This window comes from Botryllus schlosseri, chromosome 12 (assembly GCF_051294905.1).
Source record: "Botryllus schlosseri isolate E-star chromosome 12, Bs_hap1, whole genome shotgun sequence".
In the NCBI taxonomy this organism is placed as follows: Eukaryota; Metazoa; Chordata; class Ascidiacea; order Stolidobranchia; family Styelidae; genus Botryllus; species Botryllus schlosseri.
This window is the reverse complement of record NC_137247.1, coordinates 19,036,951-19,105,788: the sequence shown is the minus strand read 5'-3', so window position 1 is coordinate 19,105,788 and position 68,838 is coordinate 19,036,951. Positions and strand designations below refer to the sequence as shown.

General features: G+C 40.5%; 1 protein-coding gene and 1 long non-coding RNA gene across 2 annotated transcripts; both read left to right on the top strand.

Moving 5' to 3' along the window:
* The first annotated feature begins 25,933 nt into the window (after positions 1 to 25,933).
* Positions 25,934 to 46,958, top strand: LOC145451592 (glioma pathogenesis-related protein 1-like). Its single transcript, XM_080329801.1, has 8 exons — positions 25,934 to 26,112; positions 28,081 to 28,194; positions 28,258 to 28,422; positions 29,191 to 29,390; positions 29,458 to 29,546; positions 38,949 to 39,165; positions 46,609 to 46,745; positions 46,821 to 46,958. The coding sequence occupies exons 1-8, from the start codon at positions 25,948 to 25,950 to the stop codon at positions 46,886 to 46,888; spliced, it is 1,155 nt and encodes a 384-aa protein (XP_080185927.1). The 5' UTR covers positions 25,934 to 25,947; the 3' UTR covers positions 46,889 to 46,958.
* Positions 46,959 to 52,651: 5,693 nt separating this feature from the next.
* Positions 52,652 to 56,910, top strand: LOC145451503 (uncharacterized). Its single transcript, XR_013918932.1, has 3 exons — positions 52,652 to 53,867; positions 55,732 to 55,924; positions 56,281 to 56,910. It is a non-coding gene; the product is annotated as an uncharacterized LOC145451503 (long non-coding RNA).
* The last annotated feature ends 11,928 nt before the right edge of the window (positions 56,911 to 68,838 follow it).

Sequence of the window (68,838 nt, the reverse complement as noted above, 5' to 3'; positions counted from 1 at the left end):
GCTAAATCTGCCAATATCTCCTAAACTACAATAGCCAGGAATACGCCGATAGGCTCATTCGATGTAACTTTTGAATTGCTACAATCTAGTAGCAGAGTTGTAACTGTAGGCCCTCGGGAACATAGAGAAATCTTGGTGGAATTGAACTTTTCATAAATTTTCATACCCCCCAAAATGGCTAAATCTGCCAATATCTCCTAAACTACAATAGCCAGGAATACGCCGATAGGCTCATTCGATGTAACTTTTGAATTGCTACAATCTGGTAGCAGAGTTGTAACTGTAGGCCCTCGGGAACATAGAGAAATCTTGGTGGAATTGAACTTTTCATAAATTTTCATACCCCCCAAAATGGCTAAATCTGCCAATATCTCCTATACTACAATAGCCAGGAATACGCCGATAGGCTCATTCGATGTAACTTTTGAATTGCTACAATCTGGTAGCAGAGTTGTAACTGTAGGCCCTCGGGAACATAGAGAAATCTTGGTGGAATTGAACTTTTCATAAATTTTCATACCCCCCAAAATGGCTAAATCTGCCAATATCTCCTAAACTACAATAGCCAGGAATACACCGATAGGCTCATTCGATGTAACTTTTGAATTGCTACAATCTGGTAGCAGAGTTGTAACTGTAGGCCCTCGGGAACATAGAGAAATCTTGGTGGAATTGAACTTTTCATAAATTTTCATACCCCGCAAAATGGCTAAATCTGCCAATATCTCCTAAACTACAATAGCCAGGAATACGCCGATAGGCTCATTCGATGTAACTTTTGAATTGCTACAATCTGGTAGCAGAGTTGTAACTGTATGCCCTCGGGAACATAGAGAAATCTTGGTGGAATTGAACTTTTCATAAATTTTCATACCCCCCAAAATGGCTAAATCTGCCAATATCTCCTAAACTACAATAGCCAGGAATACGCCGATAGGCTCATTCGATGTAACTTTTGAATTGCTACAATCTGGTAGCAGAGTTGTAACTGTAGGCCCTCGGGAACATAGAGAAATCTTGGTGGAATTGAACTTTTCATAAATTTTCATACCCCCCAAAATGGCTAAATCTGCCAATATCTCCTAAACTACAATAGCCAGGAATACGCCGATAGGCTCATTCGATGTAACTTTTGAATTGCTACAATCTGGTAGCAGAGTTGTAACTGTAGGCCCTCGGGAACATAGAGAAATCTTGGTGGAATTGAACTTTTCATAAATTTTCATACCCCCCAAAATGGCTAAATCTGCCAATATCTCCTAAACTACAATAGCCAGGAATACGCCGATAGGCTCATTCGATGTAACTTTTGAATTGCTACAATCTGGTAGCAGAGTTGTAACTGTAGGCTCTCGGGAACATAGAGGAAATCTTGGTGGAATTGAACTTTTCATAAATTTTCATACCCCCCAAAATGGCTAAATCTGCCAATATCTCCTAAACTACAATAGCCAGGAATACGCCGATAGGCTCATTCGATGTAACTTTTGAATTGCTACAATCTGGTAGCAGAGTTGTAACTGTAGGCCCTCGGGAACATAGAGAAATCTTGGTGGAATTGAACTTTTCATAAATTTTCATACCCCCCAAAATGGCTAAATCTGCCAATATCTCCTAAACTACAATAGCCAGGAATACGCCGATAGGCTCATTCGATGTAACTTTTGAATTGCTACAATCTGGTAGCAGAGTTGTAACTGTAGGCCCTCGGGAACATAGAGAAATCTTGGTGGAATTGAACTTTTCATAAATTTTCATACCCCCCAAAATGGCTAAATCTGCCAATATCTCCTAAACTACAATAGCCAGGAATACGCCGATAGGCTCATTCGATGTAACTTTTGAATTGCTACAATCTGGTAGCAGAGTTGTAACTGTAGGCCCTCGGGAACATAGAGAAATCTTGGTGGAATTGAACTTTTCATAAATTTTCATACCCCCAAAATGGCTAAATCTGCCAATATCTCCTAAACTACAATAGCCAGGAATACGCCGATAGGCTCATTCGATGTAACTTTTGAATTGCTACAATCTGGTAGCAGAGTTGTAACTGTAGGCCCTCGGGAACATAGAGAAATCTTGGTGGAATTGAACTTTTCATAAATTTTCATACCCCCCAAAATGGCTAAATCTGCCAATATCTCCTAAACTACAATAGCCAGGAATACGCCGATAGGCTCATTCGATGTAACTTTTGAATTGCTACAATCTGGTAGCAGAGTTGTAACTGTAGGCCCTCGGGAACATAGAGAAATCTTGGTGGAATTGAACTTTTCATAAATTTTCATACCCCCCAAAATGGCTAAATCTGCCAATATCTCCTAAACTACAATAGCCAGGAATACGCCGATAGGCTCATTCGATGTAACTTTTGAATTGCTACAATCTGGTAGCAGAGTTGTAACTGTAGGCCCTCGGGAACATAGAGAAATCTTGGTGGAATTGAACTTTTCATAAATTTTCATACCCCCCAAAATGGCTAAATCTGCCAATATCTCCTAAACTACAATAGCCAGGAATACGCCGATAGGCTCATTCGATGTAACTTTTGAATTGCTACAATCTGGTAGCAGAGTTGTAACTGTAGGCCCTCGGAACATAGAGAAATCTTGGTGGAATTGAACTTTTCATAAATTTTCATACCCCCAAAATGGCTAAATCTGCCAATATCTCCTAAACTACAATAGCCAGGAATACGCCGATAGGCTCATTCGATGTAACTTTTGAATTGCTACAATCTGGTAGCAGAGTTGTAACTGTAGGCCCTCGGGAACATAGAGAAATCTTGGTGGAATTGAACTTTTCATAAATTTTCATACCCCCCAAAATGGCTAAATCTGCCAATATCTCCTAAACTACAATAGCCAGGAATACGCCGATAGGCTCATTCGATGTAACTTTGAATTGCTACAATCTGGTAGCAGAGTTGTAACTGTAGGCCCTCGGGAACATAGAGAAATCTTGGTGGAATTGAACTTTTCATAAATTTTCATACCCCCCAAAATGGCTAAATCTGCCAATATCTCCTAAACTACAATAGCCAGGAATACGCCGATAGGCTCATTCGATGTAACTTTTGAATTGCTACAATCTGGTAGCAGAGTTGTAACTGTAGGCCCTCGGGAACATAGAGAAATCTTGGTGGAATTGAACTTTTCATAAATTTTCATACCCCCCAAAATGGCTAAATCTGCCAATATCTCCTAAACTACAATAGCCAGGAATACGCCGATAGGCTCATTCGATGTAACTTTTGAATTGCTACAATCTGGTAGCAGAGTTGTAACTGTAGGCCCTCGGGAACATAGAGAAATCTTGGTGGAATTGAACTTTTCATAAATTTTCATACCCCCAAAATGGCTAAATCTGCCAATATCTCCTAAACTACAATAGCCAGGAATACGCCGATAGGCTCATTCGATGTAACTTTTGAATTGCTACAATCTGGTAGCAGAGTTGTAACTGTAGGCCCTCGGGAACATAGAGAAATCTTGGTGGAATTGAACTTTCATAAATTTTCATACCCCTCAAAATGGCTAAATCTGCCAATATCTCCTAAACTACAATAGCCAGGAATACGCCGATAGGCTCATTCGATGTAACTTTTGAATTGCTACAATCTGGTAGCAGAGTTGTAACTGTAGGCCCTCGGGAACATAGAGAAATCTTGGTGGAATTGAACTTTTCATAAATTTTCATACCCCCCAAAATGGCTAAATCTGCCAATATCTCCTAAACTACAATAGCCAGGAATACGCCGATAGGCTCATTCGATGTAACTTTTGAATTGCTACAATCTGGTAGCAGAGTTGTAACTGTAGGCCCTCGGGAACATAGAGAAATCTTGGTGGAATTGAACTTTTCATAAATTTTCATACCCCCCAAAATGGCTAAATCTGCCAATATCTCCTAAACTACAATAGCCAGGAATACGCCGATAGGCTCATTCGATGTAACTTTTGAATTGCTACAATCTGGTAGCAGAGTTGTAACTGTAGGCCCTCGGGAACATAGAGAAATCTTGGTGGAATTGAACTTTTCATAAATTTTCATACCCCCCAAAATGGCTAAATCTGCCAATATCTCCTAAACTACAATAGCCAGGAATACGCCGATAGGCTCATTCGATGTAACTTTTGAATTGCTACAATCTGGTAGCAGAGTTGTAACTGTAGGCCCTCGGGAACATAGAGAAATCTTGGTGGAATTGAACTTTTCATAAATTTTCATACCCCCCAAAATGGCTAAATCTGCCAATATCTCCTAAACTACAATAGCCAGGAATACGCCGATAGGCTCATTCGATGTAACTTTTGAATTGCTACAATCTGGTAGCAGAGTTGTAACTGTAGGCCCTCGGGAACATAGAGAAATCTTGGTGGAATTGAACTTTTCATAAATTTTCATACCCCCAAAATGGCTAAATCTGCCAATATCTCCTAAACTACAATAGCCAGGAATACGCCGATAGGCTCATTCGATGTAACTTTTGAATTGCTACAATCTGGTAGCAGAGTTGTAACTGTAGGCCCTCGGGAACATAGAGAAATCTTGGTGGAATTGAACTTTTCATAAATTTTCATACCCCCCAAAATGGCTAAATCTGCCAATATCTCCTAAACTACAATAGCCAGGAATACGCCGATAGGCTCATTCGATGTAACTTTTGAATTGCTACAATCTGGTAGCAGAGTTGTAACTGTAGGCCCTCGGGAACATAGAGAAATCTTGGTGGAATTGAACTTTTCATAAATTTTCATACCCCCCAAAATGGCTAAATCTGCCAATATCTCCTAAACTACAATAGCCAGGAATACGCCGATAGGCTCATTCGATGTAACTTTTGAATTGCTACAATCTGGTAGCAGAGTTGTAACTGTAGGCCCTCGGGAACATAGAGAAATCTTGGTGGAATTGAACTTTTCATAAATTTTCATACCCCCCAAAATGGCTAAATCTGCCAATATCTCCTAAACTACAATAGCCAGGAATACGCCGATAGGCTCATTCGATGTAACTTTTGAATTGCTACAATCTGGTAGCAGAGTTGTAACTGTAGGCCCTCGGGAACATAGAGAAATCTTGGTGGAATTGAACTTTTCATAAATTTTCATACCCCCAAAATGGCTAAATCTGCCAATATCTCCTAAACTACAATAGCCAGGAATACGCCGATAGGCTCATTCGATGTAACTTTTGAATTGCTACAATCTGGTAGCAGAGTTGTAACTGTAGGCCCTCGGGAACATAGAGAAATCTTGGTGGAATTGAACTTTTCATAAATTTCATACCCCCAAAATGGCTAAATCTGCCAATATCTCCTAAACTACAATAGCCAGGAATACGCCGATAGGCTCATTCGATGTAACTTTTGAATTGCTACAATCTGGTAGCAGAGTTGTAACTGTAGGCCCTCGGGAACATAGAGAAATCTTGGTGGAATTGAACTTTCATAAATTTTCATACCCCTCAAAATGGCTAAATCTGCCAATATCTCCTAAACTACAATAGCCAGGAATACGCCGATAGGCTCATTCGATGTAACTTTTGAATTGCTACAATCTGGTAGCAGAGTTGTAACTGTAGGCCCTCGGGAACATAGAGAAATCTTGGTGGAATTGAACTTTTCATAAATTTTCATACCCCCCAAAATGGCTAAATCTGCCAATATCTCCTAAACTACAATAGCCAGGAATACGCCGATAGGCTCATTCGATGTAACTTTTGAATTGCTACAATCTGGTAGCAGAGTTGTAACTGTAGGCCCTCGGGAACATAGAGAAATCTTGGTGGAATTGAACTTTTCATAAATTTTCATACCCCCCAAAATGGCTAAATCTGCCAATATCTCCTAAACTACAATAGCCAGGAATACGCCGATAGGCTCATTCGATGTAACTTTTGAATTGCTACAATCTGGTAGTCAGAGTTGTAACTGTAGGCCCTCGGGAACATAGAGAAATCTTGGTGGAATTGAACTTTTCATAAATTTTCATACCCCCCAAAATGGCTAAATCTGCCAATATCTCCTAAACTACAATAGCCAGGAATACGCCGATAGGCTCATTCGATGTAACTTTTGAATTGCTACAATCTGGTAGCAGAGTTGTAACTGTAGGCCCTCGGGAACATAGAGAAATCTTGGTGGAATTGAACTTTTCATAAATTTTCATACCCCCCAAAATGGCTAAATCTGCCAATATCTCCTAAACTACAATAGCCAGGAATACGCCGATAGGCTCATTCGATGTAACTTTTGAATTGCTACAATCTGGTAGCAGAGTTGTAACTGTAGGCCCTCGGGAACATAGAGAAATCTTGGTGGAATTGAACTTTTCATAAATTTTCATACCCCCAAAATGGCTAAATCTGCCAATATCTCCTAAACTACAATAGCCAGGAATACGCCGATAGGCTCATTCGATGTAACTTTTGAATTGCTACAATCTGGTAGCAGAGTTGTAACTGTAGGCCCTCGGGAACATAGAGAAATCTTGGTGGAATTGAACTTTTCATAAATTTTCATACCCCCCAAAATGGCTACATCTGCCAATATCTCCTAAACTACAATAGCCAGGAATACGCCGATATGCTCATTCGATGTAACTTTTGAATTGCTACAATCTGGTAGTAGAGTTGTAACTGTAGGCCCTCGGGAACATAGAGAAATCTTGGTGGAATTGAACTTTTCATAAATTTTCATACCCCCCAAAATGGCTAAATCTGCCAATATCTCCTAAACTACAATAGCCAGGAATACGCCGATAGGCTCATTCGATGTAACTTTTGAATTGCTACAATCTGGTAGCAGAGTTGTAACTGTAGGCCCTCGGGAACATAGAGAAATCTTGGTGGAATTGAACTTTTCATAAATTTTCATACCCCCCAAAATGGCTAAATCTGCCAATATCTCCTAAACTACAATAGCCAGGAATACGCCGATAGGCTCATTCGATGTAACTTTTGAATTGCTACAATCTGGTAGCAGAGTTGTAACTGTAGGCCCTCGGGAACATAGAGAAATCTTGGTGGAATTGAACTTTTCATAAATTTTTATACCCCCCAAAATGGCTAAATCTGCCAATATCTCCTAAACTACAATAGCCAGGAATACGCCGATAGGCTCATTCGATGTAACTTTTGAATTGCTACAATCTGGTAGCAGAGTTGTAACTGTAGGCGCTCGGGAACATAGAGAAATCTTGGTGGAATTGAACTTTTCATAAATTTTCATACCCCCCAAAATGGCTAAATCTGCCAATATCTCCTAAACTACAATAGCCAGGAATACGCCGATAGGCTCATTCGATGTAACTTTTGAATTGCTACAATCTGGTAGCAGAGTTGTAACTGTAGGCCCTCGGGAACATAGAGAAATCTTGGTGGAATTGAACTTTTCATAAATTTTCATACCCCCCAAAATGGCTAAATCTGCCAATATCTCCTAAACTACAATAGCCAGGAATACGCCGATAGGCTCATTCGATGTAACTTTTGAATTGCTACAATCTGGTAGCAGAGTTGTAACTGTAGGCCCTCGGGAACATAGAGAAATCTTGGTGGAATTAAACTTTTCATAAATTTTCATACCCCCCAAAATGGCTAAATCTGCCAATATCTCCTAAACTACAATAGCCAGGAATACGCCGATAGGCTCATTCGATGTAACTTTTGAATTGCTACAATCTGGTAGCAGAGTTGTAACTGTAGGCCCTCGGGAACATAGAGAAATCTTGGTGGAATTGAACTTTTCATAAATTTTCATACCCCCCAAAATGGCTACATCTGCCAATATCTCCTAAACTACAATAGCCAGGAATACGCCGATATGCTCATTCGATGTAACTTTTGAATTGCTACAATCTGGTAGTAGAGTTGTAACTGTAGGCCCTCGGGAACATAGAGAAATCTTGGTGGAATTGAACTTTTCATAAATTTTCATACCCCCCAAAATGGCTAAATCTGCCAATATCTCCTAAACTACAATAGCCAGGAATACGCCGATAGGCTCATTCGATGTAACTTTTGAATTGCTACAATCTGGTAGCAGAGTTGTAACTGTAGGCCCTCGGGAACATAGAGAAATCTTGGTGGAATTGAACTTTTCATAAATTTTCATACCCCCCAAAATGGCTAAATCTGCCAATATCTCCTAAACTACAATAGCCAGGAATACGCCGATAGGCTCATTCGATGTAACTTTTGAATTGCTACAATCTGGTAGCAGAGTTGTAACTGTAGGCCCTCGGGAACATAGAGAAATCTTGGTGGAATTGAACTTTTCATAAATTTTCATACCCCCCAAAATGGCTAAATCTGCCAATATCTCCTAAACTACGATAGCCAGGAATACGCCGATAGGCTCATTCGATGTAACTTTTGAATTGCTACAATCTGGTAGCAGAGTTGTAACTGTAGGCCCTCGGGAACATAGAGAAATCTTGGTGGAATTGAACTTTTCATAAATTTTTATACCCCCCAAAATGGCTAAATCTGCCAATATCTCCTAAACTACAATAGCCAGGAATACGCCGATAGGCTCATTCGATGTAACTTTTGAATTGCTACAATCTGGTAGCAGAGTTGTAACTGTAGGCCCTCGGGAACGTAGAGAAATCTTAGTGGAATTGAACTTTTCATAAATTTTCATACCCCCCAAAATGGCTAAATCTGCCAATATCTCCTAAACTACAATAGCCAGGAATACGCCGATAGGCTCATTCGATGTAACTTTTGAATTGCTACAATCTGGTAGCAGAGTTGTAACTGTAGGCCCTAGGGAACATAGAGAAATCTTGGTGGAATTGAACTTTTCATAAATTTTCATACCCACCAAAATGGCTAAATCTGCCAATATCTCCTAAACTACAATAGCCAGGAATACGCCGATAGGCTCATTCGATGTAACTTTTGAATTGCTACAATCTGGTAGCAGAGTTGTAACTGTAGGCCCTCGGGAACATAGAGAAATCTTGGTGGAATTGAACTTTTCATAAATTTTCATACCCCCCAAAATGGCTAAATCTGCCAATATCTCCTAAACTACAATAGCCAGGAATACGCCGATAGGCTCATTCGATGTAACTTTTGAATTGCTACAATCTGGTAGCAGAGTTGTAACTGTAGGCCCTCGGGAACATAGAGAAATCTTGGTGGAATTGAACTTTTCATAAATTTTCATACCCCCCAAAATGGCTAAATCTGCCAATATCTCCTAAACTACAATAGCCAGGAATACGCCGATAGGCTCATTCGATGTAAATTTTGAATTGCTACAATCTGGTAGCAGAGTTGTAACTGTAGGCCCTCGGGAACATAGAGAAATCTTGGTGGAATTGAACTTTTCATAAATTTTCATACCCCCCAAAATGGCTAAATCTGCCAATATCTCCTAAACTACAATAGCCAGGAATACGCCGATAGGCTCATTCGATGTAACTTTTGAATTGCTACAATCTGGTAGCAGAGTTGTAACTGTAGGCCCTCGGGAACATAGAGAAATCTTGGTGGAATTGAACTTTTCATAAATTTTCATACCCCCCAAAATGGCTAAATCTGCCAATATCTCCTAAACTACAATAGCCAGGAATACGCCGATAGGCTCATTCGATGTAACTTTTGAATTGCTACAATCTGGTAGCAGAGTTGTAACTGTAGGCCCTCGGGAACATAGAGAAATCTTGGTGGAATTGAACTTTTCATAAATTTTCATAACCCCCAAAATGGCTAAATCTGCCAATATCTCCTAAACTACAATAGCCAGGAATACGCCGATAGGCTCATTCGATGTAACTTTTGAATTGCTACAATCTGGTAGCAGAGTTGTAACTGTAGGCCCTCGGGAACATAGAGAAATCTTGGTGGAATTGAACTTTTCATAACTTTTCATACCCCCCAAAATGGCTAAATCTGCCAATATATCCTAAACTACAATAGCCAGAAATACGCCGATAGGCTCATTCGATGTAACTTTTGAATTGCTACAATCTGGTAGCAGAGTTGTAACTGTAGGCCCTCGGTAACATAGAGAAATCTTGGTGGAATTGAACTTTTCATAAATTTTCATACCCCCCAAAATGGCTAAATCTGCCAATATCTCCTAAACTACAATAGCCAGGAATACGCCGATAGGCTCATTCGATGTAACTTTTGAATTGCTACAATCTGGTAGCAGAGTTGTAACTGTAGGCCCTCGGGAACATAGAGAAATCTTGGTGGAATTGAACTTTTCATAAATTTTCATACCCCCCAAAATGGCTAAATCTGCCAATATCTCCTAAACTACAATAGCCAGGAATACGCCGATAGGCTCATTCGATGTAACTTTTGAATTGCTACAATCTGGTAGTAGAGTTGTAACTGTAGGCCCTCGGGAACATAGAGAAATCTTGGTGGAATTGAACTTTTCATAAATTTTCATACCCCCCAAAATGGCTAAATCTGCCAATATCTCCTAAACTACAATAGCCAGGAATACGCCGATAGGCTCATTCGATGTAACTTTTGAATTGCTACAATCTGGTAGCAGAGTTGTAACTGTAGGCCCTCGGGAACATAGAGAAATCTTGGTGGAATTGAACTTTTCATAAATTTTCATACCCCCCAAAATGGCTAAATCTGCCAATATCTCCTAAACTACAATAGCCAGGAATACGCCGATAGGCTCATTCGATGTAACTTTTGAATTGCTACAATCTGGTAGCAGAGTTGTAACTGTAGGCCCTCGGGAACATAGAGAAATCTTGGTGGAATTAAACTTTTCATAAATTTTCATACCCCCCAAAATGGCTAAATCTGCCAATATCTCCTAAACTACAATAGCCAGGAATACGCCGATAGGCTCATTCGATGTAACTTTTGAATTGCTACAATCTGGTAGCAGAGTTGTAACTGTAGGCCCTCGGGAACATAGAGAAATCTTGGTGGAATTGAACTTTTCATAAATTTTCATACCCCCCAAAATGGCTACATCTGCCAATATCTCCTAAACTACAATAGCCAGGAATACGCCGATATGCTCATTCGATGTAACTTTTGAATTGCTACAATCTGGTAGTAGAGTTGTAACTGTAGGCCCTCGGGAACATAGAGAAATCTTGGTGGAATTGAACTTTTCATAAATTTTCATACCCCCCAAAATGGCTAAATCTGCCAATATCTCCTAAACTACAATAGCCAGGAATACGCCGATAGGCTCATTCGATGTAACTTTTGAATTGCTACAATCTGGTAGCAGAGTTGTAACTGTAGGCCCTCGGGAACATAGAGAAATCTTGGTGGAATTGAACTTTTCATAAATTTTCATACCCCCCAAAATGGCTAAATCTGCCAATATCTCCTAAACTACAATAGCCAGGAATACGCCGATAGGCTCATTCGATGTAACTTTTGAATTGCTGCAATCTGGTAGCACAGTTGTAACTGTAGGCCCTCGGGAACATAGAGAAATCTTGGTGGAATTGAACTTTTCATAAATTTTCATACCCCCCAAAATGGCTAAATCTGCCAATATCTCCTAAACTACGATAGCCAGGAATACGCCGATAGGCTCATTCGATGTAACTTTTGAATTGCTACAATCTGGTAGCAGAGTTGTAACTGTAGGCCCTCGGGAACATAGAGAAATCTTGGTGGAATTGAACTTTTCATAAATTTTTATACCCCCCAAAATGGCTAAATCTGCCAATATCTCCTAAACTACAATAGCCAGGAATACGCCGATAGGCTCATTCGATGTAACTTTTGAATTGCTACAATCTGGTAGCAGAGTTGTAACTGTAGGCCCTCGGGAACGTAGAGAAATCTTAGTGGAATTGAACTTTTCATAAATTTTCATACCCCCCAAAATGGCTAAATCTGCCAATATCTCCTAAACTACAATAGCCAGGAATACGCCGATAGGCTCATTCGATGTAACTTTTGAATTGCTACAATCTGGTAGCAGAGTTGTAACTGTAGGCCCTCGGGAACATAGAGAAATCTTGGTGGAATTGAACTTTTCATAAATTTTCATACCCCCCAAAATGGCTAAATCTGCCAATATCTCCTAAACTACAATAGCCAGGAATACGCCGATAGGCTCATTCGATGTAACTTTTGAATTGCTACAATCTGGTAGCAGAGTTGTAACTGTAGGCCCTCGGGAACATAGAGAAATCTTGGTGGAATTGAACTTTTCATAAATTTTCATACCCCCCAAAATGGCTAAATCTGCCAATATCTCCTAAACTACAATAGCCAGGAATACGCCGATAGGCTCATTCGATGTAACTTTTGAATTGCTACAATCTGGTAGCAGAGTTGTAACTGTAGGCCCTCGGGAACATAGAGAAATCTTGGTGGAATTGAACTTTTCATAAATTTTCATACCCCCCAAAATGGCTAAATCTGCCAATATCTCCTAAACTACAATAGCCAGGAATACGCCGATAGGCTCATTCGATGTAACTTTTGAATTGCTACAATCTGGTAGCAGAGTTGTAACTGTAGGCCCTCGGGAACATAGAGAAATCTTGGTGGAATTGAACTTTTCATAAATTTTCATACCCCCCAAAATGGCTAAATCTGCCAATATCTCCTAAACTACAATAGCCAGGAATACGCCGATAGGCTCATTCGATGTAACTTTTGAATTGCTACAATCTGGTAGCAGAGTTGTAACTGTAGGCCCTCGGGAACATAGAGAAATCTTGATGGAATTGAACTTTTCATAAATTTTCATACCCCCCAAAATGGCTAAATCTGCCAATATCTCCTGAACTACAATAGCCAGGAATACGCCGATAGGCTCATTCGATGTAACTTTTGAATTGCTACAATCTGGTAGCAGAGTTGTAACTGTAGGCCCTCGGGAACATAGAGAAATCTTGGTGGAATTGAACTTTTCATAAATTTTCATACCCCCCAAAATGGCTAAATCTGCCAATATCTCCTAAACTACAATAGCCAGGAATACGCCGATAGGCTCATTCGATGTAACTTTTGAATTGCTACAATCTGGTAGCAGAGTTGTAACTGTAGGCCCTCGGGAACATAGAGAAATCTTGGTGGAATTGAACTTTTCATAAATTTTCATACCCCCCAAAATGGCTAAATCTGCCAATATCTCCTAAACTACAATAGCCAGGAATACGCCGATAGGCTCATTCGATGTAACTTTTGAATTGCTACAATCTGGTAGCAGAGTTGTAACTGTAGGCCCTCGGGAACATAGAGAAATCTTGGTGGAATTGAACTTTTCATAAATTTTCATACCCCCCAAAATGGCTAAATCTGCCAATATCTCCTAAACTACAATAGCCAGGAATACGCCGATAGGCTCATTCGATGTAACTTTTGAATTGCTACAATCTGGTAGCAGAGTTGTAACTGTAGGCCCTCGGGAACATAGAGAAATCTTCGTGGAATTGAACTTTTCATAAATTTTCATACCCCCCAAAATGGCTAAATCTGCCAATATCTCCTAAACTACAATAGCCAGGAATACGCCGATAGGCTCATTCGATGTAACTTTTGAATTGCTACAATCTGGTAGCAGAGTTGTAACTGTAGGCCATCGGGAACATAGAGAAATCTTGGTGAAATTGAACTTTTCATAAATTTTCATACCCCCCAAAATGGCTAAATCTGCCAATATCTCCTAAACTACAATAGCTAGGAATACGCCGATAGGCTCATTCGATGTAACTTTTGAATTGCTACAATCTGGTAGCAGAGTTGTAACTGTAGGCCCTCGGGAACATAGAGAAATCTTGGTGGAATTGAACTTTTCATAAATTTTCATACCCCCCAAAATGGCTAAATCTGCCAATATCTCCTAAACTACAATAGCCAGGAATACGCCGATAGGCTCATTCGATGTAACTTTTGAATTGCTACAATCTGGTAGCAGAGTTGTAACTGTAGGCCCTCGGGAACATAGAGAAATCTTGGTGGAATTGAACTTTTCATAAATTTTCATACCCCCCAAAATGGCTAAATCTGCCAATATCTCCTAAACTACAATAGCCAGGAATACGCCGATAGGCTCATTCGATGTAACTTTTGAATTGCTACAATCTGGTAGCAGAGTTGTAACTGTAGGCCCTCGGGAACATAGAGAAATCTTGGTGGAATTGAACTTTTCATAAATTTTCATACCCCCCAAAATGGCTAAATCTGCCAATATCTCCTAAACTACAATAGCCAGGAATACGCCGATAGGCTCATTCGATGTAACTTTTGAATTGCTACAATCTGGTAGCAGAGTTGTAACTGTAGGCCCTCGGGAACATAGAGAAATCTTGGTGCAATTGAACTTTTCATAAATTTTCATACCCCCCAAAATGGCTAAATCTGCCAATATCTCCTAAACTACAATAGCCAGGAATACGCCGATAGGCTCATTCGATGTAACTTTTGAATTGCTACAATCTGGTAGCAGAGTTGTAACTGTAGGCCCTCGGGAACATAGAGAAATCTTGGTGGAATTGAACTTTTCATAAATTTTCATACCCCCCAAAATGGCTAAATCTGCCAATATCTCCTAAACTACAATAGCCAGGAATACGCCGATAGGCTCATTCGATGTAACTTTTGAATTGCTACAATCTGGTAGCAGAGTTGTAACTGTAGGCCCTCGGGAACATAGAGAAATCTTGGTGGAATTGAACTTTTCATAAATTTTCATACCCCCCAAAATGGCTAAATCTGCCAATATCTCCTAAACTACAATAGCCAGGAATACGCCGATAGGCTCATTCGATGTAACTTTTGAATTGCTACAATCTGGTAGCAGAGTTGTAACTGTAGGCCCTCGGGAACATAGAGAAATCTTGGTGGAATTGAACTTTTCATAAATTTTCATACCCCCCAAAATGGCTAAATCTGCCAATATCTCCTAAACTACAATAGCCAGGAATACGCCGATAGGCTCATTCGATGTAACTTTTGAATTGCTACAATCTGGTAGCAGAGTTGTAACTGTAGGCCCTCGGGAACATAGAGAAATCTTGGTGGAATTGAACTTTTCATAAATTTTCATACCCCCCAAAATGGCTAAATTGCCAATATCTCCTAAACTACAATAGCCAGGAATACGCCGATAGGCTCATTCGATGTAACTTTTGAATTGCTACAATCTGGTAGCAGAGTTGTAACTGTAGGCCCTCGGGAACATAGAGAAATCTTGGTGGAATTGAACTTTTCATAAATTTTCATACCCCCCAAAATGGCTAAATCTGCCAATATCTCCTAAACTACAATAGCCAGGAATACGCCGATAGGCTCATTCGATGTAACTTTTGAATTGCTACAATCTGGTAGCAGAGTTGTAACTGTAGGCCATCGGGAACATAGAGAAATCTTGGTGAAATTGAACTTTTCATAAATTTTCATACCCCCCAAAATGGCTAAATCTGCCAATATCTCCTAAACTACAATAGCTAGGAATACGCCGATAGGCTCATTCGATGTAACTTTTGAATTGCTACAATCTGGTAGCAGAGTTGTAACTGTAGGCCCTCGGGAACATAGAGAAATCTTGGTGGAATTGAACTTTTCATAAATTTTCATACCCCCCAAAATGGCTAAATCTGCCAATATCTCCTAAACTACAATAGCCAGGAATACGCCGATAGGCTCATTCGATGTAACTTTTGAATTGCTACAATCTGGTAGCAGAGTTGTAACTGTAGGCCCTCGGGAACATAGAGAAATCTTGGTGGAATTGAACTTTTCATAAATTTTCATACCCCCCAAAATGGCTAAATCTGCCAATATCTCCTAAACTACAATAGCCAGGAATACGCCGATAGGCTCATTCGATGTAACTTTTGAATTGCTACAATCTGGTAGCAGAGTTGTAACTGTAGGCCCTCGGGAACATAGAGAAATCTTGGTGGAATTGAACTTTTCATAAATTTTCATACCCCCCAAAATGGCTAAATCTGCCAATATCTCCTAAACTACAATAGCCAGGAATACGCCGATAGGCTCATTCGATGTAACTTTTGAATTGCTACAATCTGGTAGCAGAGTTGTAACTGTAGGCCCTCGGGAACATAGAGAAATCTTGGTGCAATTGAACTTTTCATAAATTTTCATACCCCCCAAAATGGCTAAATCTGCCAATATCTCCTAAACTACAATAGCCAGGAATACGCCGATAGGCTCATTCGATGTAACTTTTGAATTGCTACAATCTGGTAGCAGAGTTGTAACTGTAGGCCCTCGGGAACATAGAGAAATCTTGGTGGAATTGAACTTTTCATAAATTTTCATACCCCCCAAAATGGCTAAATCTGCCAATATCTCCTAAACTACAATAGCCAGGAATACGCCGATAGGCTCATTCGATGTAACTTTTGAATTGCTACAATCTTGTAGCAGAGTTGTAACTGTAGGCCCTCGGGAACATAGAGAAATCTTGGTGGAATTGAACTTTTCATAAATTTTCATACCCCCCAAAATGGCTAAATCTGCCAATATCTCCTAAACTACAATAGCCAGGAATACGCCGATAGGCTCATTCGATGTAACTTTTGAATTGCTACAATCTGGTAGCAGAGTTGTAACTGTAGGCCATCGGGAACATAGAGAAATCTTGGTGGAATTGAACTTTTCATAAATTTCCATACCCCCCAAAATGGCTAAATCTGCCAATATCTCCTAAACTACAATAGCCAGGAATACGCCGATAGGCTCATTCGATGTAACTTTTGAATTGCTACAATCTGGTAGCAGAGTTGTAACTGTAGGCCCTCGGGAAGTTGCCAACCAAACGCCATCTAGCGAATACAATGAATGAAGTAGATACCGCTAAAGGTCCGGTCGTGGAGTAAATACAATCAAAGGTCCGTTGGTGGAGTATTGGAACATACAGTTCAACGCCAGAAAAGGGAACAGTAACACGGGACTACTGCCGGTAAATAAAGAAAGGCAATTACATATTTAGTGGATTGGTGCCGGTAATAGGACTTGCTTCATTCATACTGATATTGGAGTAAAGGGCACACTTCTGTTGATGAAAACAGTAAGTTGATGTAGGCTACTCTGGTTTTCATAATGACTCCCGGTAGAAATAGGAAGAAGTCTGGAAAGGCTTCTGGTATTGGCCGCAATGGTGTTAATTCAAGGAATCCTACTTTGATGGGTGAAGATAACGTAGATTCGCATCCTACTAGAATTATTGCCGAGGATTTCAAGCATGACAACACCGTGATATCGAACAGGAGAACTAGAGGAACCTTCAAAGTTATTGAAAACATGAAGCAAGAGTTTGACTTCCATGTCAAAGAGATATTGCGACAGTGCAGATGTTGGAATGACCTGCTAGAGTAACGGGACAATCGGGAATATGTTTCAAAAGCATATTTAGATATGCAAAAGTTGTTTGCTCTACTATAAGATTTTTGGAGTGATCTTGAGCCTCGTCTTAGGCCGGAGGAATCAAAAGTAATTTCTTGTTCATTCAAGGATATACATACAACATCATGTAGCAGAGACTGACTACAACGCAAATGATTATTTAGATGAGTACGACGGCGTAGCGAAGGCAAAGTTCTCTGAGCCCACTGCAAGACGGAATAGGTTCGCTGTACTAAAAGATTCGAACTCTCCTGAAAGAGAGACTGCTCTGCTGGTTGAACAAATGAAACGGGACCACGAGCAGGAGATGAAGGACCTGTCGGCTCCGAGTCAACGAAAAATGCAAAGGTTAATCGATGAAATGCCCACAGTAACATTACCTTTAATGACTTGGGAACTCACAGGTCACAGATAGGCAACTATTTCCTGAAAATGGCAGGCAGGAAATACGTTGGCGAGCTAAGTTAAAAGTTTGTACTATATTCTGCGGTGCATTAATTGCTAATAATTTATAAATTGAAAGCAAAAGCTGTGAACTACGGGGTTAACACAAGCTTCCGGGTGGATGCGTTACTATTAGTCAATTAGGAATTTAAAGGTAAAGTTTGAAAAAAAAAATTATCCCACGTAATTATTCGAAACAATGGTAAACATAAGCAACATTGATAATCCTTTTTAATCACACCAATCCCTAGACACGTCCATCCATCAAGAGACGAAATGTATGGGATGTCACCATAGTGTCCTATATGGTGTCGACACAAGCAAATCCCACGGCTCTGTGAAATTGTATCACGTCACAATTTCCATTTGGCTACAGGCAAATTGACGGTCATTTTTGACCGGCTTGCCAAGCATTAAATTTGGTGAAACGGGTATCAATCGAAAGCTGTCTCTGCACTGATTACGAAAATATACATTTTATTCCGCTCGTGGCCCTGGAACCCCAACAATCAGTCTCGAATTTTTCATTGTTATGGAAATTGGCATTGATACGCAACAATGCTGTCTGGCGAAACGACAGAGTAACGAGAGATGAACTCTTTGAGATTGGATTGATCGATTTTCAGTGAGATTCATATGTCGTGTGACGAATGGCGTCAAAATTTATTCAGATCACTTAAAAATGTACTTATGGTACACTACACTAGGTAAGCTACACTCGATGCCAATGAACATGAAAGGTGCAGCCCTATGCTAAGTCATATTAAATCAAGAGAATTATAGGTTGCGTAAGAAAACTTTGCAATTACTTCCTTGCATAAATTAGCATATTTTCTGAATTTAAAGTTATAATCGGATTAGAATTGAACAAATGAACATGGATTTGAATATACAAAAGTTATGGATTCGGATTTGAAGTTTCGGATTTGGATTGGATTAGGACATAGAAATTTCAAATCCGCTCATCTCTGATAGTTGCTAGTTTTAAAAATTGAGTAGGCTAGTTGTAGTTGTAGTTGTAGTTTCTCTTTTCGAAACCAGTAGTGTGGACAAGTCTGCTCGCAACCCATTGTTTTATATATTACTCCTCGCTTTGCAGAGGCAATACTCAGAGCATGCGGTTCCCCGCGTTTCCATGAAAAAGAGTGTCAACTTTCGTATACTTTTATTGGTTACGCCATCATTTATGCGTGTCTTAACGCCCTAGATCCGCCCTGATCACACCTTGAACCAACCCGTCTAGTGATCACTACTATCAGAATCACTGCACGAAATCATCGACAAACATAGGCTACACCGTTTTCAGCAATTGTACATCCCTCTGAGATCATGTTCTCTCTTGTAGCGGGATGTTTTCGTGTGATGATTTTTCATGTTTTTGGTGCCAGTACTGAACTGGTTCTTCATGATTCTGCTTCTTTGCGCAATCAAGATTTTCCACCGTACATACGTAATCAATATTTACTGTAATATTAACCTGTTCTATTCCCTACTATTCCCCCGCATTGGCTTTGCACGGCAATTACACTCCACATGTCCAGCGGCTATTTATTCACTCGCAATCACGACACGTATACGAGCGCTTTAGTTTTGCAACAATCACCTCGCAAAGGTTAGAAGTGTTAATTCACTGACTGTCAGCAGTAACTTTATGAACTTTATGGGGGTTGATGGTTATACGATGCAAACCTGCCGTACCTGCTTATCAAGACAAACATCATGAATATGGCAATTGCAGTTACGGAATGATTGCTGCGGTAATATTTTACACTCGTAGGGGTAGGATTTGTGTACATGGATCGAACACAATACCGGCCAATAGCAACGTATCAAATTTTAGATATTGTTTTCACAATATTGTGTATATTCGGATATATCGTAGCGTCAGAGGACCGCTGTAGAACATGACTGTGATATAGTATGCCAAGTTTTCCGTCGGCTATTGCATTTCATTATGGGTATAGAGATGTCATAGCAAAGTCAGGACGTTCCGGCATAGTTTAAAAGTTATTGCCCAACACATTATAGCTATTTGCACGTGTAGTTGGCTAATGATTAATGTTTTGTCATGTTGGGATGTATAATTCTCTTTTTTCGTGTTTAAATAAAAATATGTCCAGTACGCTGATATTTATCTACAGCTATTTGTCAGCATGGATTCACTTAGGCCTACTCGGATTTGGCATTGTCGCCATCACCAAAGAAATATTCACTTCGTCAGAATTACAATTTATCATATTTCAAAATCGTACTGCTTTAATAACCATTCCCTTACTGGAGTGAATGTTTGAAGATATTACCGCCACCAACGCAATGCATGAGACATTATTTGATAATTACTAGATTGCCGCATAATTAATAAAGCCATAGTATTTCGCATTAATAGTCGATGTTTCAGTAATACTGCTTTGTATGCCGAACAAGCCTCAGCGTAGAGTACCATTAATTTCTATTAAATGAGGTATCGCAGATATAAGCATTCAAATTAAACCGAAACAGAATCAGAATCCCAATACAAATATTGCGCATTTCTCTATTTTAGGGAGTTCCCACTTGTAGTATAGCATCGTCGTAATCTGCAATAAAGATACCGTTGCGGTATAGGTTTACGAGAATCAATAGTTGAAAAGAAGATGGATTTTGATTTATCAGGATATGTAATTAAAGAAAACCTTTGCCCTTTGACGTGATACTTCATGTTGGCCTCATAAATTTACGATCCAATGTACGCTAACGTGACGTATAAAGTGGAGATTAAATAAATATCAAATAATAAAGTCCAATTGGAAATCAACATAAAACAAATGGATTTATTGTAAATTAAAGTGCTCTTTTTGAGATGGCTCCTGCTTTTGCGCAATGGAGTTCGAAGTCATCAGCGCTGGTGCTCAGGTATATAGAAGTAAGAAGTAACGCCGAATTTTGGACATAAATCGTGATAGAAATCGTGATTTGCAAGACATGTCACGTGGAAGTAGGTTATCAAGGTCCGAAAAGTATTCCTTCTCTGGCAAAGACTTTCAGATATTAGATTTAATCAGATATAGCGGGTTGGTCGTCAGCCAGTTTCTTTATTTTAGTATTATGTTAATTGTTTGTTCTGTTTATATGCCAATGGTGTATTCAACTTTTGTTCCTTCTTACCTTCATTCGGTAATTGTTGTTCTCTCTTCCTTCAACAACAACAACAATAATTTGGCGCAGGGAACCACCGATCAAAATGAATTGATGTGGTTCGCCACTGGCTTGCATTGCTGTACCGGTACGGTATACACGGTCGTCGTTCACTCTTTTTGCGTGGTGACTAATTACAGACCATCTGCAACACTTATGGCTTAAACTATTCAAAGTCTCAGTCATTGTAGAATACCTAATTCGATGATGAATATGTTTTATCGTATATCATCTTATGCAGAGGTGTTAAATAATCACTGATCATACTCAAGAATACGACTAATTGAAGTCGTTGATATATACTCGATTGCCCGCAAAGGTAGTGATTTTCAGTACATGCAAATATTACTTGAAATATAATTAATAGGGCAAGTTTTTTTTGCACTCAAATTGCGAGAAAGTTGCACTTTATAGTAACAAAACTTGCAGTAAAAAGTTACTTTTATATTGTTGTTTAATTATTAAGGTATGAGATACTCAAAAGGTTCCGTTGTACAACCTAGTTCCTGCAGAGCTGTCAAATTTGTTAATTTGCCATTTAACAACAGGAAGAAAACTACGTAATGCGGGAATAATTTCCCCAAAAAAGCCAAATAGCATAATGATAGCCCCTCCCCCGTTATAAAGTCAAATAACACACCCCAAAATCCCTAGGTCTGCAAACTTCAACCAAGGCGCTACGGAAAAACTCGCTCTAGGCGACTTTATTCAATAACCCGAAAGGGGTGACGCAGTGAAAATGTAATTTTCGGCGGTCTGGCCTGGGCGTTCGTGAAATGGGAAACTATCTCAAATTTAACCGACAGAATTAATAAAACGATCTATTTACATATTGTTCGGGCTCGGTCGTGCTATTGGCAGGGTAGTTAAACTTCCTGATTCCAAGTCCTTGTGTCATAGATAACAGTTAGATGCAGCTAATGCATCTTATAGCTCCTGTTATGCAAATAAATAGAATAGAACTGTACTAGAAATAGTTTATAGCCTGTGTCTGAATCGCTCCTTTACATTTTCACGCAATATTTGATAAAATTTGCAGTATAAATTGGCGTGAAAAATAGAGAAAAAGTTGCAAAAAGTTGCGCTAGTAAATCCCTCCAAACACCTTAAAACAGGGGTGTCAAACATACGGCCCACGGGTCGCATCCGGCCCGCCAGGCGATTTCATCCGGCCCGCGAAGCAATTCTGGGTAGATTGAAAAAACTCCTATATTTTTCATCATATTTGTTAGGAATGTTGAGATTTTTTGCAGGAAGTACTTCCATGTTCAATGTTCATAGGCCTCATTATATCCACCCGACTATGGCGCTGCGGTTTGACTCTAATTACCACTAGTAACAAGACGGTGAAATTTACATCCAATTTGAAAAAGGCCAAATGCCCACTAATTCATAGTTTTATTCAAATACGTACCAAAAAGTATATAGTTATACACAGAAGCGAAAGCGCCAATGCGGAACCGTTATATGCAGTCTACGTAGAAATATATTAGTTGCGCAAATATATAATTGAAATATGTATGGCCGCACTGCTGTATCACTTTCGACCTAATAGATCCCCAGACATGAGAGAAACCGGACTCGCGGTTTAGTAATATTATATCAAATTCCAACGTCCGCGTTTCCAATTAAACATCTTGTATTCCTCACAACGCATATGCAGGGCTAACGCCAGATTACGACTGAATCAAAGGGAGCATAGAATATATGTCAACTGATACAACGTCTTAGCGGCTGTTAACCGTATTCAACCGGACGATCAGCGTATTTTTGCCAATTCCATTGTTCGCGAATAAAGGTGTTGCGATCTGTTCCTTTGAAAACGCTATGATAGAGTGTCATCTATATAGGCTTTTATGGTATTCAAGTGAAAAGCAAGAGCACGAGGTAACATTTTGGAATCAGTTGACTGGTCCGGCCCGCGAGTGATTTGAAGGCTTGAATCCGGCCCGCGACGCAATTTGAGTTTGACACCCCTGCCTTAAAACATCATGGTACATAGACTCTGAGTATCTGGGAAGTAGTCGGAAGCTGTAAAGGAAGTTGCAAAAGTTGCAAAATCTAATAATTATAGAAAGAGTGATGTCCGCAAGGTGTGCGAGTACGCAGTACTAAGAGGTAGATTGGGAGGTTGTGTTGCATTTTGTGTGCCTATTAGCGGGGATAGTTTCCAAATTGATAGAGAAATTTTCTTGATTACACCAGAATGTCTAGCCACAATAGGAAGAGGTACATTATCGAAACTAACTGCTGGGGTCCCACGGAATGTAGTCTGTCACCCCACATTTTAGTCCAAGTAGACAAACTTGAATCCCCCAAAACGTATTTCGTTACTGATAACCTGTGATCGTATGACTTGGGTGAGATCAAATTTTGTATGTCCTGGTTGCTGGCAGTGGATTATGCATGGTAAATACACAGTCACTTATTATTGACTGTCAGTAGAGTGTGTGCGAATTTCGGAGAGTCTAATACCATGAACAATCTCAGTGCAATTTATGATAACATTACCTCGTCATTTTATTTGCCTATCTTGCAGTGTATAGTATGTACAATTTTACACCAACGCTAAGAATTACGCCGGTTTATATGTTTAAATTTAATTTACAATGTATTTCCAGGTCGGGTAATTTCAGCAGTTTCGGTAAAATGGCCGGTAAGAGCAAATCGAAACAATTCCGTGAATTGATGTGGATGGTAGCACCGCTCGCAATTCTGGTAGTTTTGATGTTCGTAGCGGCATTTGTCGACTTCGCGATTGCATCCATACTGATGTTAGTTGACCTCGTCCTCTGCTACCAGTCGATAAGAATAATAATTGAGAAGATCAAATCGAAAGAGTCAATGAAACGCGACGACGCCTCTGCCGTAATCGGGTCCGTATACGAACCCGCATTCGACGAACACGCCCAGACATGTTCAGCCCGCGGGCTCAGCATTCCCAATTCAAGAGAGGATCGATCCTACGAAGAAAATCCACCGACATACGAGGAGGTGATGTTAAACGTATAGCAGAGTAGCTTTATGCGACTGGATTCATTTCGGAGGATGATTCCCGCCATGACTTCCAACTTTATCATATTCGATGGATCGTGGTCTGAAAGTCCATCATATTAAAACTGTCGCGGGGAAGGTTTGTTGCCTGAGGCTTTGCTATCCGTTACAGACTCTAATAGTGAACCACTGCATGTTCATTGAACCATTGGATGTGCCAATCAAGTTTAAGATGTTGACGCTCTGGCGCAGTGGTTCCCAACCGTTTTTTAGACACGTCCCCCTTCATGATAGTAAAAATTTTCTCGCCGCCTTGTTTGGCGGCACGGAAGGTTACGACTGTTTACGAGTGAATTGAAAAGTATGAAATTCGGTCTATATCTAGAGAAATACGCGTGAATACGAGGTAAATCGCGCCGAGCGCGAAAATGTTTTTCAGTGGACCGCTTCTTCGCGCCCCCATCCGATGCTTTCGCGCGCCCCCCAGGTTGGGAACCACTGCTCTAGCGATATAAGACATGGGTACATCACTCTTATGTTATTATGATTCCTTATCTGCCCACTTGTAGCACGGCCCACTGAACACGCCGCTTAGGCCAGGGTTTCCCGAACTTTTCGAATGCTTTTCGATAATTTTTTACTGAGCTCAAGGACCCTCTGGTTATATCGATCGCAGAAGAGGCTGATAGCTGGGCACAAATTGTATGACGTGAACGTAAGAATTGGTATGCTGATTTGGTATGGAACCTTTTGAACTAGTGACAAGACTTGATAATCATTATCAATGCCCGTTACAGCCAATCCTGTGAAGCGCGAGAATTTCTTCAAAATTTTTCTAATTTTTTTTCTAAATTTCTTTTAAATTTGACCACGACTGACCTATCGATCTCGCCTTCCATTACATGCCACCCCATTACATGCCACCCCATTTCTTGCTACTTGCCTTTTTCTATACTATCTTCTTTACTTTTCATTCAGTGTGCATGCCTCCTCTTTACATCGCCTAGTCCAAGGTGCGGGTGTCTGATTCAATAGACTGCTCCAAGTCGCTTCGACACTTTCCTATCTTTTCTTTGTATCGCCTTTTGTGGTGTATTGAACCGATAAAATTGCTAATAAACCAAAGATGATGATGTTAATAAATGTTCGTCCAGTTGTTGTAATATGAACTTTGCGACCTTTTGGGAGTAGGATGAATCTCAGCTGCTGCACGTCTAATAAATTTCAACCACGGGCCATAATTGAGCATACGAAGCGAGCAAGCAAACATACTATCTTCTTTGTGCCACCAGGTAATTACTACATCGTAGATTCTCAGTAAATGGCATTTCTGGATACATAGGCAAATTAGAAATCTTATTCTAAATAAATCTTTTAATTAATAAATGTATACGTTCGATGAAGTTACTCACATACATCTTGAGAACTACTAGATTCTACATATGCAAGTGAATGTTATAGTTATATCCATCAACAGTTTTTATGTGCAATTTTGATACTGAACGTGACCTGTCGTGATATATATTTCCCTTTTATTAGGCCAAGTGGATTGACCATTGCGCTGTTATCAGCAGTGACCAGTGATGTTAATATAGGGTTACCATACGTCCTCTTTTTAAAGGATTTGTCCTCTTTTTTGACTTTTTGAAAGTGTCCTCGGAGGACGCCCTTTTGTCCTCTTTTTTGAGATTTTCTCCTCTTTTTTGAAAATTGAGGTCATATTTAGAGCAAAATGCGAGTGATATGCCGTAAATTAGCACAGAAGTGACGCTCCGGTGGGTATTTCGGAGTGACAAACGGTGATATGAGCTCTGAGCGAAAAGCATTTCACATCGAAATCTCGTTGCCTTCCACCAGATTCAACGTTGAATTAGCAGGAATCGACGTGCAGGCGTGCATCTTTACATTGATTACTGATAGCATTATGATGTCATTATGCCGATGCATATACACTTACAGCAAAATATTCATTATCTCATTTGATATTCCATGTCTGATTCCTATACCGCGTACGTTCTACTGATAATTTTAGCCAGGATGCGAATGGAATTGTTAATTATAGTTGGTTTCAATTGCGCCGTATTAAGATGCGATTGTGCTGGAAATGCATCTCACAAGCTGGATACGTCGAGGAATCATGAGCGGTATAGTAAGGTTCGTTGTTTTACGCCGTGAATAGTTAATCTTGCCATAATTTTGTCGTTGAGTTTTCAAGGATGTTGATTTCATCTGGTATGTCTGCTGATTCGTTTACGAATGAGATAAGAAGGTTTAGGCCCAGTCTGGATTCGCCGTTGGAATTGCAACTGCTCTCTAAACGGGCATTCATCTTTTAAAATATTACCTATACTGTCATTTCCAGTTTGGAAATAATAAATACCCTGATTTCTGGTTTTAGTATTAGTGGGATATATACTGTATATTGTTTTGGTGTATATAATTTGTTTGGCGATTTCAATTCAATCGACTTGTTCGCCATGTTCACTGGTTATTTACGACTACACGACTCCTGTGTGTATATACAAGGTGCAGTGAGTTCATGACTACCGCTATGATAAAAATTCGGAACAACCGGGCGGAACAACTCTGCGAAGTACTATTAGCACGGCGCATTGGCAGAGAGCAGAATTTAATGATATCGAGAGCTATACAGTGCCGACACTCGTCCAAAATATTCCATTCAAAATCTCCATAAATTTGTAGCTTATTGTTCCCGACATAAGCATTAGCAACGCATCACGATGGCGCTTATAGTTTGCTACGATATATTCTACTACACTTAGATGCAAGGCCATCTGTTACTGCTACTTTACAGCATCATGAATAACGTCTCTGAAATTTTAGAATAGATGTTGCAAGCAGTTGAAATTTTGTCAAAAAGTACCACATTGTATAATTACAGGGATATTTCTATTCAGGAAGCTCAAAAGCAGCAGTAGGTAGGCTTGCCATACATGCGGAATTTCCCGGACCTGTCCGGAATTTCACTGTTCAAACTCAGTCCGGGCGGTAATCCCAAAATATGCCTAAATGTCATAGATTTGGAAGGCTTGAATTAGGCTCATAAGTTTTTCGGAAATAAACATAAACAATATTATTTGTTGGCAGATTCATGGTACATGAAATTTTTCTTCTCGCTACGCGCGATTTAGTTTCACACGTATTGATTGTAACCAGGGGACCCTCGCTCGCCGAAAAACTAGAATCATAAATAAATAAAAATCACCCATACCTGATATAAGTATAGTTGTAATCGCTATGGGTTACCAGCATAGGTATTCTTTTAGGAGAATTTGTCCTCATTTTTTCAGGTGTATGAAAATGTCCTACGAGGACACCCTAATGTCCTCCTTTACAGCTTTTCCAGATAAGATTGCGGATAAAATCGAGTGAAAATTGGCATAAATGACATCACGCTAAATAGGAAATTCGTGCACACCACCAAATACTTCGTCTCCTAAACCGGATCGTGACTATACCTCTGGTCGATAGGCAAAGCTTGGCAAGGGTGACGTCATATTGACAAACAATATGCTCATACCTCATTTTAATATCCACTAGTGAACGATAAAGAGAGAGATAGAGAGAGAGAGAGAGACGATATTCTTTTTCGCCTGCACCATCGAGATGCATTGACGACGAAGATGCGATACGACCTTTATAGTAAAGTCAACTAGTCTGCATCCGCGTTTTTTCTCCTCCACGCTATTCGTGATTGCTGAGCGCGTAGCAGGATAGCCGCGGATACCAGTTTTCGAGTCTTTGATCTGACCCGGAACGGGACTGAACCCACGACCTACCGACCAAGAGGCCGGACGCATCACCATTACACTATCTCGCTCCGTAAGAGTGTTCGGAATTTGAGTCAAAAAATATCGCAACACTTCAGTAGGCACTCAGGGCCATGATGGCGTTGCAACAAAGCGTAGGCTGATAGTAGCGTATAAAAACGTACCAAAAGCGTTGCGGTGACGCGATGCTTCTGTTAGGATGTAACATTTTTAGTCGAAATAAATTCCGGCTCTGTATACAAATGAAACCGCTAATACTCACGTAGCTGAAGGGATGCGGTATAGATATATCGATTATTATATTTCAATCCGAATAGCCTTTCGTCTTCAGTCCGAGTATTTCCGCCCTCATTACATGAACGAAGAGACGTTGGAAAAGTTGCTGGCTTTTCATAACAGAGCACGCGCGTCCGTTTCGCCCACCGCCGACCAGATGTTGAAAATGGTAACACTACATTTTTATATTGCCGATTACACCCATATATGATTTTGAGTTGTTGTTTTCTAGTCGTGGGATTATGACTTGGAAGAGAGCGCATGGAGGCACAGCAAAAAGTGTGTTTTTGCATCAAGTCTGTACAGCGACAGGCCGTTCGATAAGTTTCCCACAGTCGGGGAGAATCTATGGGTATCTTGGGGTATCCCAATCGAATTCACGGATGCAGAGTCAGTGGTGAGAGCCTGGGAGGTGGTGTTCGAATCTAATTAAGCAGAAAGTAGAAAGTGTCATATTTCGAAACCACCAATGTGCAAGTAGCTTCGACATAGATACTTTGATAAACTTACCTGTGGTCATTTAAGTACCGATGACTCTGCGACTAACGCCGATGAAAAAAGATTATATGTGTAATTTCAAATATTTTCCGACCTCCTGATATGCGGGATATTTGTCCACGAAGAAATAGAGATTTTCATATGCGTGATATCATATGTACCAAACCCGAAGTTCATGCTTTTACAGCAATAATTAAAATAAAAATTGAAGTATATTAGCTACGAGAAGAACAGAGACTATAGTGTATGGTCACGGTGGAATGTGTGTATGGCTAATGTCAATTTGTTCAAATTTTGAGTTCGATTTTTCAAAATGATAAAATATGAAGTTTTTGTAAAATTTCCATACTTTCTGTCATATTTTGGCCATGCTTCCAAGATATGACCGGTGGATTATTGAAATCGTTACATAAAGTTAATTTTCTCAAAATGTGTAAATTGGACATACGCCACTTTGATTCCACAACGACATATATTGATTACAAATAAGGTGTTATTCGTAGACAAATGCACCAACAATATGTATATTGCTAAATAAAGGAATTTTTCATCATAAATGATGACCTAAAGAAATATAGTGGCAATCTCCACTATCGGTCAGGTGTAGCTAGAAAGACCTCAGGGTGTAACTACAATTACACTTATACAATTACCGTTTATACAACAGATTAGATTCTGGTTGAAGGAAAAGCAATATTTCGATGCATCTTTGAAAGCATGCATTGGGGGATCGTGTGAAAGATACACACAACTCGTTTGGGGCGCATCGTTCAAACTAGGATGCGGTTACAGTTGGTGTGATGATATCCAAGTTCACGGATACAACCTCAACGGCGCCACGTTTCTAACCTGTCATTATGGACCTGCGTAAGTATTGAATAGTGCTAGCGCGTGTGCACTGTGTACGAGTCGATGAATTCGGTGTATTGTTTAGTGGCAACCTTGATCAGCTGATCCCCTATTACCACGGGCTGAGTTGTAGCTTTTGCGATGACGCCGATTCTTGCGAAGACAAATTGTGCAGTGAGTGGAAATTCACTTCGGTTTCTTGGACATATTAGGTTGCCTATGCTGACGCAATCATCAGTCTAGCTACGATTGGGTCATTTCTAATTCGAACTACGAATTAATATTTCTGAATGGGAGTAACCTATACCATCTATTCAACTGGTAGCTTAGGAATCCTAGAAAACAATTCAGCTCAGTTTAAACAAATTGCCATCAATTGAAAACATTAAAGATTGCTGTACAAGGAAGAGGTTGAAACGACATTGAAAAGTTTTCGAACACGCCACTTGGCGTGAATATATCCATAAAAATTGAAGATCACATTAAAAGGATACATGCCACCTGATGAAAGAAATGGAAGTTCATAACGCAGCCTCTCGATATTCTGCTGCTTGCAAATTATGATCGGCCAGTCACAAGGTTCTGAGTCGGAATTCAATTCATAATTTACGCTCTTGACTTGAATAAAGTTGAAACATTCTTATTTTGTCGCCGAGTCAATTCCAAGTCTCAGTTATGTTGAAAAGGACCGAACAGTTTCTACTCCAAATACCAGTGACGTGTAAATGTGATTTCGTAGTGGGCACAGATCAGATGCTTCAGATAGCGGCCAACACACGCGCGTATACTTAGCAATGGCGACTTTGACACAACGCATACGGCTTATACTTTCTCTGTCATTCTGCTGCGAAATCGATATTGAAAAATATATTACCGAATAAATATGTGAATGAAAGCCGTAAACTTAGAACACTGTTAGATGACATTATCCGAGATGTAGAATACGCAATCGCATCTCCCGTTTCGGTATGGAACACCATAAAATCAACACAGACCAACAGCGAATTATGCGTAAAATATATTGAGGTATTGGTTGATCAAGTGATCAGCTGTCAGTCGACATCGGAACCAAAATAGCTATCGCACTTGACAATGCAGATTGTTAACAAATGGCTTGAAGGCTGTAAAGCACACGATTAAATCGACATTGGAGAACATAACATTGAATAAATATTTGATTGCAAACCGGGAAGCTTAGTAAACTGTAACATGATATCATCTACATATACCAGTGGTTCTTAACCTTTTTTGCTCCAGCGCCCACTTTCAAAAATTATCGTCCTCCAGCGCCCCCCAACCTCATATTGTAAGGAATGTAATAAAGACAATGAGAAAGAGGGAGGGCCGTAACAGCACTTCGTCAACCCCCTAAAAACGATTCTCTTGCGCACCCATAGCGTGATAAACCAAACTTCGGAAGGCTTTGCCCCCAAGAACCCCGTTGCGTGATTTCGATGGTCAGCAAAGTTTGTGTGGCCTGGTCGCCCTAGGTACAAAAATTTTCTATAATGCATGAATGAATAGGTGGTAATTACATATATAAGTCGCTATAAACTTTTTATCCTCTCAGCCCACGTAATCAGATTTATCAGTAGCGCTGAGTGAGCTGTTGTATGGGAAAATAAAGTGCACGTAATTAATAATTAAACATATTTGGGCGTGCCCGTATGTACAATTAATTCGTTACCAGGGCCGGTTTGAAAATGTGCTGTGGCCCACCTATTATCTTAGATTCTTAATCCTGTTCAATGCGTGGTAGTCGATGGCGACGATATGCCTATTTGTCTAAAATATGCGTATTTTCTCTTAATTTACTGATTATATTTAAATCTACACCTCTAGGGACATGAAATCGCGCGCAGCGCGACGAAAATTTCTGAGTTGAATAAATATCCTCAACAAACGACCAACGAAATAATCTTGGGCCCCTTCGAGCTCCCCTAATTGGGGGTTTGGGTGCGGCAGTTACTGCCCACGTAGATCATAGGCTAAAACTCCTGTGTATGTTATGATCGTCCGCTGCTCCATTCGCGTCGCTAAACACAATGATCAAATTCCCGCATCCACTTTGTGATTAGGGTTTTAGTTCCACTATTGTGGGAAAAATATTATCATTCTGGACCAGCTTCACACAATTCATTAATTAATGGGGTGCTACTACTACAGTGAAGTGGAGAAAGAGTTTTTTAATATGCATGCTGTACAATGCACATTGTATGTCCTGTACCAAACCAACTGAAGTTGCAATGTCAGAATATTCAATCAAACGATACGATCAATTCATGTGACTGTTACATTGTGTTCAATGGTTTCCAGGCCGGACATTTTAAACCGACTCCAAAGATTAATGCGCTCCGCTAAATCCTCAATCCATTACGATTCGTTGCGGTCACCAGAAGTTGCTAATAATTTTCAATTATGGCTATGTTTGTCTTACAATAATACGACCTGCCAAAGTACAATAAATCTATGCATTGATTACACTTCATTTTGAGATTATTGCACACCCTTTCCACGGCATACGACATATGACCCTGCCGGAATACTTGGTTACTTCAGCATTACCTTTCAGTTATCATATACTCGAAATTACTTTAGTTGCTGTTAGCCGTAGGTTGTCATAGTCAGTGGAAAAACCCGCCGTTTGTTCCTCCCGTTTTCGACTGGTACATGCTGACTCCATGCGTGCCACTACGTCTCCTCAAAGTCGGATGAAAAGTTTATGAATATATTTCTAGCGTTTAACATAACCAATAAATCTAAACTTGCATTAATTCAAAAATTTTCTAAATAGCCTCGCGGCCCACCTCAAAATGCTCTGTGGCCCACCAGTGGGCCATGGCCCACCCTTTGAGAACCCCTGATCTAGTTTTAGATATTCCTGTCGCCCAATCGTACTAAACTAAAAGACGCATACGATTTCAGAGTGGTATTTCTTCACTTGCATATAATTTTTCTCTGCCAGATGGAATTCGTCTTCTGGGGTTCAAATTGCCAAGACAGGAACATTCGGTGCCAGTCATTTAGGCGCCCATGGACAATTAAACCTATACGTCTTTTGTAGGCTATATATAACGAAGTTTGCGGTGTTAATTTTCTCTGAATATCATTAGGGATATGTCCTACCACCACATCATCTACTGCGAAGCCATTTTTCTCCAGCGCCCCCCTGAGCCCAGCGCCCCCATGAGCCCCATGAGCGTGTCCGCCCCCTTCAAAATTGCCAGCGCCCCTTAGAATCACTGATATATACCATTCGAAATATACCATCATCTATCTCGGTATGGAAGTAGCCTTGGAACACAGCTGAAATTAGCATAGACCAACACTGACTTTTGCGTGAAATCCGCAATGCGGTAGGCAAGTGTTATAGATCAGCGCACACATCTATCATACTCGACCTCGATAACTAAATTACTGCCATAATCATTGAGTGTCAACGTCGCGACTTGGCGCAACGATCGATACTAAAATCAAGACATGCCGTGCACAATCTTACGACAGATCTAGGTAGGGAATACTGTTAAATTCAATAGAGACCAATACCGGCTTTTGCGTAAAATCTGTTAGCAATAAATGACGAGTCAGCTCTCACTCGACTTAGGAAACGAAATCACCAACTGCATAGTTCAGTGACAAATTTAAAACGTGGCACAGCGTTCGATACTAGATCAGTGGTTCTTAACCTTTTCTTCTCCAGCGCCCCCTTTCAAAAATTGACTTAGTCTGGCCTCCCCCTATTATAAGGACTGTAGTAAAAGCATGGGGTAAGTAGTCGAAGTCCGCTTTCGGGTGGGGACTTCACTATTAGACCACTCGACTAATTAACGAAATAGTTGCATGTGCTATTGTCGGGATCACATCAAGCTTGTTATAACAACCACTGGGTAAGGCCTATCGGGCTTATAATAGCATTTGGTTAGAGATCGATGTACACATCCCGAATTCTTCTATGCGATTGGCAATACGGGGAAGTTAATTGTATTGGGTTTTGTTTTATTGCTTAATGTGACTAATAAATCAAATTAGAATGTGGTAGAAATTGGCTCACATTCAATTTAGTCCTGCACCAAGCTCTTAACTTTAACATGAATGGGGGTAACAACACCAAGCAGTATCATCCTTTATGATACGATGAAGAAATATTCTGACGAGTTAATTTTGTAGCTCTCAAATACAAGTATATTCAATTAATTATTCTGGCCGAAAAGGTTAAAAACATATTTAATGTATAAGGGGCATCACTCTCAAAAGTTGTACAGTAACCTGCAGCGCCTTTTCGATTTCGACACGCATTGAGCTGCAGGATGAAATACCTAGTTCAGAACATTTAAGGAAAATAATCCGTGATATCTGTATAAGTATCAGTTTATTAAAATTTTTATCATTTCAAAACAGCACAAAACTGAGATACAATGAAAAGATTTCGAAGGTGTCGAAGCGACTTGGAGTAGCCAGCGTGACGGGAGTGTTATAACGGGGAATTGGCGATCCAAACGTACGCCAAATTCATTTTACATGAATTAAAATAAACCAGTTCACTCATGGAAACATGGTCGGTGGATATTTCGCGATGAGCGCAACGAAAAACGGTGTGATTTGACAGATTTTGTCGAATTTTAGTTTGCAATGAGAACTCAGGGAGCTATAGAACTATTTTTCTACTATATATTCATATGTCCTTAGTACACCATCCACTACGATACCATTTTTCTTCTACGCCCCCCATACTACCCCGCCCCTAGAGCCCAGCGCCCCCCATTTCCCCCCGGAGCGTTTCCGTCTCTTCAAAATCAATATCCCCCCTGGGGGCGCTGCAGACAAAGTTAGGAACCACTATAGTCTAAATCAGTGGTTCTTAACCTTTTTTCCTCCAGCGCCCCCTTTCAAAAATTATCGTGCTCCAGCGCCCCCCCCCCCAACCTCATAATGTAAGGAATGTAATAAAGACAATGAGTAAGAGGGAGGGCCGTAACAGCACTTCGTCAACCCCCTAAAAACGATTGCCTTGCGCACCCATAGCGTGATAAACCGAACTTCTGAGGGCTTCGCCCCCACGAACCCCCTATCGTGATTTCGATGATCAGCAAAGTTTGTGTGGCCTGGTCGCCTTAGGTACCAAAATTTTCTATAATGCATGAATGAATAGGTGGTAATTACATATATAAGTCGCGATAAACTGAGTGAGCTGTTGTATAGGAAGATAAAGGACACGTAATTAATAATTAAACATATTCGGGCGTGTTCGCAGGTACAATTACTCGTTACCAGGGCCGTAAGAGAACTTCGTCAGCCCCCCCAAACAAAAAACGTTGGTTCTGGGCCCCCATCGGGTGATAGACCAAGCTTCCGGGGGACTTCACTCCCAGACCCCCATTAGGCTGTTCTCTATTTGCTGAAAGCCTGTTAGGTATCTACATTGGGTGTCCATTTACTGAGCCAGCTATTCTCGCCTAGTCGCGCGAAGCGCGAAAAATTTCACTAATTAATGAGTGAATTGGTCAATATCATCGGGAATTGCATGTAAATTGAGATTAATTTTTATCCTCTCCCTGCTCACATAAACACATTTACCGGTAGAGCTGACTTGACGCACAACAAATCCGAATTTATTACCTTTTTTAGTCGATACGCACTGTTGTCCAGGGGTCAGCACAGTGAGTTGTTGAGTTTGCGCAGACTCATCATAACTTAAAGCGAACATTGTGAGGTTTCTTGGAAACTGTAAGGCCCGTTACTAATAATTAAACATATTCGGGCGGGCGAACCCGTTGGTATGACTTCGTTGCATGATGTTATTTCGTGACCCCCTGTCTGCAATATCAAAAAATATAGAATCGCTCAACTGGGATATCGCCCAACAGGAATATCCCTGTCGCCCAATCGTACTAAACTAAAAGACGCACACGATTTCAGATAGGTATTTCTACACTGACATATGATTTTTCCCTGCCAGATGGAATTCGTCTTCTGGGGTTCAGATTGCCAAGACAGGAACATTCGGTGTCAGTCATTTAGGCGCCCATGGACAATTAAACCTATATGTATTTTGAAGGCTATATGTAACGGAGTTTTCGGTGTTAATTTGCTCTGAATACTCATTAAGGATATGTCCTATCACCACATCATCTACTGCGAAGCCATTTTTCTCCAGCGCCCCCCATACCGCCCCCCTGAGCCTGGCGCCCCCCATATCGCCCCCTGAGCGTTTCCGCCCCCCTTCAAAATCGCCAGCGCCCCCTGGGGGGCGCTGGGGGCAAGGTTAAGAACCACTGGTCTAAATCAATGGAGACCTACACCGGCTTTTGACGGAAATCTGTTTGCGATACGCGAGGGATCACCACACACTCGACTTCGGAGACGAAATTACCACCCTAGTCCTTCAGTATCAACGCTGAAACTAGGAGCAGAGTTGAATACCGCCATCAAGACATAACCAACCGAGTTTAAAGAATTATCATGGTGCGAAACACCGTCAACATCGACCTATACCAGCGAAGGTAGAATCAACGCGTAGGAAGGCAATGGAGTTCAGATATAGATATCATTGTTACATCACACTGACAGGGCAACTGGCATGGCTGCCCCGCTTGTTCGATAATTTGATGAATAGATAGCACAAATCCCTGTTTCTTTCTTGTGAGCGGCTCTGAGAGAACAGACAGTGAAAGCTCGTTATGAGCGCTACCCCGGCTAGGCATTTACAAATCGGAAACACAAAAGATATTTCGGTTTTCGCTGAGACTTCGCCCACATTTACTAGCGAAAGCACATAAAGAATGCGATTTTGGTGTATATTCATTACTTAGTGTCTATAAAAGGTAAATCATCATTATAAAGCAGAATTTAATGTGGGGCAATGCCCCATGGCCCCATATGACGGGCCGTCACTGCCAAATACAGATTTTTCGTATTGAGTCCTGTTTTGTATCGCATCTTGATGATGCATATTAACTCCTACAATACATTCGACATAAGTGGCGACATGTTTACTCCCTGTACTCCTTGATACCTATAGGAGTGTCTGACAGTGGCGGCTCGTGACAATATCGGGTGGTGGGGCAAGGGCTGCGAGCGACTTTTATCAACATGACGTCACAATGGCGTTTTCCAACGTAAAAAAGTAACTTTATGATGGTCACATGAATTTCCCGACAACAGTGATTTTAACGTAGGTGCCGCGAGAGGTTTGCCGGTGAGCCGTGACTTGAAGTGTGGTAACAAATGTTTTATTCATTTATTTTTAATCAAAGGATTATTTTACAAAATGTACGTGAACTAAGAATCATCCCTATGCCACGAATCAAGTATCAGGTCATCCTTAGTAGCATGCGTTTTGATTTCATGGTAGAGTTATAGATTACGCAAATCGATAGACCCTAAAATCCGACCGTCACCCCAAATTCGAAATCCGGATCCAGTCCGGCCAGGTAAAAAAACATTGAAATCCTGCTCCGGCTCCTGAACCGGACTGTGGCCATCTCTGGTTACGACCAGGTGATAATAGGCAACCAAAGCGGAGGCACCCGGCGTACGATTGGATCAATAGACTGGACAACTTCTAGACCTCTCATTTTTGCTCTAAAGGCAACTGCGTAAACTACGTACGGAATAAAGATTCAATACGATTCATGTTCGCACTTGACTTGACCTGACTAATTCCAATGACTAGAACTCGAGAGATTGCGTAAGCCTAACTGGAAAGGTCAACGAGTTCGGACACATACGCAATTGTTATCTCATAGATTGGGCCTGTCATATTGAATCCAGAACATCAATTTGAATGGTCTTTGAAGAACTAAGGACAGCAGCCTCGGAACTTCGGTCTCGGAACAACGTAGGACATTTTGGCCTTGAAACTGGAGACTGTGACACAACACATACGGCTTACTGTCTATAAGTCTGCTGCGAAATCGCCGTTGGAAAATATATTAATCAATAAATACATGAATAAAAGCCGTAACTTAGTATACTGTTACAAGAAATCATCGAGAAGTAGCATACGCAATCTCATAACCCATTCCGGTATGGTACACTGTCAAAATCAATGCAAACAGACGAACACCTAACTTTGAGTAAAATAGATCGAGGAATAGGCTGATCGAATGATCAGCTGTTAGCCGACATCGAAAATGAAATAGCTATCGCAATTGACAGGGGATTGTAAGCAAATGGTTTGAAGGCCACAATTTCACAGTGAAATGGACATTGGCGAACATAAAATTATGTGAATATTTGAATGCAAACCGAGAATCTTGGTTAGCTGTTTCATGCGATCATCGAGATATACCATTGGAAATATCATCACCGATCTCGTTATGGAACGCAGACTATATAGATTAGCACAGACCGACACCGGCTTTTGCGTGAGATCCACAATGACGTAGGTAGGCTAAGTATCAGATCAGCGCGCATCTCTACCATACTCGACCTCGAAAACGAAATAACTGCCTCAATCATTGAGTGTCAACTTTAAGACTTGGCACCGTGTTCGATACTAAAATCAAGACATACCGTGTGAAAGCTCATGACAGATCTAGGTATGGAACATCGTTAAAATCAATAGAGACCAATAACGGCTTTTGCGTAAATTTGTTGGCGATAAATGAAGAGTCAGCTCTTACTCGACTTTGGAAACGAAATTACCACCCACATAGTTCAGTGACAAACTTAAAACTTGTTACAGCGGTCGATACTAACACTTACCGTGCCAAATGTCATGACCGATCTCGGTATAGAACATCGTCAAAATCAATGGAGACCAATACCGGCTTTTGAGTAAAATCTGTTTGCTGTACTATGTACATGATAGATCAGCACACACTGAACTTCGGAAACGGAATTACTACCATTATCTTTAAGTAGCAAGCCTGAAACTTGGAGCAGTGTTAAATACTACCTTCACGACATATCATACCAAGTTTCAAGAATTATCATGGTGCGAAACACCGTCAAAATCGACCTATTCCAGCAAAGGTCGACTCAACGCATATTACGGTAACCGAGTTCAGATATAGATACGATTGTTACATCACACCTTAAGGGCGAGTAGGCATATTTGCCCCGGTTGCTCGGCCATTTTACGAATAGGAGAGAGTAAATCACCGTTTCTTTATTGTGCGCGGCTTTGAGAGAATAGATAGTGAAAGCTTGTTATGAGCGCTACCGGGGCAAGCCCCGGCTAGGCATTCACAAAGCGAAAACACAGAAGAGAATTCGATTTTCGCAGAGACTTCGCTATGTATGGGCGTTTGCAAGCGAAAGCGCAAGAAGAACGCGGGTTTCGCTGTGATCTCGGTATATATTGATTGCTGTGCGTCTATAAATGGTTAAATTGTTATTGAACAGAATTTTAGGTGGGGCAATGCCCCAGTTGCCCTATAGGACGAGCCGCCACTGGTGTTTGAGATGGTGGTCAAGGTTTCTTTTTCATAAAAGTGATGCTATGAGGCGTTATAAAAGGGATAAATAAGCCAGCCTCATTCATTCAATTTCGATTTATAATGGTTTATTCCATGTATAAATACTTGAGATTGCATTGGTGTTACTGAAATTTATACATTACTTATTCCACAGCTAATCCCAGACGGGATCAAACTACCGGCAAGAGCCCATTTCCAGCGGAGCCACCGACTACCACATCGGTGGTTACCACGATAGAACCTTTACCGGAGGACGCGAGAATCGCGTTAATCGTGATAGGAGCTGCGGCCGGAGTCACTATAGTTGTGATGACAGTCGTTATAATCGCAGTAAGGATGTCTCGGAATCGGGCCGAGAGTCGTATTATGAGGTGAGCTGGTAACGAAATTGTGCCCATTTGGGTGCGAATTGTACGAAATAAGGTCTGGAACTTGCGTAATGTTTAAATATTGGATTTTGCTATGCCCAAGCGGATTGGTGAACATTGAATACTATATGTATCACAATATGTTGATCTCTATAACTGCCATCTAATCAATTGATACTCTATACCAGTGATTCCCAACTGCGGCTCTGAATATCCCACAAAATATAATAGACGACAGTTGTTGTTTGTTTCTACGAATAGTTACATCCAATTTCCGTATATGAATGAATGGTATATTCATATTAAAATAAAACTGAATATTTTCAGCTGTCACTCGTCAGGGGTAATCGTCAGCAACTAGTAGAGAATTGGAGAATTGGAGAATTCTCTACTAGTTGCTGACGATTACCCCTGACGAGTCTCAGCCGAAAATATTTGGGTTCATTTCAATATGAAGATACCATTCAATTGTATATTGAAGTTCTGTACCTCCAAGAAACTCTTCAAATGTATTGTATGCTAAAATGAGGGATATTAGTTATGTTTAAAGTCGTCTAAGGCCGCTTCTGAAACCTTTTGCATGCAGCATGCCAATATATCAAAAAAATTCCAATTATTACCAACTGGCGTGCCAACCATATTTCATTTTGTCAAGCAAGGAATCACACCAACTACCTATCTGCAACTGGCAACGGCATCGGTTACGTCAGTGATTCTCACAGTATTGACCGCGTAGGGTATACATTTTGCCGCACTAGACCTACTGCCTGATGTACGTAATATGTGCAGCATTTAAATTTAGTCGCGCAATGATCGATCTTCTGCGGTTGCCTTGATAGTTCCCAAGTCTTCTTTGTTCGGTACCATAGCCAATACGTGACAGGCCCATCAAAGATATTATGATGAGATGGCCTGATGATAAAAATGTTCCAACCCCTGTAAAATTGCAAGCTGGTTTGATGTTACATTGGTTTGACACTAGATTTGTCTGCAAAGCTCCGACGATCGCAGTATAGCGGTAAAAGTTATTGTCGTTGCTCCCGATATATTGGAATCGCTTTCACTTATCAGACGAAACTAAAAAAATATACCCGATCGTGAGACGAACACAATTCCATATTCGCATTTCGACATGGGACTCATTATTTCCCTCTGTGGGTCTCATTTGAGACGTGCTGCTCAAGCTTCGAGAGCTGGACTATTCGCGTCGGTCATTTCGGCGTCTGGACAGTGGACATATCAATGTCGAACGTTTTGGCCAACATGCGGCGGTTATTATTGTGTTTCAATGGTTTTTCGCCGCAAATCATTTTGGCCGCGAACACACCGCACGGAGTCGCCTGTTGCCGAAACGTGTGTCTCCTAGCGTAAAAATGCCCAGGGCCAAAATGCTGGTTCATATAAAATATTCCCGGTTCCACAGCCTGCACAGTGCACACTCCTAGACTGAAGCATCCAAACGGTTTCATACGATATTAGGTTGGCGTGTATATGTTTTTGTAGGTTTCCCAAAATCAAGAAATCAGGTCATGGTAAATCGCTCGGCGCGCGAAAAAATGTTCGGGATAACTAAAATCTGTTCCCAAAAGACTCTGTATTACGTTGAATTATCAAACAATTTCAACTTTTTCGATTTTGAAAACTTACGTGAAATGTTTTGCAACAAAATATAGTTATAATATGTCGTGTTCGTCAAATCAATTAGCGTGCCATGAAAAATCATCTCCCGTGCCACAAATGGCAGGCATGCCGAGGTTTGCCGACCCCTGGTGTACACTGTAGAGCAGGGGTGGGCAAACTTTTCAGCTCGCGGGCCGCATTCAACATCTGAATCCATTCGCGGGCCGCACTATATAAAATTGGGATTATAAACCAAAACGCAATATTGGTATTTGATTATGTAGTGAGGACATGGAGATAATACATATGCTTATAACAAACCAAACAATGTTTTGATGATATCGTACACGTAGGCTTACCATACGTCCTCTTTTAAGAGGATTTGTCCTCTTTTTTGACTTTTTTGAAAGTGTCCTCGGAGGACGCCCTTTTGTCCTCTTTTTTGAGATTTTGTCCTCTTCTTTGAAAATTTAGGTCAGATTTAGAGGAAATTGCGAGTGATATGCCGCAAATTAGCGCAGAAGTGAAGCTCCGGCGGGTATTTTGGAGGGAAAAGTGGTGATTTCAGCTCTGAGCGAGAAGAAGACCATTTTTTTTTTTTTTTTTTTTTTTTAGTCATCCACCTGGCAATGTGGAGTGAAAAACGTGATTTTGAGCTCTGAGCGGAAGTGATGACCTTTTTTTTTTCTTTTTTTATTTTAGTCAACCGATCATGAAGTGGGAAAAATTTACCGGTTTTTGAGAATTCTTCTCCAGTTTTGCATGTCTGAAATTTCTGAAAAAGTGTCCTCTTTTTTCATTTCCGAAATATGGTAAGCCTACGTACACGCGTCAGAAACAGTGGCGAGATTTCATAGGCTGGTCGACCTCAATAACCAATTTGTTAAAACTATAGAGATGACAGTCGGTAGTCCCGATTCTTAGAACAGCATTGAAATTTAAATCTGGGAGCAGCGATCTGTTCATAGATTTACTAATTCCAGTTTTGGTTCAGTTCAAGGACATACAATGCTGACAGCATCGTAACCAAGTTAGCTTCAAATACGCTTCTACTGCGTGTAGATAACATATAATTATACCCTAATTCTACGCATACGTAAGACACGCGAGAATCGTTTTTTATAAGCACATCACTGATATAATTAAAACTGGAGTGGCCAATCTAAAATCACACTCGTGGTCCGAATTATGTCAATCTATAGATTACTAACCTACGGATAGATACGCAACTCCTGGTGGTTACGCTTGGGCAAGCAGTGTCTCGTATTGCTGAGCAATCTGAAAGTAGCGTAATTGGTAGTGCTGTAGCTGGCGACCAGAGCGCTGAAATTCAATATAATTGGTCTTAAGCGAAAGCTAGTGTCGCACTGATTCCGAAAATATAGATTAAAATCTTGTCGGGGAATGGAACCACCCCTAAACAGCTCGCAAAGTCTGAAAATCGGCATTGTTCCAACAATGGCAGCGTCGCGACACAATGAACATAACAATGGTCAATTTCGTCCAGCGATTGTTCGGAACAATGCCGAGTTTCAGACTTTGAGGGCTGTTTTGAGGTGGTTCCATTGCTCTGAAAATTTTTTAATTTGTATTGTCGGAACCAGTGCGACGCTAGCTTTCGATTAAGACCAGTTTTATTCATTTTCAGCGCTCTGATCGCCAGTTAGAGCACTACCAATTATGCTGCTTTTAGATTGCTCAGCAATAAGTGTAAATGCTTGCGCGAGCGTAACGACGGGTTTTGCGAGAGTTGCGTATCTATCCGTAGGTTAGTAATCTATAGTCAATCGCGTTTAGGATTTCTGTGATGTTTAGCAGTGGAAACATTTTAAACTGCGTGGGCCTTGAAATCGAGCTGTCGCGCCAGAAATTAAACATAAAAAATATTATAGGAAGTATTTACCTTAAAACAGTGGTTCTCAAACTTTTGAAGACACGCCTTCCCCCTCCCCCCCCCTTTATGTCGGTGAAAGATTTCGCGCCCCCTGACCGTAATATCACAAAACGCAACCAGGACGCTAGCAAACCTAATAGATAGTTTGTTGATGGCGTGAGAAGGTTACGACTGTGGATGAGAGATTTTTAAATAAGTAATTCAAACTAAATATAGAGATCAATAAATCCGAATTGAATGTAAATCACGCGTAGCGTGAAAATTTTTTCAGTTGAGCTCAGCTGGGCACCCCGTTCAGATGCTTTCACGCCCCCAGTTTGAGAACCACTGTCATAGAATTATCATGATGAAATATACTAAGAAAAAGTTTACTCAAGTCCCTGCATTAATTAGATTTTTAGTGCGCTTATCAATACTTTTGATAAGTTTCTTCAGACTCTCGCGGGCCAAACAGAACGGTGTTGCGGGCCGTAGTTTGCCCACCCCTGCTGTAGAGTGTACACGATACCTAGCGACGACTTGGACCACATAATGCCACAATGCTGAAGTTCATATTGGCGTTTCAAACATCGCTAAATGTATCAACTGAGGTAATCAAAGGATAAAATAATCCCCTAAAATCAATATCTTCCATCGCATAGCCAACGAGGAATTACGAGGGAATATAAGCTTACGTCTTAACGGTCTAGCCCAGACCGGACAATGTATTCAGCGTCTGAGTATTGCCACATTGATATTGAGCAGAGTGTAAAACGGGTTTTTATACTTGCTGCCGGTATTGCCCCATCAGCAAGTTATACAGCAGTAGCCAACACCTCAATCGCACGGATTTGATTTCCACGATACAATAAACATATGAAGTCAAGATTGACCCTGTACGCCTGCTAGATTATTCACATCAGAAAACGATATCAATCTCATTGATTGGTTGAATAAGCATCATTCGTTGACTACGCATTTCGCTCGTGATGCTGTGTGATTGCGGGTCTAGCTCACACCAAAGAGTCACTAAATATTCACAAACAAGCAGACTTTTGTAACAAAGCAAGTAAAACTTCCGGGATTGCCAAGGTGCATGTTCGTTAAGTGTTGATTCTTTTATACTGCCATCGCCATGCATAGTGACCCGCAGTTGAAATGCAATAAATTTTAACGAAAGATGTTATAATTAAGTGAAAATTGTAATATATGAAAAGGGTCACAGGGCAGAACCTATCAAGGTTCTGCTGTGAACGCCACATTTTGCTCGGTTGACTAAAAAAAAAATCAATTTTTCGGCTCAGCTTCCGAAATACCCGTAAAAGCCTTACTTCTGAGCTGATTTACGGTGTTTCAGTCGAATTTAGCCTTGTATTTCACCAGAATCGAAAATATTTTCATGAAAAATCGAGAAAGTTGTAAAATGTTGCAAAAAGTTGCATGAAAAAATGGACAAAAGTTGCAAAAAAATGCACTATAAGATTCCTTCGAACAGCTTGAAACAGCATTCTACATATTTTACGAGTGTTCAGGAAGCTGCCGGAAGCTGTAATAAAAAGTTGCAAAAGTTGCAAAAACTTGCCCTAGTCATCATTAGAAAACCCATTCCATACCAATGAATATTATATTCAGGGGTCACCAACCTTCTTGAAACCACGAGCTACTTCTTGCGTACTGATCAATGCGACGGACTATATACAGTTAACTCCCGGTGAAGTACGCACCCGCTTAAGTTCGCATCCCAGATAAGTACGCAAAAATTCTTCACAAATTCTGGGTTCAACTTTTTCAACAATTCATTTATTTTAAACATTAAACTGGATGTCAGGAAAAAATTAAACTTAAACTTAACAATAGTTCTCTGCGTGAACATGTCATGCAACGTCATCTGATGCATATTTTGCATTCTTTTCTGCTTGGCTTCCTATGTCACCCGTCTCATTCTTCACTGAAAGCATCCAAAAGTGCTTTTGAGATTATCCTAAGCATCTGCTGCTTGATTTTGTGAGGCAGGACACTAAAATGAACCTCAATTTCAAACTGGTCGTTTTGAAGTTGTTCAAAGCCATGAAAACGATGCTGTTTTCGACAGGTGCACAATTGTTGTTGCTTGGGCCAGCCTCATCGTCAGTGTCATTTTCAGCCTGCATCACCCAAAATTGCCCGTGAATCCCCGATTCTTTATACAGACCAGAGATTCAGGCTTCCCAATCAATGTGCATGAAACTTCGTGTGTTCCTGTGGCAGTTGCACAAACAACCAGCGACATACGGTGCTTAGTTTTCTTTCTCCCTTGGATGCTGCAGCGATATTCGGATGGCATAAGCAAGGTATATGTAGGCAGCAAACGAAAAAACAAACCTGTTTTTTTCATACGCATTTTCATGATTACATCGTGCAATTATAGCATGTAAATCAGTCGATGCAGCTAAAAGCTTTGGGTCTTCTTGCCGATTCCAGCTTCTTCACCATGAAAAATAACTTTCTGCAGTCCTTGACGTGCTATGAATCGGCTAATCCACTGCCACGACATCTGAAAAGCATCTCCTGAAATCGATGTTTTGCTTTTGCAATGACCGATAGGGGAACAGGAAGACTTGCACGGCACATGCTATCAATCAAAAGATGTAGAAATCATCCAGCTCAGGAAACCGACCAACAGATGCCCGAAGCTTTTAATCTTTGTGTCCTTAGACATCAAAGCAGAACGCTTTCAAATAACTTCCCGATTTTTCAAAATCTTTTGGATAGCAGCTTCACTCACGCCATACTATCTTGCAAGACATCTTTTCTTCGGAGCGGACGGCACACAAAACTTTGCGATGATTTTCAATCTTTGGGATTCACTTCCTTAAACGCTTACCTTTACCTGACATCATACGAACGAGAAAATCGTACCCAACAAATTAGGCTACTTGTGCTGTACTCTAAACTAGCAGAAATGAATAGCATACAAAACCACACATGGGCAACGCATCATGAATGACGTGATAAATGCAAAATTTGTGCATTGGGAAATGGTTATCCCAGGTGGGTGTGTAACTGCTAAGTACTCCCTACCACATAAGTTCGCACAAACTCTTCAGGATCAAGTTGCGTACTTAACCGGGAGATGAGTGTACCCGTTACTCCCGCTGTTTATCCGTGCTCAGTTGGATTTCTTTACCTATACATTCAGAGTATTGGTAGGGTTTTCGCAACTTACCATGATCAGAAAACTCTCACTCATCGGGACTCATGCCAGCGTCTCCCGGCTCAGTGGCGTTGCCACACTTCGCGCCGAAGCGCCAGTCTCCGCGTCGAGACTCGGCAATATTAAATTGCTTACCGCTAAGCCTCCACGTGGGCGAGGACGAGCAACGCACCGACCATAAAATGCGTTAGTATGTTCCTTACGGTCGACTGACCCATGTCCAACTGGGATCTTGCACCACACGTGCCCCACGTTGATGTCCCCTGATCTATATCGACTTGCTATAGCAGTTGAACCGACGACGATTCCGAGGGCTCCAACCATTCCATATCGTATACGTCGACAGTAACCGGTGCAAACGACCGTAGGCTCATAATATCTGTTTTTTTCGAACGTATTTACACATTTCAGGCATAATTATAGGCTAGTACGTTTGGAAATCACACAATTGTTTTTCAAAGGCACACAGTGTTTTAAAACATAATTTGTTTAAAATGCAACCCTAACAACAACCAACTCCTATATTTATTTCATTTGGAGACTCAGTGACACTAACTTCAGACATGAGGCTTCCGGTTGGTACGCAACCATTATGAGTAATGCGTACCACTACAGCTTGCAATTTGAAAAGTTTAGTCATATCGTCGTTTTGTCGATCGATATATCTGTTATAGAGCCGTAATAGATTAGTTGGATGGGATCAAATGATCCTAACGTAAACCGGAATACACCAAAAATCGAATTATCAATTCTCATTAAGGTTCATAAAAGCTATGCCTCGTCGTATGACGCAATGGTACGACGACAAGTCCGAGGCACCGACGCCCAACAACAGCATCGTTCAGAAATCGAAGGAGTCAGTGGCGTTGAAAGCTTCACAGCCAAGTTTGAAAAATAGTATGTCGATGAAATTCATACAGTAATGCGTACTGGTATGCGAATTATCTCGCATATGTTCCTCTTTATTCACAGAAAGAGCATTATCTTCAAAAACGTCGATCGAATATCACGCAAATTCATGGAGGGATAATGCGTCGTAAAGAAGTGCCACACATTTCCGTTTAGCATTTGATTTTTTGTGGTATTTAATACATCTTTCTCAAAATAGAAGTAGATATGTTTGTAACACGACGTGAAAACAATGCGCAATTGAGAAATCACGTCTATCGATACAGGTAGGCCTACATTAAATTCAGGGATATCACATAGCATTCCGACTAATGCGAGAATTGAAAGTTGAAAGGATAATTCACTAAAGATTAGAGCAGAGGTCTCAAACACACGGCCCGCGGGCCGCATGCGGCCCGCCAGATAATTCTGTGCGGCCCGCGAAGACATTTTAGATTTTCAAGTATTTGACAATATATAAGTGACAGATATATATCTTTTTAGGTTTAAAAGTTAATATCCCTTTTCAAATTGCTCCGAGAGCCTGAAACTATTCATCAAACTTCACCATCTCATCAATTGCAAACGCTATCATGCTGTAAAAGATTCACTATTTCGCCACATTTCCAATTCATGATGATAAAACCGGACCCTTAGATGATTCGTGACTGAAATTTGTAAGTTATTGTGACTTGGACACGAACTTTCGTAGAATTACTCGGACTCCGGCAGACTCGATGACAAAATGAGAATGACTCAAGTGGACTCGGAACGCCGTAACTTGGTTACAAATATATGGACGCAACAAACTATTCACGTGTCATGGAGAATAGTAATAGATGAGAAGGTAGTAGCTTGTTATTGCGCTATCTAAGCAAGTCGTTCTGGCAACAATTGGCAATCTGGTAAAGGTACTGAATACCGCAGTGGTACGCACCAACGATGTGACGATGTTCGGCGTTCCGACATTTTCATTAATATATCTATATTGTTGTTTATATACCCCAATAATCCACGGTATTTGACCAAGGACAATCATGAGATTATTAGTCCAGTTATCAGGAGTGTACCCCTGGATTGGGCTACACTGCTCAAACCTAAATGCTGTGATATCAGATCATATCAATCTGTTAAATTCAAAATATTCATAGTAGCTTCAAAATTATAACGCGATAGCTTTTATGATTACATCATGCATTTGTCCATCCGCATGGTGTCTATATCTTATAATTAATATATCAAGTACAACGGCAATCCTATTCAAATAGTTATAAATGTGATTATCTTTTTCGTGCCAGGTCCAAATTGCTACAAAAGTAAATCACATTTTTGCTATGTGTGTTGAATGTCAGTCTGTTAGGTCGGCTGCTTTTGAATAGGACAATTTCATCCCGTCAAATAAGGCTTACTTGGAAAGACATAGAATAACCCTATTGATGCTGCGGCCCGCGGCGTCGTCAAAAAGTGGAAAATTGGCCCGCGAGCACATTTGAGTTTGAGACCTCTGGATTAGAGCGATAAGATATGAGAGACGTGCGATTCCCAGAGGCTCGGGAAATAATATGAAGAGAATGTTGATACACATTGTCCCCACGGGCCTAAACAGGGTCACTGAACCATTCGACTGGCCCTGTGAAGGCTATCGAGAGAATTATAAAGTAAACGAATAGTTGGTTTTGTTTCATGCCGCCTATTCTCCTTAGGCACGTAATTTAAATTTGGACAAATGTCGATGTGGCGTAAACTTGAGAGGTAACAGCATATGACAAAACGCTCGTAACAGCAAAGGGTGAAAATTCGGCTCTATAATAACCAGGAACCTGCACCACAGTCATGAGATATTCTCAGTGTCATATCATGCGTCGTTCAGAAGTCAACAGTTACTTTCACATCATTGTGCCCCAAATGGTGTGGACACGGCGGGAGTGAACGACTGCATTTGGATTACGTCATACCTTCCATTTGGCCAAAGGCAATTTTACAGCAATTTTTGACCGGCTTGCCAAGCGCCAAATTTGATATTACGGCTATCAATGTAAAACTGTTGGTGTACTAATTACGAAAATATAAATTTTATTCTGCTCATGGCCCTGGAATTCTCCAAAATCAGCAACGAATTTGACATCGTGATAGAGTTTGACATTGTGACGTGATACTTACTGACGATCTATTTTGGAAGCTGATTACGTTCAACATCTTCGTGATCCCGAGAATAAAGGCAGACGAGCCCCAGATTTAGAACCGCTGTTTTTGAATAAACCATCCTAACGGCGTTCACCGATTAGTCGAATACGCCGTTCTCCAGTGACGTGTGGTCATATGGGAGGTGAGGGTGGAACTGCCTCACCTGTAGCCTGGATGAGTAAAGAAAATTGTGAAAACCTTCAAGGATTATTGATATTTACCGTCGATGTCCATGAATAACTAAATTTCGTAATAAATGGTATCTATCGAATGCTATTGTCGCGCCGATTCCAAAAATCAGAATATTAACTATCTCAGAGCACTAGAACCAGGGTTGCAGAGTCGGTAAATTTTACCACCGACTCCAACTCCGATTCCTACTCCACACATTTTCAATATACCGACTCCGACTCCGACTCCTGAGTCTTTAACCAGACCGACTCCGACGCCTGAGTCTCTAAACCTTCCGACTCCGACTACGACACGAATACCAATTTACTTCAATATTATATGCCACAGTGAGGGTTAAATGAATATCACATAACCATTAAACATATGCAAACATATGATAAACGTTGGCATACAAAATTGTTTCATTGAGGCACAGCTCGAATTATTCACTACGCAATTAACATGAAAGATTGCCTTTCTAAATATCCTTCATTTTTTCATATTTGATTAGTTTTCATAACATGGACTTTGGACTATCTATATAATATCCTAATATGTATGAATCATTCAAACATGACATATATCAAATGCTGTATAATTCAAATGTAGATATAACAATCGAAGTGTTGCTCTTGTGTATGAGTCAGCAACTGATACAGAGATGTAACTTAATAATTTTCTCATTACACACTATACTGTTTATACAGGTACACACACTCTTACTACTAATAAATATTGGTCATTAATGAAATTTAGGAAGTAATCAAATAGCATATGTCCAGTCCACCTGCACCAAGTCAAGCATTCAACGACTAGGACTTGCAATCTTTCTTAATGATTTGCTCGACCCAAGAAGCTAAGCTACCCTAACGACTATTTTTAATTTTTTCAAGTGGGAAGCAGTGTTTGGTTATATTTACATAAATTTTACACTTTTACAAAACCAAAGACGATGTCACAGTATCGTGGTATAATTCCAAAAATAGGATCAATTAGTGACTGCATCGCAAAGATGCATATTTCTATTTTCTTCCTCTATGCAACTGAATTGTAATTTGCTAATAATATCCAATTTCATCTATATCAGGGGGGCAAACCTTTTCGTCCAAAGCAGTGATTCCCAAGCGCGGCCCTGAGGGCCGCATGCGGCCCCCAGATAGCCTTCTTGCGGCCCCCAAAATATATTAGGAAATCGATTTATGACAAAAAATAAAATTTCTATTTATAGAATACTCTTGCTTGGCTTGGCCTCTGTAGTTTTTAATTATAGAATTGCAGGAAAGTTGTGAGTATAGACTGCTAACGTTACGTCACTGCTGTTTCAATGCAATGTGCCCTAACTTTCCAGTTGAACGAGCAGTAGCTATAGATATAAATAGGTATTGATAACTTTCAAAACCGAAGGGAAATCCTGAAAAAATGGTAAATTTTTCCCACTTCGTGGTCGCTTGACTAAAAAAGAAAAAGAGGCTCAATTCCCGGAAAATACAGTTTTTCTTTCACATTAAGTCGTGGTTGACTGAAGAAAAGGTCCAACTCCCGAAATAGTCGCCGTAGCGTTCCTACAGTGCTGACTTAATGTATATCAATCGAATTTGGCCCCATATGTAATCAAAATCCTTCAAAAAAAGACATTTGGGCGTCCTCCGAGGACACTTTTAAAAAAATCAAAAAAGAGGACAAATCATCTTAAAAGAGGTCGTATCGTAACTATGATAACTCGATGTGCAACACGTGACTCACGGCTGAATAAGCCGAGATGCATGCATACTGCTAAGCCGACTAAAAGCAGCATAATTGGTAGTGCATTATTCAGGCCCGTAACTGCCGCACCACAAACCCCCCAATTGAGGGGGGCCGAGCTCGAAGGGGGCCCAAAATTATTTCGTGAATTAGCATAAATTATAGAGTATTTTTTGACAATTTATGCAACTTTTTCAAAAAATTTTCGCGCTACGAGCGATTTCAATTCGCCACATATTTTGATTATTGGGTACTCTTCCCCAAGAAAAAATACGCAAGATTTATAGAAATGGGCATATCAGCGTTGGCCATGACGGCACCACAACGCACCAAGACATATAACGTTTTAGGCCATATAACATGGGACTCCAAGAAGTGTGTCAGAACGATCGGCAGCGAGAAAGCCTTGGCCGTAAAGAACTGCTTTTATGCTGACCAAAACCTCGAAATGCGAAAAACTTCGTTTTATATATACAAAATGCATATAGGAATAATTGTCCATATAGGCGCCTAAATGACTGGCGCCGAATGCTTTTGTTTTGGCCTAACAAGACAAATACCATCCCGCAGGAAAGAAAATTGTATGCCAATGAAGAAATACCAATCTCAAATAGTGTGATCTTCCAATTTAGTAGGTTTGGGCAATTCTATATTTTTTGATATAGCATAGACAGGATGTCACGAAATAACATCATGTAAAGAAGTCATACCTAGGGGTTCACCCGTCCGAAGATGTTTAATTTTACGGGGTCTGCAGTTTCAAAGACACCTCTCACTCAGCTCTACCAGTAAGTCTGATTACGTGGGCAAAGAGGACAACCACGTAATTCCCGATCTTATTCACCGATTTATCATGAATTATCGAAATATTCGCGCGTCGCGCTGTCTCACAAAACAGTTCAACTTTAATTAATTTCGTGGCAAAAGCGAACAACGTGATGCGGGGTCAATTTATCACCCTATGGGATCCCGGGGTCCTGAAGAAGTGCTGTTACGTTCCTGCCAACTGGTATACCCCCGGGGATGTTTAATTACTATTGAGGGGGTCTATACCTTTTCAAAAACACCTCACTCAGCTCTACCGGTAAATCAGATTACGTGAACAGAGACAGGATGAAAATTGATAGCAAAACATGCAATTCCCGATAATATTGACCGATACTGTCATGAAACTAAAGAAATTTCTCGCGCTTCGCGCGTTTAGGCGAGAAAAGCTGATTCACTCATCGGACATCCCATGCAGCAGATAAGTAGCGGTAAACAGTGTACAGTTTTGAAATCTCGCCAGGGCTATAAAACTACTTCGAGATAGCCATAACGACTGTTTGGGTCCGTTTCATAGCCGTAGTATTCGTGCGGCCCCGACCGTACTCTGAAATTCTAAATTTGGCCCTCACACCGAAAAAGTTTGGGAACCACTGGTCCAAAGGGTCACATGAGATTTACGGCCCATGCATTGCGCGGGCGACTGGAATGTTGATAACCTTTCTTTAGTCGTCCGATAGGAGCGAACCTAATTTGGTAACATTGAAAACAAGACTTATATTACTTATATTAGTGCGCGTTAAAATTGATCACAAATATGTCATGCAACTGTGCACTGTGCAGTGTGCAGTTAAGCCCTGGTTGCGCCAAGGGCGAAATTTTTTCAAAGGTAAATAACGCATAATTATAATTTCCAGGAGGGGCTCCAATACTAAATGCAAGAGTGACCATAAATCATGCGAAGTGCTGCAAAAAAAATTTAAGTCAAATAAATCTGCTCTGAAATATTCATTTCGTTTGTATCGTAGATGTTTGCACTGTCGGTGAACTTATCATTTTACATTTTTTAGCTTATAGTCGACTGCAGACCTGGGCAAAGTGCGGCCCGCGAAGCTATTCTGTGCGGCCCGCGAAATTTTGCTTGGAATTCAAAACAGAAAAGTTGCTTTATGAATGACTAAAACTGGCTGTATCAAATGAACAGGAAATTCGTTTACTATGAAGCCTGTTCATTAATATACCACGATTACACTGCCTACGTATATTATATGGCATGCGTAATCCAGATTCAAAATAAAGGCAATGTGGGAAAGTATGAGTAGCAATTGAAGTCGCAAGCAATCACTCTTTCCATATAGTTTAGTTCAAACCTTCCTGTTGACACATTACACATTGTCACATTATGCATTAAACAGTATGTGTTTCAATTTGTTACGTGATATTTCCAAATCGCTAATTCGTGAAACAAGCCAATCAGTGCTCGCGATTACTATATGACTCATCATATCTCTCACCCAAAAAGAATTACCGGGCATGCCGAAAAAGAGAAAGCCGTAAACTGAAATTCAAAGGTTTAGGTTTAGAATTTAGATCACCTAATATCCGCATACTGGAGTCAGCGGTAAACCCATCCTTTCAGCGTTTGCCGAGCATGTCGCCGAGATTAATGATTTAAATTAAAGTATGTCTTATGACAAAAGCACAAACACTCGGACACGGGAGAGCGAAGTTCAGCAAAATGCAAGCTTCACTCAACATACACTGTAAATCCGCAAGGTCGTATCGAACACTTCATAACACTTTATTCTGGGTACAGACACACTTTTTGGGCATATAAACGCTTTGGGCCATTATCGTCGCAACGCTTCTGCGTATTTCTCCGTTTATACGTAACACTTCGCCACTGCGGCTTACTTTCAAGAAAATTTATACTTGGTAATTTATCATCAATTTCGCATTCATAAACTATCGGTACGTTTGGGGATCACATAAAATCATGGTATATGTAAAATAATATTATTCAACTGATCAAACCACTAAGTTTAAGGGCAATATTTCAATGAAATACACATATTTCCCTGAGGCGCAGAGGGGTCGCCACCTTAGTTACGGTAGAGTGCGCTCGATTTCAGTTTGTAATTTGAATTGGTGGTTCGTCAGGCTTCAGGCAGAGAGTAGGGTACACGAAAAGACTTGGCGGAATGGATACATTGAAGCAGTTTCTGCTATCTGATGGCGTAAAGGATCATGTCATTAATGTACTGTAAGGTATGGAAATGCGGTAAGTGTTATTGAATGTATGTAATGTGAGAATAGTCATAAAATGAGCTCGTTTTGACATTGCAGTAAGGTCGTTTGTTTTAGATGTTTTAGTAGGCTACTGATATCAGTTATTCATATGAATGTTCTTTAGATGTTTTGTAGTATATGATTCGTCTGATCTTATTGCTGGATGATCGAGCTTCGAATCTCATAATATACCAGGCTGCGACCAGGTCCAGTACTACGGTACTGATTGCAAGCTGCTATCGAAATAACTTTTTTGATATATATAGATAAAGGGATGTTCTCTCTATCCACACTGAAATATCCATGTGTACGCGATATTGGGGTCCATTGTGGACAAGTACTGCAATGTCAGCAATTGAATACCGGTATGACAGTCATGCAACGGTTTTGATGGTTTTCCAAATGCAACATATTTTACACTGTAATGTTTATTCCAAGTGGTAAGGTGCGATTCTTTTTGACATGTCAAAATAGGTCAAAATTTTGCCAAAATTGTGCTGTTAGGTCAAAAATTGCCAAGTTATTTACAAAGTCAAAATTTTTTTCAGCAACTTGCATTTCGTTTGTATCATAGATGATTGCACTGTCGGTGGACTTATCATTTTACAATTTACATCTTGCAGCCTACTTTATAGTCTTACCATTGTAGATAGACCATCGTCTGCTCATTGCGAATCATAAACCATCAAATGAAACAAATGCTCAACGTAGCCTACTGCAGTATCCTAGCTAAAGCAAGACTGCGTGGGCATTGGTTCTTCTATTAGAAACTGTATGATGAAAAATTGCGATGTAGACAACTTTGTCATAATAAGCAACACGGTGTGTCACCTGCAACTTACGCACAACTTCAGTGTTGCCGGCCAACAACTGCTGCTCGCGGGTGAACGTTCTTTCTCCATTCTTGTCAAGCTACTTAGTAAGGACAGACACTTTCTACCCGAAAATGTAGGAAAGTATCTTTCGTTATACTACAACTAAGTTTTGATTATTTCTATCATAATACTTGATGTAACTAATACTGGAATTCTTCATGGGTCCATATTTCGATAAAATAAGGTTTTTTCATGTAAAAATTTGTCAGTTTTCATGCCAAAAGATTCTTTTTCTGGTCAAACGACTTTGGAAGAACAGACAGCTCCAGCCAGAAATGAAGATAATTACCGGTATTACAATTCTAACATTATGTGAGAAACACCTAATTTAAGTACATGGGGTCGAATTAAGTTTTTTATCGTCAAAATATGTATGATTTGGGATTTTGTGGTCAAAACCTTCCCTTTTTATGTCCGAAAAATCGCCCTGATAATGGCACAGCCAAACAATCTTTTCCACAAACCATGGATTACAAGGGGTAGTATTTGTTTTGCCAAATACCCAAATTTGATTTTCCTGACTTTATTATGATACGGTAACTCAACTAAACGCTATTTTGCAGGTAGTATATATTGAAATTGGCACCTTTTTGAAATGCATTTGCTGCATGGAATACTGGTAATTATCACGGTGTTTTGTAAGTGAACTGGTATATCCTTAGATAATGAATTTGATTATGTTGCATTCGGTTATCTTCGTGATAAAGATTTTTGTGGATGTTTGCTGATAAAATTTCACTAAAATTGTTAACAATCCATGAAGTATACTACCTTTGCCAGAGTAAAATTGGACGTAACGTCATGTGCAACTTTCCATTCCATTACCTAATTATTTTATGAAAGAGACCCTTCTGTCATGCACAACTTATTGCAGAAAACAACAACTGTATCCAGTAGGATATCTGCGTGTTTACTGAGTAGTTCATTTGTATTGCGAATTTTTGAAACAAATATTTTATTTTCAATAGCCTTGGATTGATCCTCAAATTCGTCCAACTGATGTCGACTCTTTGAAAAGAGCCCCCTGGGTCTACCGTGCCTGCGCTATCAGACAATATTGACAGTGACGTGAGGAGTGGTTCGTAACGGGTTTTGTGCTGGCACAGTCATCTTATGCGATACAGACCTTTGTCTCAAGAACCCATGGATACATGTGATTATGTAAGCCTATTTATTCATTTTATATATCACCATTGATTATGTAATTTGTTGGTTTTTGCAGTCCTACTTTTCTCATGAACTATCTCGCAGAGTAGCCTACGGACCATTTGATATGTGCTGAAAAAGATTTCATCTGTGTACACTGATCATTGAACAGAGATGTAGTTGAACGTAATGAGCTCGTGTAACTTGTACTTTAACTATTGCTTATAGAACTATAATGGGCTAGGTCAGTGGTTCTCAACCTGGGGGGCTGATTACCTCTCCTGCGCTTCTGTAACCTACCTGTGTTAAATCTTTATATTTACTTCTGCATAAAATTACAATTTTCCTTTGGTATTTATCGTATTTTCTAGGAGCAGCATTTGGATTTGACCAGTAAAAAGATGGATCCACCATGGCACGCCACGAATCAGGGACTCAACAAACCTGGGTTGCGGCTGATGGAAAGAATATGAAAAATGTCCTAATGTGCAGGTAGTATGTATTGCAATTGGCACCTTTTTGAAATGCATTTGATGTTTAAAATACTGGTAAGCGTCGCAGTGTTTCGTAAGTAAACTGGTATATCCTTTCATAAGGAATTTTATTCTGCTGTATTCGGTTATTTTTGAATAGTATATTCATATTGAAATGAACCCGAATATTTTCGGCTGACACTCGTGACTAACACTTGTGGCTACGTGGGAAGAACGTCAAAACGTCTGCAGGAACGCATAAACCAACATGTACCCAGATTCATCAGAACACGTGCTTGACGCTCAGTGAAAAGCTCACCCTTAACTCATCCGCTTGAGATTGATGCTGATCGATCAAAGGCCATTAATTCTGCCATCGGCAAACATCTGTTAGATAATCCGATTTGTGTGAATAATTATCGAGACGACCGATTTGGAATCGTTGGGTGAGGCCGTTCACAATTCCATTTGTGAGCCTTGGAGTCGACTTTTATCGAAATACACCAACCAAAACTCTGTCAACAAAAGGAGTTCGTGTACCTCCTAAAAATAGTACATTGAATGCGCTCGCTCATTCACGAAATTTCATGCTGGTGACGTCATATTTTGTGATACGATTGTTGATATACAATGTTCTTTCCATTTCTCTACTAGTTGCTGACGATTACCCCTGATGAGTGTCAGCCGAAAATATTCGGGTTTATTTCCATATGAATATACTATTCAATTGTCTATTGAAGTTCTGTACCTCCAAGAAGCTCTTCGGTTATTTTTATGAATGTTTGCTGGTAAAATTTCACCAAAATGATTAGCAATCCAGGAAAGTATGCTACAGGTGCTGGAGTAAAATTGGTGGTAAGGTCACATGCAACTTTCCATTAAAATAATTAATTGTTCTATGAATGACACCCTTTTGTCACATACAATTGTATGTACAATTGTCTGATATCTGCGTGAATACTGAATGCTGGTGACATCATATTTTGTGATACGATTGTTGATATACAACGTTCTTTTGAATTCTCTACTAGTTGCTGACGATTACCGCTGACGATTCTCAGCCGAAAATATTCGGGCTCATTTCAGTATGAATATATTATTCAATTTTGTATTTAAATTTTGTACTTCGAAGAAGCTGTTCGAATATTGAATGGTTCACTTGTCTTGCAAATTTTCAAAACAAGTATTTTCTTTTCTACAGTCTTGGATTTATCCTCAAATTCATCCGACTGATGTCTCTACCGTGCCTGCGCTAACAGACAATGTTGATAGTGACGTGAAGAGTCATCTGAACGGATTTTGTGCCGGTGCAGTCATCTTTTGCGATACATACTTTTTTCTCAAGAACCCATGGAAACATGTGATTATGTAAGTCTATTTATTCATTTCATATATCACCATTGAGTATGTAATGTGCTGGTTTCTGCAGTCCTAATTTTCTCAAAAACTATCTATATATGCGGTATGAGCTGAAGAAAGGCTTGATCTGTGAGAGAGAGAGAGATATGATATTCTTTTTCGCCTGCACCATCGAGATGCTTTGACGACGGAGTTGCGATACGGCCCCATGAGGTCATCTGGTCTGCGCCCCCGTTTTTTTTCTCCATGCTATCCGTGATTGCTGGGCGCCTAGCAGGATAGCTGCGGATACCATTTTTCGAGTCTTTGGTATGACCCGGCCGGGAATCGAACCCACGACATACCGCTCGAGAAGCCGGACGCATAACCATTACACTATCTCGCTCGGTCTACCCCTGTACATTGAACAGAGGTGTAGTTGAATGCAAAGAGCTGATGTAACTTGTATTTAAACTATTGCTTACTGAACTATACTCTTGACTATGTGATCATCAAATTGAGATCATTTCCCATAACCTGCTAATTCCAATTCATTGTGTTAATTAAATTTAATCAGGAAGGAAGGATTTCGAAAGATTGACAACAGTTACAATTACTGCAATGAACGAAAAGTATTCGACAACTTCGATAATATGTCACAAAGTTTCTTGTACTAAAGAGTATCAATGTGTCCTTTGTCTGATATATTTTCTCGTCTCAATTCAAAGCAGCTATCAAATCTTAGAATCAAAGTTATATGTAAAGTCGACCGTATGTCAATTATTATAATGGAAATCTGAACCCATAGGAACAATGATGCTACTATATTTATTGTCCGGATCTTGTCTGCAATCAATTATATTTTCAGCAAAACGAACTTAATGAAATCAACTGTCTTCTTCTCCGTGCCAAATTGAGAGACAAACGAATATAATCCAAGACCCGAGCGCATGTCTTAATGAAACAGGTACCGTAATCTTTCTGTGTTGTGGACGGTACAAATTTACATAGACCTGCAACGTTCTGCAATAAATTTCATTCTGAGTTACAGTTCTGCATTCTCACTGTTGCCTGTGCGTCTGAATGTCAATGTAAGTGTCAAAATGGCCGAATTGATAAAAAGACAGACCTGACTAAAGATATTTTTATTAGTCATTTTGCTAATTTTAGTCCTGCTCAGTGATAGTATTTCACATGTATCCGAGCGCCTTTCCTGCGCTTCTGTAACCTACCTGTCTAAAAATATTTATATTTATTTCTGCATAAAATTTAGAATTTTCATTGACATATTCAAAACTTTGGAATTTAATCACATTTTCCAGGAAAGCAACTTGAAGGCGACCGGTAAAAAGAAGCAAACACTATGGCACGCCACGAATCAGAGATTCACCGAACCTGGATTGCAGCTGATGGCAAGAATATAAAAATGCGTCAGAGAAAATGGAGTATTCAGAAATATTGTTGCTATGCATTAGATTGTCATACTCTAAAGGAGTGGTTCTCAAACAGGAGAATGCATTTGATGGGGCGTGAAGCCGCAGTCAACTAAAATCTTTTTCGCACATGGCAGCTTGTGGTTATTTCTCTGTGTATGGTCATAATTTAATATTTGAATATTCTCTAATCAACAACCATTACCGTCACTGCCATCCAACTATCCGTTGTGATTTCTAGCGTTCTGGTTGATTTTTTAAATTTCATGATACGACGATAAGGGGTGAGTGGAATTTTTTGCTATCATAAGGGGGACGTGTCCAAAAATATTTGAGAACCACTGCCCTAATGACTTCCAGATTTCATTTTTTGCAGCAGACTTGTAAATAACAGCAAAATCTTTTCTATAAATCTGCAAAATTTGTATGAACTCAAAGAAACGATTTCTTTGTTGTTTAAACAAAAGTGATTGGCATTAACTTGATATAAATACTGGTAATGCAAGCAAGCACTGGAATATTTTTGATGCCTGGATAGCAGGCCCAATTTCACTAAGAGTAAAAAAAATACTTATGTTTGGTTATCGTGGTAGAAATACTGGTACAATGATACATTCGTTGTTTGTTTATAATAAAATTAGAAATTTACAAACAATAATTTGATTAATTTTAAATAAGTTTTAACGATTTGTGTTGATCATGTTTTCCGCTAACGGACGTAACCAATTAATTTGATTCCACACCCCTGTCACTAAAGTTTAAGATACTAAATGATATCTTGTTATCTCTATCTCAATGCATTCATTTTCATGATTGAGTGAGTTGCATGATATTTGTAGTGAGTTTGCTCTTAATCATTTGTGATGTTCGTGATTTCATGGACTATTTTGGAAACGGTTTCAACTATTGATTTGAATTTATGAAACCCTGTCACAGCAGCTAATGGAAATTTGGATGTTTGCATGTATTTCATCACCCAGGTTGGGAATTATAAGCGTCATTTATTAATGAATCAATAAAATCTGATTTCATTTTGAGCCCTGCGTTCCGGTGACTAGTCAACCAGCCACTTTGAGACTGAACACTTTTTAGGTAAACACTTTTAATTTAAACACTTCGCAACACTTCTAGGCGTTCAATTTTTGGATCACGTTTCGTGTTCATTTTTCCGGGTTGAGCAACACTTCAAAAATTAGAGTGTAAAGGCAATATTAAATAAATATATTCAAGCTGCATACTGCTCGGAAGGCAGCGACCAAAACAAATAAGCTTTGTACTATTGCATATACATATCAAGGCAGTGGTTCTGGAACTGGGAGACGTGAAAGCATCAGAAGGGCGGAGCGAAGCGGAAGTTTGAAAAAGATTTCGCGCTGGGCGCGATGTACCTACAGCTTATAGTTGTTGCTGTGTGTATTGTCCTACTTTGCTATTTCACAATTCTCTCGTCAACAGCTATAATCTTTCATGCCATCCAAGTATCCGTTGGGATTGCTGGCATACTGGTTGCACTTTTTTAATATTTTGTGATATCATGATAAGTGGGGGCGAAATTGTTCAGTATTTTAATGGAAGGCCTGCCTAAAAAGTTAGAGAACCACTGTTTTAGAATCTAAATAGAAGAAATTGAATAGGAGTTTCAAGACAGCTAAAATGTAACATGTTTAACAGTGTTTCGAATCATGACAGCAAATAGATATTTTTTTATTTATCGTCACTTTCTCATTACTTAATATCAACTCATTCAGAGAGCAGCATATAATAACGATGTAATTTAGAAATAAAATTAAAATACGCTGGAGACTATAGCTCAATTTTTCACTCGGCCCGCCAAGGTATTTATTTTTCTCATTTGGCCCGCGGAGGAAAATAATTGTCCACCTCTGGTCCACTGTATACGCCTATACCGGTGTAGACGGCCCAATCTACTCATTCTAAATCATTAACGGTCAAATGAAAAAAAATAGTCTGACATGGTGTAATGCTCAACATACCGCAATATCCGAACCGAAGCAAGACGGAGTGGGTATGGGTTGTTATATCAAGAACTACGTGATGAAAAATTTAGATTTGAACAACACTACCGAGCGAGGTAGTGTAATGGTTATGCGTCCGGCTTCTCGATCGCTAGGTCGTGGGTTCGATCCCCGGCCGGGTCATACCAAAGACTCGAAAATTGGTATCCGCAGCTATCCTGCTAGGCGCTCAGCAATCACGGATAGCATGGAGGAGAAGTAACACGGTGTGTCACCAGCAACTACATCAGTGTTACCAGCCCACCACTGCTGCTGTTGAATATTCTTTCTCCATTCTTGGTAAGTTACTTAGTAAGGACATACGCTTTCTACCAGAGAATGTACGAAAGTATCTTCCGTTGCATTACAGCAATTGTTTATTATTTCTACCATAATGCGCGAGGTAACTACTGGAATTCTTCTTTGGTCCAGATTTCGTTAAAATGAAATTTTTTCATTTTACAATTTGTCAGTTTTCAAGTCAAAAAAGTTTTTCAAGACCAAACTACTTCGCAAGGACAGACAGTTCCAACCAGAAATGAAGATAAGTAATACAACTCTAACATTATGTGGGAAAACATCTAATTTACAAACATAAAGTCACAATTCGGTCAAAACTAAGTTTTTTGATGTAAAAAAATGTCACATTTTTTTTAAGATCAAAATCTTCCCATTTTTAGGTAGTAAAAGTTCGATCTAGTGATAAGAAATAGGACGCATTCAGCTAACTTTGTTGGTTTTATATATTTGCGAATCATAATCCAAGGAAATCGGCATCTCAAATCGTAATCATGAATCTAACCCTGGTTTTCCATAGTCTGAATGAAGTTTTCAAGCAATTTTGATGCGAGTGAGTTACATATTTGGTTTTGCAGTTGCAGTGGGCGAGCAAGGGGCAACAGAATCTATGAAACCGAAATTAGGTCCTCACATGAAATATGTTTTTCATTCAATCCTTTTCGTAGAGGAATGTGTATTAAATACCTGAATATTTCACTAAAGGTAATGTTTAAACATGTATTGTAGAATGTAGAATTGCAACGGCTAACAGGGTGCAGAGAAAACGCCCTTACCTAGCCGTTACTTTTGGTATTGCTCACATATTTGTGTATCTTTATCAGGCACTTTATGTGTGTGTGTGAGGGGTTCAGTGCCTCACCCGCCCTGAACCTCACCGCACGTCGCTGCCGTTCTCTTATAATTGCGATTACAACAATTAGACTTATTTCAGTAATTGTTTGTTTTGAAATATATTTTTGATTGCATTTATTGTGAGGTTGGTGGTCTTCATAACAAACTCAATACATGTTTCACTAAATCCCGCCCTGCGCGAAGAAAAATTGTAAGTAGCAATAATCTTCATAAAATTCTATTGTTCATGTTGATTTACGAAAAAAGTCCCAGCCGACTTCAATCCTTCAAAATTCCAGACTATTAGACATATTTTCGAATTTTCTCCTGGACGTCGCTTGAACAGTGAAACTCCCATATGTCCACGAAAATCTGGACGTATGGCAACCCTATGCTAACATCGCCGCAGACTGATCAGATTTGATTAAGGCTGATCAGTGATCAGTGAATTTGTGTAGAATTATGTCGTCTGGTCTTTCCTAGAACGGTACCTATGCCACCGATAGCAAATCGCATAAGTCAACGTCGCTGGTGATGCGTTACAGTCGCAGGTTAGCTTGTGTTAGGTGACATAGGCGGTCTGTAGGTTTTTCATATTCTTAAAGATAATGGAGCACATCGAAGACGAGCCTACGTTGCGTCGCGTACGAGCTGTTTCTGCGAGTGCGTGTAGTAATAACGAGCTGTTGTACGTACGCTACCTAAAATCTGGAAAATTTTTCGAAGAATTTACAATAGGTAATTATGGATGATATTCTTGATTCCTCAATCCTCATACGCACGATAGATATCAGGAGTGTGGATCATAACTCATCGGAATCTGACACCTTTTCGGAAGTGGAAGTTGTAACGATATAACGTACGTGTTTCGAAGCTTTTGCAGTAATTCACGCGAGTATACTTGCGCATCATTTCAGGACAGTATTTCACAGTGGCGGCTCGTCCTATAGGGCAACTGGGGCATTGCCCCACCTAAAATTCTGTTCAATAACAATTCTTTACCATTTATAGACGCACACCTATCTATATAAACCGAAATCACAGCGAAAATCGTATACTTCTTGTCCTTTCGCTTGTAAATGCCCATATATAGCGAAGTCTATGCGAAAATCGAATTCTCTTCTGTGTTTTCGCTTTGCGAATGCCTAGCCGGGGCTTGCCCCGGTAGCGCTCATAACAAGCTTTCACTGTCTATTCTCTCAAAACCGCGCACAATAAAGAAACGGTGATTTACTCTCTCCTATTCATAAAATTACCGAGCAACCGGGGCACGATAGCTCTGTGCCCTTAAGGTGTGATGTAACAATCGTATCTTTAGCTGAACTCTGTTACCGTCATATGCGTTTAGTCGACCTTTGCTGGTATAGGTCGCTTTTAATGGGGTTTCACACCATGAAAACTCTTGAAACTTGTTATGTCATGTCGTGATGGTGGTATTTAACACTGCCCCAAGTTTCAGGGTTTCTACTTGAAGTTTAGGGTAGTAATTCCGTTTCCGAAGTTGAGTGTGTGCTGATCCGTCATGTATCGCAAAAAGATTTACTCAAAAGCCGGTATTGGTATCCATTGGTTTTGACGGTGTTCAATACTGAGATCGGTTATGACATTTGGCACGGTAAGTCTTAATGTTAGTATCGAACGCTGTACCAAGTTTTAAGTTTGTCACTGAACTGTGTTAGTGGTAATTTCGTTTCCTAATTCTAGTGAGAGCTGACTCGTCATTTATCGCTAACAGATTATACGCAAAGCCGGTATTGGTCTCTATTGATTTTAACGATGCTCCTTACCTAGATCCGTCATAAGCTTTTGCACGGTATGTCTTGATTTTAGTATCGAACGCTGTGCCAAGTCTCAAGGTTGACACTCAATGATTAGGGCAGTAATTTCGTTATCAAGGTCGAGTATGGTAAAGATGTGCTCCGATCTGACACTTTAGCCTACAACACATTGCGGATTTCACGCAAAAGCCGGTGTATCTGCGGTAACGTTAAGTGAGATGATGATATCATTCTCAGTTTGCATTCAAATATTTACTTTGATCGTATATTCTCCAATGTCAATTTCACCGTGAAATTGTGGCCTTCAAGCCATTTGCGTACAACCCCCCCGTCACTTGATCAGCCTATTCCTCAGTAAATTTTACGCAAAATTCGGTGTTGGTCTGTTCGCATTAATTTTGACAGTGTACCATACCGAAAAGGGCCATGAGCAGGCCGTGTTATTTTTGGCATATGCCAAAACTGCCAAAAATAACTTATTTTTGGCATATTTCGATTTTTATTTTTGGCAGTTTTGGCATCGTCCTCTAAATAGATAGTTTCAGCCTCGAATTAGTCACAAAAACGCTTTATTTGGGCTAGTTTGTCAAAAGACACCACAAAATGTGCAGCATCCAGGTATAATCAGTGCCACCAAACAATAAGAAGAAGAAAAAACCTAACGATTTCATAGGTTGATTATATCGAACGAAACCACAAAATGTGCAGTATCCATCGGAATCGGTGTCTATAAGCAAAAAGAAAGAAAGAAAAGCCTAACAAACACGCTCAACATCTGATTGTTACAGCTGTTGAATAGACTGAAATCATTTGCACTGTAACAGTGCTTCCAAACTCAGGTCAGCCAAGTTTCTCCTAAATACATTTCTCGCCCACCGAATCTGGGAAATATCGGCTTCAACAGTAGCCGTTGAGGGAAAGAATGTTGCCAGTCATCCACAAAAGGTTTTCAGAGCTTCAAAATCTTTGGAAGGCCGAACCGGCATCCATGCATCATGAAAAGCGATCACTTCGCCAGTCCCATCGATCTCATCGCGGAAAGAATTTCCTCCCGATCCTTTTTCAGGAGTTTCCTGTGTTGTCTCTCAACACATTCTATTTTGTAGCCCGACTATCATTTCTGCTTCAGTCTACCGATATATTTTCGGAGGACTTTTGTCACTTCAGTTGGCTTTAATATTACCAACTCGCATGGAAGAGTCCTGGGAAGGTTAGCTTGTTTAAGAACATTGACGTAACAAGACTGTGTGGCAAAACGAGACTATAAGCAGCTCAGAAATAGCCAGACAGTTCGTTGCGTCACAATGTTCAACTCGATCACAATGGAAAAATCGTGGTTGATTTTGGGGGTTCCAGTTCCATGAGCAGAACATAGTTTATATTTTAATAATCAGTACTGCGGCAGCTTCTCATTGATACCCGTTTTATCAAATTTAGCGCTCGACAAGCCGATCAAAAATGGTCGTAAAATTGCCTTTGGACAAATGGAAAGTATGACGTAAACCAAATGCAGTCAGCCGTTCAATCTCGCTGTGTCCACACCATTTCGGACACCATGCTTTCACCCCCAATGGGTGGGCTGGACCCAGATTAAGAAACCTGCCTTTCACAAACGCTATTCTCGCTTGTAACGCGGTCCTGTTAACACAACACCATGAACGAAATACACTATTTGACAGGCCGTGTTATTTTTGGCATATGCCAAAAATTGCTTATTTTTGGCATTTTCAAATTTTTATTTTTGGCAGTTTTGGCATCTGTCTCCTGAAATGCCAAAAATAACACGGCCTGGCCATGAGGCCACTTCTCGATAATGTCATGTAACAGTGTACCAAGTTTAGGGCTTTCATCCACGTATTTATTCGGTAATATCTTTTTCAAAGGCGATTTCGCAGCATAGTGGGGCGGTTTAGCCCAAATATTCAAAAGGATTGTGCATTTTGTGATACAAGCACCAAATTTGGCACACATGTATATTAACATGTTGTGAACATTTTCAGATATTGAGCCACTCAGAATTCTCTCTTTATGTCCGCCATATTGGATTTCAAAATGGCCGCCATTTGAAATCTACATTTGCGATTATCTCTGGGCCTAATGCTGCTATTGACTTTATTTTGGTATCTAAATGTATGTTTTTTGGGTCAAGGAATCCAATGGTAACAATTTGCAATGCGTATTTTTACCAATGTGCCACCATATTGGATTTGAGCCCTTCACAGGATTCCCCGGAGGATGTCAAGAAAAATCAGTACCACCGTTGCTGCTTGCCCTAGTCAGCATGATCCTAGAGGGACCCAGCATCAAAGACCAGATGACAGACACTAACCCTGCAGCAATTACCGCAGCCCAGATGCTGAAGTTCAACAGCGTAAATCACAAGCGAACACGTGGCACCACATCATCCACTTGTGTGCGGCACAGTGTTGCACAGGAGACCCCACTTCCAAAATACGTCGGGATGATGTTGCATGCTTATACACGCAAGAAGGAATTGGTCGACAGACTGTCACACCTTGGCCTAAGTATCTCTTATGATAGAGTGCTCCAGCTCTCAGCACAGATGGGTAACAATGTCTGTCAACAGTTTCACAGAGAGCAAGTGGTCTGTCCTCCGAAAATGCGTAGTGAAGTGTTCACAACTGCCGCTATAGACAACATAGATCACAACCCTAGTGCAACAACATCAAAAGACTCTTTCCATGGTACCGCAATCTCCCTCATACAACATCCTTCTTACACTGTTGCAGGAGTAAATCGGAGTATCGTCGTTGATAGAGAAGCTGGGGATACATGGTCCAAGACTGTCGCCCCTTTGCCGCACTATTATACTGATGTACCCCCTGTCCCTTGCAGCATCAAGAAGTCGCCTGTCCCAGCTGCTGGAGTTTCGTCACTGACCAGAGGAGACTTCAAACAGCACACTGATGAAGAATACCCTTGGTTAGGCAATGCATAACAAGTCCTGGAAGACAACACTGGTACAGTAGACAATGAAAACACATCTTGGGCTGCATTTCATGCCAGCCGACAGCCACCGGATGCTAAAGTCATCTGCCCCACGTCGCTGCTTCCACTCTTCCTGGAAAGTGCCCACACTGTGGCCATGATCCGGCATTCAATGGACATTGTGAAGAAAGCTGTAGAACACCTGAATCCTGGACAGACACCAGTGGTCCCCTTGGATCAGCCACTGTTTGCTTTGGCTAAGCAGATACAGTGGAAGTGACCAGAGAGTTATGGTGAAGACCACATGCTGGTGATGTTTGGTGGTCTCCACATAGAGATGACGGCACTAAAAACACTGGGGAACTGGCTGCAAGGGAGTGGTTGGGTGCAAGCTGAGATTGCAACAGCAGGGACAGCAGACTCATTTCTGCGAGCATCTCATGTGTTGCGCACAAGAAGAGCACATCAAATAACTGCAACAGCACTGTACATCCTGCAACCATTACTGTTTGGGATAGACCAGGGATGCAGAGGACCTTTCCGCGTTTGGAGACTGGTGTCGCCAGAGACGAGACAACATCCCCCAGTTTCGCTACTGGGCAACTGTGCTGGAAATAGAACTGCTGGTTCTAACTAGTGTATGTGCGTTCTCTCAGGCAGGGATCGTTGACGATGTACCTCGATGCTCTGACAGAGCTAGTCACCTGGTTCCACGCACTAGATCATACCCACTATGCTAGGTGGATACCAGTGCACCTGAAGGACATGGCCGAACTCACTACCAAACACCCAGACGTAGCCAGGAAATTCAGTGAAGGCCATTTCACAATTCAGAAAACACGGAGGGTGTTCTCTTCAATCCCGATTGACCAGGCACTTGAGCAAAATAATGCCTGCATTAAAGGAGACGGTGGCGCAGTTAGGCTCACTAATAACTCTAGTGCCCTTTGTCGTTGGATGGTTGCGGGACCAGAAGTTGCTAGAGTGATAGAAGAATTCCAGGACGGGAACCAATACTGGAGACGGCAAACAGCAGACACACGTCATCACGATCAGACGCCAAGTGTACAGGCCCCATTCGAGGAGGAGAGTCAGGATCTAGTCGTACTGGACACAAAGGACATCGCAGGTCCTGCTGCCGTGGAGACCGTGATGAATGCCAAGAGGATTGGCCAAGAGCAGTTCGAGGCTTTCACCAGAGAGTGTCTGTTGGACAGAACAAAGGCAGTGGACGACCCCATTCCTCGTAACAAGCTGAAGGTGTTCAACACCAGCAAATGCACGGACATTGACACGGCCAGGAGGAAACTCTCTGCAAAGAAGAGCGATGTGCAGCTGATGATCCCAGCTTTAGAGGAACATGTCAAGAGGGCAGTGTATCAAGGTGGATATGTGTGGGGTCAGATATTGCTGCCAGCACCTGAGTTCCAGAGGTGGTCAGTAACGAAGTACTTCTACTTTTTCGAAGTACTCAAGTAGTTATCCTCTACTTCTGGTACTTACTCAAGTAGATCTGATTTTCGCTACTTCTACTTCGCAATATTTTGTGATCTACTTACTTACTTTTCGCTATTTTCAGTTTGTCAAGTAGAAGTAGTTCAATCTTTCAATCAGGATGATAGCCTGAGGAATTTCGGGGCTGTTTTCACGGAGTATCAACATTTAATTTTCATAAACATTGAGTAAAGCCAAGAATTTTTGTCGCGCTTCGCGCGCAGTGGATACGGAGTTGCCAGTATGATTTCACGGAAGTACCGATGAATATAATTTAGGTCGCGGGTTGGCGTGGTTCCGTTCACACCACATTGTCCC

Coding starts and splice junctions, on each gene's coding strand:
- LOC145451592 (XM_080329801.1), top strand. CDS start 25,948: ATGTCTGATTCCTATACCGCGTACGTTCTACTGATAATTTTAGCCAGG. Junction 29,391..29,457: donor ACCTGTCATTATGGACCTGC/GTAAGTATTGAA, acceptor TGTATTGTTTAG/TGGCAACCTTGATCAGCTGA. Junction 39,166..46,608: donor GCCGAGAGTCGTATTATGAG/GTGAGCTGGTAA, acceptor ATTCTCATTAAG/GTTCATAAAAGCTATGCCTC.